Raw genomic sequence first — 72,089 nt, forward strand, 5'->3', positions numbered from 1 at the left:
TTAGTAGCCTAATAGCCTGTGGGAAGAAACGCTTCATTAACCTGTTTGTTCTAGACGGGATTCTGCTGTACCACCTGCCAGATGGTGGACGGTAAACAGGCCATGTTCTGGGTGACTACTCTCCGACCTGCTTCTGCTAGTTTTCCTCAGGCTTTAGAGCTGACAGATGTCCTGTACTGAGCTAATATTAACTGTAAATATCTGAGATCCTGCACTGGTGTGGTTTGGTGGCACCAGTTTTTTTTTATTATAGACAAAAACATTTTGTCTACAAAACAGTGTCTTTAAACACTACCTGATGCAAGCCTGATTAAATTCTGAACCTGGAACAAAGCCTAAAAGATAAAGATAAGGCTGTAAGAGAAAGCAGTAAAGGTATAATTTAGTGTGGAAAATACATATATTACCCTACTGAAATGTATACGTAATTGACATCAACCTGGTCTCCTGGCACAATCCTCTCCAGCTCATAATCATCCTCCTGTTTAAATGTTAGCTCAGCTTTGCAGTCCTGATCCTGGCGATGAGTTGTGACTTTGAGACATTCATTTTCTACCTTAAAGTGTTGAAGGGAGTGAAATGTGTGCTGACAGCTTTGTGACAGAGAAATGAGGTAGGGTGCGCTCGCAGTTTAAAACCCTTTTTTTACATGCTAAATGTCAAATATTTCCTTTTGAGCTAGCAATGAAATGGTTGCCATTAGCAAGTCACTGGGTATTAGAATGGCATTTGTGCACAACTTTCATCATAACTATTGATTACAGGATTAAAGTGCAGATAAATAAGTCAGTAAACAGTCAAAAAAAGAGGAAAGGTCATAAAAAGTCAGGGACTAAAGATGAACTGTTTAGGATTTTGGAGGCTGTTACTGATCACTGATAATCTTACAACTTAATGGGTTGATCGCAGATACGAATCAATGGCAGGGCTGTTTTTCTGTTTGTGCTGGTTTGTGTGGATAATCATGTTTTTGCTACCTCTGCTGTAATCTGATACTTACTGAATTGGGCTGATTGATTCACTCTCAAGAGGGGTAGCCAGTTAACAGTGTTAAAATACTTTACTCTGTCTCCTCCATAAGACATGTTAGTTTCCCACATTCTACAGGTATGTTAGTTTAAAAGTCAAACTTACAGGGCAGAGCTTACTTACTACTATTGCTGTAGTTTTGGATGTGGTTAAATGTGGTCTGCACTGTTTGCTGGTTTGTGTGGATAGTGGTGTTTAGTGGTGCCTCTGCTGTCACTGTACAAGGCTGATTGATGCACTCTTGAGAGGGGTGTCCAGTTATAGTGTTAAAATTCTACACTTTGTCTCCTCCACAAGACATGTTAGTTTTCCACATTCTACAGGTATGTTAGTTTAAAAGTCTAACTGACAGGGCAGAGGTTTCTGTCTGTTATTGCTGTAGTTTTGGATGTGGTTAAATGTGGTCTGCATTTTTTGCTGGTTTGTGTGGATGCACTCTCGAGAGGGGAGTCCAGTTTATAATGTTAAAATTCTTGTTTTTTCCCTCCACAAGACATGTTAGTTTTTTGCATTCTACTGGTACAGTACCTTTCTTTACTTCATCCCAACCAACTCCCTCTTCATCTTATCCTGAACTATTACTTCTCCATCACTTACTGCTCTATGCATTTACTCTGCATCACTACTCACACTTTTGCCCTTAGCAGATTAGCTTTTTTTTATCCTGTACTACCCCTATACTGGGGTAAAACTGCTGCATTCATTTTGTTCACTCCAGTAATGTAATTGCTGTGCACATCAATGTTTTGGACACAAATTAGGATTGATGCAGCTCTCCTAACTCCTGGACAGCACATTGTCAAGTTTCAGCTGGCATACCACAGTAATATGCATTTGCAGTAGGGACTGGTGCCATGAGGGGGCATAAGGGGACAACATTGCTCTCAGGAGAGTATTGTGGGCACTAACCTTTCCTATTTCATCCTGTAACAGCATGTCCTGACAGTAAATGATGTGAGCAAGCATCCATACCAGCTACAGACAGTTAATTTAGCTGAACAAATTCCCAGTAACTCTTAATTTTTTTAAGATAACCCTTAACCAGGTAGAACAAGCAACATTGCAAATAATTAGAAAGTGTTTTAAGGTGATATTTGAGTTTAAATGTTGTTAAAAAACCTTCGTTTAATGTTTCTTTACCAGGTTAGTTTATTTACCAAGTTTAAAGCCCTTCACACTAACACATCTCTTTTAAAATTTTCACTCTTGCCTAAAGAACCCTTTGTCGACCTATATTAGCAAGTGTATACAGAGTTAGAATTACTGCTGTGATGAGAAATAATGCTTCTAATAGGCAATCCTATGGCCTTTTGTTCAGTGGTGTATTGGACAGCTAGGTAGGTGTACCTAATAGAAGTTAAAGGTCATGGTCATGGACATATACATACAGTATATGGACATCATTGCCTGTGTCTAGCTAGAATTCACTGGATGGTAGCAAACCATGTCCATTGTGTGCATGTTTAGTGAGATTTTAAATACATAACTGAAGCTTGTCCCCTCCAAAAGCTAAAATTCACCATCTATACCATATACAAAGATACCCTTGCTTGGGTTCATTTGTTTGATCTACACCTGAATTTCATTAATTGCTGATTTATTTCATTTTTAATGTTATATTTAAGTTTTAGCCATGCGTGTGTAAACTTTCTTTATCTACCGATATTTTGCAATAATTACTATCTGTGTTTTTAACCTTATTGGTGTTAACCAGTAAATGAGAATTTCTTAATACTATAAATATATATATATATATATATATATATAATATTTAAAAAACTCACTGATGAGTGACGCAGTCAATCATGTGGTAGCATTGCAAGGGCCAGTAGCTTTAAGTAATGATAACATCAGAGATTCTACAGTCAGTTTGTCATCACAGATGAGTTTACTGTAGATTTACAGAGCAGGTTTAACTTCAATTTTGGTGAACCTCAAAATATTGCAAAGTATTTGGTAACTGTTGATCCGTCCTGCACACCGGCTTGGAGACATTTTAGCCCATTAAAATGATTCATTTATTCATTCGTTCATCCATACAGAACCGCTTAATTTCTGGGATGCTCGCTTCAGGTCCTTCCACAAACTTGAACCAATCTTTGGTAGAATAATTTTTGTGCTTGGGGTCATTGTCTTGTTGCATGACCCACATTCTCTTGAGATACACTTGATGAACAGATGTCCTGACATTTTTTCCTTTAGAATTCTCTGATATAATTTAGAATTCATTGTTCCATTAGCAAGCCATCCTGACCCAGATGCTGCAAAACAGGTGCAAATTATGATACTTCCACCACCATGTTTCACAGATGGTATAAGGTTTTTTATGCTGGAGTGCAGTGTTTTTCTTTCTCCAAACTTATAATGCTTTTGATTTGAACCCAAAAAGTTCTACTAAAACATTCTTCTAATAGCCTTCTGGCTTGTCCACATGATCATTTTTAAGAGCAGTGTTCACCTGATGGTGGACTGATGTACATCCACATTAGCCAATATAAGAGAGGCCTTCAGTTGCTTAGAAGTTACCCTGTGACATCCTTTGTGGCCTCACTGACTATTATATGTCTGGAGAGATCTTTGTTGGTTGATCACTCCTGGGGAGGGTAACAGTGGTCTTGAATTTCCACCATTTGTACACAATCGGTCTCTCTCTGTGGATTGGTGGACGCCACAGAGATGGTGTTGTAACCTTTTCCAGCCTATTTAGCATCAACAAACTTTTATTCTCAGGTCCTTAGAATTTGTGTTTGTTTGTACCATGATACACACTCAAATAAAAAATGTTGTGAAGAACAGATTTTGATAGATCCTCGTTTTTTAACACCTGACTCTAATTAAACATTCAAACTAACTTCTAATCACATACTAGAAGTTCACATACATACACATGCTCACACATTATTATAGAAAGTATATTTTAGTCTAATTTGTTTAACTGGCTTCTCTCTATCTACTTTCAGGACTTGTGTGAAAATCTGATGATGTTTAAGGTCATATTTATGCAGAAATATAGAATATTCTAAAGGGTACACAAAATTTTGAGCACCACTAATAAATTACACTGGCAAGTACAGCTGTTCAACAAAGATCACTCATTTGTATGCCTACAGTACACCACTGCAGCCAAAACATTAAGCACACACAAAAACTCACCAGTCAGGCGGGTTTTTATTGTGAATTAGTTTTATATTGAAGGACCGCCTTTAAAAAGGCTTTTTAATATGATGTGACACAATACCTGTCGCATTTGCAAATGCAATTCCATGATAGTTTGCATGCTATTGAACTAATCCAGCATAAGCTCTGTTTTATGACTAATCAACACGTAGCCCCTTCAGCACAGTGCCAAGAAGGGGTTACACAGCCATGGCCCCGCCCCTGTAGTGAAAATCATGTATCTGATTAGTTAGATTGTCCTATAACTTTGCTAATGGACTTTTTATTACACCCTGCTCAAAATCAGGAGAAGGGTCACACAGACACGTGGAGGCAGAAGCCATTTTAAAATGCTTTGATTGGTTAAAACTGCTGTCAGTCAGATAAGAGTCCTGTAGCGACTGAAAAACCCAGACAAATGCTTTGAATTAGTTGCTGTTTTTTATTTTAGTAAATTTATCAAATTAAAAAAGGGCCTCACTGCACACCATTGGTAAATTAACACAAAAATACAAAAAAAGCATAGTACACATATATACATAAAAAGTTTTGTTTTTGTGCTTCTTGCTATGGTTTGTTTATTTACTCTGATGTTGCCCTGTTGGCTGAAAGTGGTGTTGTTCTGCATGACTCCAAATTCACCGCCTGTGTGTTTAAACATTGCAGCTGTGAGGCTTTCCAGGCTATCTGCCGAGTGACTCTACAGCACAGCTTGGATATTTTCCGAGGCTCGCCACTGGAGTGAGTGAGTCTAAATCAGGGCTAGAACATTTCACAGGCCCTCCGTCGGAGTTAGTCCACATTGCAGCAGAGACATTTCTGTTGGCAATGTCTCTATATGAAGACTGGGGTTCTATTTTATACCCTGTGTAAGGCATGTCGCAATGCTTATTGCTATCTGACACCCTGTCAACAGTCTATGTTCACGCCTTGCACCCTCACCGATTAAAATAACATCAGTGCTTGTGAATATACAGTTGCAAGAAAAAGTGTGCATGTGAACTACTTGGATTACTTGGATTTCTGCATAAATTGGTCATTAAATGTGTTCTGATCTTCATCTACGTCACAACAATAGACAAACACAGTCACACAACAATGATATGTTTGCATGGTTTTATTGAACACAACATTCTCAGTGTTCAATAAACATTCACAGTGCAGGGTAGAAAACGTATGTGAACCCCTAGGGTAATGACTTTTCTAAGGGCTAATTGGAGCCTGGAGTCCAATCAATGTGATGCGATTGGATGTGTTGGTTAAAGCTTCCATGTCCTATAAAAACACACACACAACAGTTTTGAATTTGCTGTTCTTAAGAAGCATTGCTTGATTAGAATTATGCCTTGCACAAAAGAGCTCTCAGAAGACGTACATTCAATTACAAAAGTGTCTCTAAAAGCCTTGATGTTCATGTGTCCACGGTAAGACAGTTGGTCGACAAATAAAGAAAGTTCAGCACTGTTGCTATTCTCCCTAGGCGTGGTCATCCTGTAAAGATGACTGTTAGAGCACAGCGCAGAATGATCAATGAGGTGAGGAGGAATCCTAGAGTGTCGGCTAAAGACTTACAGAAATCTCTGGCACATGCTAAAATCTTTGTTGACAAATCTACAATAAGAAAAACATTAAACAAGAATGGAGCTCATGAGAAAGAAACCAAAGAGGAAGCCACTGTTGTCCAAAAAAACTGGATGTTCGACATTAGTACTGGCTAAATATAGTGTGGACAAATTAAACCAAAATTGAGTTGTTTGAAAGAAACACACAACGCTATCTGTGGAGAAAAAGGCACAACACACCATCATCAAAACCTCATCACACCTGTGAAACATGGTGGAGGGAGCATCATGGTTTGGGGCTGCTTTGCTGCATCAGGGCCTGGACGGATTGCCGTCATCAACAGACAAATGAATTCCCAGCTTAACCAAGACATTTTTTGCAGGAAAACTGAAAACCGTCTGTGCGCCAATTGAAGCTTAACCAAGGATGGATGATGCAACAGGACAACGACCCAAAACAGAAGTAAATGGCTTCAACAGAAGAAAATACGCCTACTGGAAAAGGAGTCCTGACTACAACCCAATTGAGATGCTGTGACATGACCTCAAGAGAGCGATTCACACCAGATATCCCAAGAATATTGCTGAACTGAAACAAAACTGAAGTTTTGTAAAGAGAGTTACTCCAGAATTCCTCCTGACTGTTGTGCAGGTCTGATCTGCAACTACAGGACACGTTTGTTTGAGGTTTTTGCTGCCAAAGGAGAGTCAACCAGTTATTAAATCCAAAGGTTTACATACTTTGGTCACCCAGCACTGTGAATCTTAACATGTTGTGTTCAATAAAACCATGCAAACATATATATTTTTTGTGGGATTAGTTTAAGCAGATTGTGTTTATCTATTGTTGTGACTTAGATGAAGATCAGAACACATTTAATGACCAGTTTATGCAGGAATCCAAGTAATCCCAATGGGTTCACATTCTTTTTCTTGCAACTGTATCTATGAGATGGGCATGGAAGTGAGATGCATTGCTATCTTGACAGCGGAAAACACGGGTGCGCCACTGACTGATTTGAACCCTGACAACAGCCAACAGACAGACGTCCATACCTATCTTTGCTACACAGGTGCTCTGTTTCCTCTACTGAAATGTGCAGAAGCACTGCACCGTTAAAGAGAATGGCAAGTGACATGCTGGTTTATTTCACATTACACAAAACACACCCATGATGAATTAAAAGAAATAGCACATGCCTTTTGCTTGTTTCGAGCTGTGCAAGGCATACTTTTTGTACCCTCATATACATACTGACACCCCCTAAATCAAGCTGTGCTGTGCGCTGTTGACGGCTCGCCTATAGATTGCTAAATTAGACCCCATAATGTTTTCCATGCTGGTCTCCAGAGTGACTTTACTTCACGGCTCTGAGGCCTCCTGGGCTGAGATGGACTAAATCTGTGCCAGCTTATACACTACGGGCCCTAGTTTAGTGATTATATGCGAGCTGAGTGCAGCTTGATTTAGGGCACGTCATTGTCTCTTTGGTTTCGTGAGGATGCAAAAAAGTAAACACCTTGCACAGCTTGAAAACATGCAAAAGGCATGCACTTATTCTCTAATTGTTCTCTATTTCTCTATTCATTGCTGTGTTTTGGGTCTAATTTGCTTCAGCTTTTCACTTCAGCGGATTGTTATTTTAATGGCACAATGCTTCTGCACTTCTTTGCAGAGAAAAACTTACTGTTCTCATTTAGTTTTCTGTTTATTATTGATGTAATAGTCGGGTTTGTGCACTGCAGGGCATCTGTGTGTGTGTGTGTGTGTGTGTGTGTGTGTGTGTGTGAGCATGCGCAAAGCACACAGTGCACCTGTGTAGCCAAGATAGCCTGTTGACTTTTGTCAAGGTTTAAATTAGTCAGTGGTGCACCTGTGTTTTACACTACCACCTGTGTTTTACACAGACCCCTCATTTCCAGACCACCACACCCATCAGCAAAGATATCTTCACAAGCTCAGATGCTATGCTAACGTTGCGGGTGCATGAGGCACCTTGTGCAGGGTGTAAAATAAGGCCCTATATGTCTTATTCTATTGAGATTGTGTGTGTTTTCTTGTGTTATGGCTGTTTTTGCGGTTCTTTTGTGTTTATTTTATTACTAAAACATTAAATCATTTTAGTCACAAAGTTCAATAACAAAATTCAGTTCTAGACATTAAACTGACCCCTGTGTTCCAGTGTTGTCTGCTTCTGATTACAAATTAAGGGCTGAAATATGTGAAATGAATGATAAAAAAAAACAAAAACAAACTTATGATCAGGAAACAATAGTTAGTACAAAAGCGTACACAATAGATTTCATCAATTCTATTTCTGCTTATTGCATAAACTGGTTTAAGGGTATTAGTTTTACTGATTGAGACTTTTGCAGTAGAATATTTTGATATGTTTTAAAAAAATATTCTTATAGGTTATCAAAATTGTTTTTAAAACTTTTCCCAAAATTGATTTTAAAAGATTTATTTTTTATTCTACCTCAGATTTATTTATTTATTCTATTTTCCTTTCACTCGTGTTACATCTCAACAAATACTGCGGTTACATCAGTCCCCCTTTATCAAAAAACAATTAAACTCAACAAACATGGAATGGATGAGGAGTCTAAGAGTTGGAGAAAAGAAAGATCTATATGAAAACTCTTTTTAATAAAGATGTTATCAGAAAAAAAACTAACAAAACTACTGGAGTGTTTGAGAGTTTTAGGTTTCTGTTGTTTTCAGTTTTAAGACTTTAACATGACTCCCATCAGAAATCACGAATGTACTTCTAATTTGGAGTGGGAACAGCTCTCAGAACTCCATTTCCCAGAAGCCCCAGCGCTGATTACTGCCAATCACTGCTGATCAGACACACCTGCTGGACTCTGCATAAAAGCCTCAGACAAACAGCAGCTCAGTGCTGCACCTTTGTAGAGGGGCAGATGGTATGATGGTGAAAATAAAATAGAAAAAAAAAAGAAAAATAGAATAAAATAGAAAAGAAGAGACCAGAAAAGAAGGATAAAGCAAATAAATAAAAAAGAGAGAAAAGAAAAATAATCAAAAAGGTTTAATACCCCAGCAAACAAGTCAGCTGAGCTCTAAACTCAGAAAGAAACTCTGAGTGAAAAGTGCAAACTGAACCTGAAAAGGCTCAGCTCACCGTTTAGTTTATCTCCCTTTGTTTGAGCATGCTCTGTTTGGTGTCTCCTTTGTTTGCAATTCCCGCCTTTATCCCACCACTTCTTTAAGTGTCTCTGATTTATTAGGTTGCAAGTTAAAATCTGGTTTTAAGCTCTTATAAAGTAAATAATATATAAATAATATATTTTTTTCACCTACTCACCCTCCATATACCAATTTCTTCTTTTGGTGCAGTTATTTCTTATTAAACTAAAATAAATAAAGCAGGGGCTCTACTTTGCTCTTGGGTCTACCACCTCACCCCCTTAACAATTTTATCATGTCATACATATCATTTCTTTAAATAACATGATCTAATGTTTGTTTGTTTTTTTCTTTCCCATCACCCACCCCTTGTGTGCAGTATAGGGAACATCCTTCTCTTTTCTTTTTTTTCTTCTGTGCATATATATTTTGCCCTCTAGGATTTTTTTTTTTTATTTGATTTGAGGGTTTGGGATTAGCTTAACAGGGTTGAAACGTTTTGGAGATTGGAGAGTGTTTCGTTGTCTTGGTTTTTATTTCATTTGTTTTAAATAATTGGTTATTTTCCTCATTATTTGGACAGATTATCATGTTGAGGTGTTTACCCAGAAATTCTAGAACCAAAATATTTTTTTTGTTTGTTTGTTTTTAACGTTTAACGTTATGAGAACATTTTAAATTAACTTTCCAGCTAGACGAATACTAACATTATGGAAACATTTAAAAGTAACTGAACGAATATGGAGCTTTGCCTTATGTATTGGTGTATGTTTGATTAAATGGTTAATCTGTATGTTATTTAATCAATGTTATTTAGTATTAATATGATTTCTAGTTATTCACATGTAAGCCACTGTAGACTCCTTAGGCGTGTGAAAACTTTGAACTTGATTTTTTTTTTTTTCTGCAAAATCAAGGTGTTTTTCAGAATGAATGAACATATAATCAGAGTTTTGTTAACAGTTTAAGATAATTACGTGTGATCGGGTTCTGGGTGATGCATTTTGAATGGCTTTTGCATATAGTTCCTATCTTAAGACAGAAGTGGAGTAGGTCTAATTTCTGGCCCTATGCCAGCAAAGGTTAGATTAGAAGGGGGAGTCAGAAGTCGTCTGGCAACCCTGGAGGGGAGACGGTCTCATAGTTTGGCTCAGAGGGTCGGAGCCTGTGCTATGCACAGCCAGAACTCTGAAAGCCTCACTTCTGTCACTCTTTTGACACTATTTGAATAAATCTGGCAAAGCTTTTTCACACCAGATACTCAAAATCGATCCCAACGGACCAATAATCTTTCAGTAACATTCCCAAAACTACAAATAAAAACATTTGACAAATGCTTTAACGGTGACGTTACCAGAATCTTTTAATAAACATTAAATAAAAACATCCAGATAACTTATCAGATTGTAATGTTCAGAAAATGCTCTACATACCAAAAATTGTTAGCTGAATATTTTTATTTGTTGACAGCTGTAGATGGTCCAGCAATTTTTTTTTTTTTTAAATAGCATTTTGAAGCTCCAGTTTTATGAAGACCAGCCAGAAACCAGCCAGAACTCCGACCCAACAGACGATGTGTTTTACACTACTGAGGCTGGAGAGGACGACCATGCCTCACAGCCTCATCCTCATTTGAATTCTTTCCAATTCTTCAGTTTCACTTACACTCCTCAAAAGACAAATCCATTGCTTTTAAAGGCACAGTCTGCACTGGGATAAATTTATAATAAATATCAAGCCAACACCAAATGTTTCCACTGCTTACTGCCAATACCAGCTTAACTTTCCTGCTTATTTCAGACTATTTCAGCTAATAGACAGTTTTAGAGGGGAAAAATACTAAAGTTTTCTTTTTTGGGGCGCTATCATTAAACACTACATATGTAGCTGACATCGTTTGAGTTCTGCAAACCTCAGGTTCATCTCCCCGTTAAAGTAAATGGAGCCATTACTGTGTTCGTTTAGACTTTCTGATAGCACCTCAAGCAAGGCTGAATAGACTGCCTTTGTCTTTCGGCTTAATGTTGTTTCCTCTTCTTTTGTAATTTCCATGCTTCATTAACATAATGTGTAAAAAGAAGTTTGATGACTCACTAATGACAGGAAGACACCCTTATAGCCGACATTTACATATTAATGAGGGATCGGAGAGGGGCTTTTACCTCGCCTGGCAACCGCAGCGGCGGTGCCCTATGCTTACAAAGTCTCTGCACCTTGAGCTATGTTTGCACAGACCACATTAAATGCAGTTGGTGGATAGTTAATCAGTGCAGAGTATCATGATTGCTATCACTGGAGCAATGATTGAAATTGAGGTCCTCAATAAGAACCTGCTCCGGAATTATTGAGTGATTGGGCAGGAAGGAATAATGATGAAAATTACCTCGGGATGCCGGGGAGCAAAAACTGCCCCTAAAACTTAACAGCAGAGCTTACAATTTATCTCCTGTTTCCTCTTTCTGTCCTATAAAAGTTTCGCAAAGCCTGATATTAATGTTTTAAGGATATAATTTACTGACCAGCTGAAACTTTTGTCCAAATTGATAAAATATATAAAACATTCTTGACTATAGAGTAATATAGAGTTAAATACTGTAACTTTTTTTTCCTCACACATGATTTTATATTATTTCTAATAATTTTCTTTGTTTTTTTTTTTTGTTGTTAATTTTAGATTAAATTCAGTGCATCAGTAGAATTGATGGAGAAGAGTACTTTTAGAACGTGCATTGTGGTGTGATATACTTTTAGAGAGGAAAGCTTGGTGATTTTGGCAAGGGCTCTGTCTCTTTTTAGCTTGCCAGATCTTTTTAGGTCTAACAGTACATCACACTGCAGCAATGCAGAACATTTTTGGTGAAGCAAAAAGTTAAGATATTTCTAAAATCATAAAAAATAAGAAGTGAAATTCGCTGGGTGGTAGCAGCTTCGTCACCACGCAAAACACAGTTTGAACTCAATGAGAATATAGAGACAATGCTGAAGCTAAGCAAGCTCATGCTTTACTAAAATATGTATGTCTAAAATATGTGTCTGTCTAGAATTATACCAGGTGGTTTTATTCCTGTCTAGGTTTTTACTGTGTAATTTAACGACATGTGCAAAGAGTTATCTAGAATTAAACGTGAATATCGGCACAATTTTTTTTTTCCTAGAGATGTGAAGAGAGTGCTTTAGAACACTGTGCTCTACTTAATCATCAACATATAATTCAGTCATGAGTTATTTTTAATAATTCTTGGAACTGCTGAGCTTTTAAAAAAGTACATTTTTAAAAAAAAGTACAACTCTGTGAGAGTTGTCAATGCTAAATCAACATCTTGCAGAGTTAATTTCAGTCCTGTTCTAACTGTTAGTTCAACACTAAGAATTTAGTTGCTTAGGGATGTTGGCTGTAATTTTCGGAGAAATGATATGAAGTGCATTGTCGGCAGTTAATAGCATACTGTCACAGTGCATCAGCGCTATTACACAGTCTGGCTTGTTTCCATGACAAATATGTCATACCAGCTACACCTATTATCTAAAGGGCACCTCCACATGGTGGATGTGTACATGGCAAGGCTGTTGATTAGAAACTCTCACATCTGCTCCGGCTTTTACCGCCGATCACGTGACAGACAAATGACGACAACACAACAGTCTGCGGAAAGAAACACATTAATTCATCAAGCTTTTGACACGGGCATATTTTCTCCCATATTGCAGTTCTCTGTTAATGTGGCAAATCTGTCTTAATGCTCATGGAGTTAAATCATGTTCAGCAGGAAAACAGCACTGCTATCCTGTCATACTGTATCACACATACTCCGGTTTGTAGTCACACAGAGACAAGCAGAGTGTGACACTGTAGATCTCAATGTAAACGGTTTTAAGCATTTTTTCTGTCTTTTTTTCTCTCTCATTTTCTGTGAGAGCAAACTGGCGAAGTCTGTAAATGGCTGTACCATCAAATAAACATCAATGTTAAAGAAGGGAACACTTATGTTCAAAAATACTTACTCACATTTAAGTTTTAGGCCTGATAAATGCAGAAATTTTAAGTTCACGCCCTGTTTACTAAAAAAAAATATATAACATGTTTACGGCTTATTTAAAGAACCATTTAAGGAATTCATATTTGTATTCTGTAGTAATTCAGAACATGATCTGAAGCCTCCAAAGGCTCCAAATCTGCCCACTGCTTTCCCCCTAAGCTAGAACCTCCATAGCTCCAATAAATGTCATTCTTTCTGTTTTTCTCTCTGAGGGAAGCTGTAGCTGGTGGACAAACTTTAAACACAGCTCCATAAAGTGGCTGCAGAGTACGTCATTCAATGGCCTCTTAGCTTCTTGAAGTGCTGTATATGTATTTTGGTGTGTTGCTGACTGGTGAGCCTGGATTTTATGCGTCTTACAGTGCAGAAAATTGAACAGGTTCTGATAACTGAGTAAATTCAGTAAAATCATCGATCACAATTGTGACCAAAATTTTTTATTAATTATAAGCCTCTAAAAATGTTACTGGTTAATTTCCCAATACTCTATAAGGAAATATTGAATTATTACAATATTTCAATTAAATGTGGGCAGTATAATTTTTTTTGAGTAAATTGTCACATGACCAGAGCTGTTTACTTCCTGGTTGCACCTTGAGAAGAGGATGGCTGCCTCAAAGCTCCCAAATAAAAGGTTGGTAAAGTATGTTAAAATAAACATAGAAACAAATATTTTTGTACACATGCTCTCTAAGTTGTTTAGTTATGACATATGCATTTGTAATTAGTCAAATGTCTTTGGTGTGTTTGCAGAATGAGTAAACATGTAAACAGTCACAATTGTGACCGGTGGGATAGAATGTTGTATCTAGATGCACACATACTTAATATACAAATTTCTTGTTGCATCTTACCTATATATTTTTTTATTTTAGGATGACTAATTTTAGGCATGCAACATTGCTATCATACCTCAAAATGAGATGCTTTTATAATTGATTTTGATAGTGATGGGTCAGATATGGACTACCATATCTGGTAACTTTATTTTCTAAGTTATTGTAATACAATGTCTGACTGATTGTTGATCAACAGAATCAAGCACTTCTCTCAGGTGCCTACCTCGTTACTGTATACCTGCCCATAATCAAATTTTTGTTAAATTAGGTCTGTTCCTAACAGTGCTGGGAATAACGGCGTTCAGTAAGGAGTAATCGGTAACTAATTACCGTTATTGTTTTTGACACCCCGTTACTGCGCGTTACTTTAGACGCTCAATTAACTTTTTTTTTTGTTAACTTTGCGCATACAGACAAAGGTGCAAGTGTGTGTGTGTGTGTGTACGTTGTGAGTGTGAGTCACAAGGGAGGGGAGAATGAGATAACCGCCTAAGCAACGATTGTTGTCTTTGCTGTCGTGCACTCTATTCATCTGGGCTTATGAAACACTCTCTGAGAAGGTGGGGGCTGGGAGGTGGGGGGTGAGGGTTAGGGAGGCGAGTAACAAACGTAACCCAGTAGTTACTTTTACTGGTAACTAGTTACTTTTATAGTGGAGTAACTCAGTTAGTAACACAGTTTCCTTTTCGGAGAAGTAACTACTAACTATAACTAATTACTTTTTCAAAGTAATGTGCCCAACACTGGTTACTAATAGTATACACAACAGTTTACATCGTTCCTGAAGTTTTGAATTAAGTATTTGACTGTAATTTACATTTAGTTGCAAATGTTGTACTAAAATATTATACCAACATTAAAATATTTGCACTAAAGTACAATTTAAAATGTTTACAAATAAATGTTTCAATACATGTTACACTAAAGTGATGCTGTTGCAATTTGTATTTGAAATAAACAAACAAGGTTAACATATTTTTAACATATTTTGCCATGGGTCTTAGTGTTCCTATGGTGTGGAAAGTCCCAAGTTCCTGATCAAGTATTATGTTTCAGTGATTGCTGTCAGAAGGCCCTTATTTCAACAAAAAAAACAATTTGAGCAACCTTTCAACGAGAATACGCATATCATCCCACCGGTCACAATTGTGACCAGTAATCAAACACACTTTTTCATATACTTTTCTCATTTTTTTTGAGGAAATAATTCTTTCAAAGGGTTACTAATAACACATGATTTGCATATTTGCATGTCTGGGGAAAATTTGGGCATAAATGGGTTAATATACGTGCATTCAGTTTAACTTTGCTTGTGTTTTTTTTTTTTTGTCTGAAAAATAGGGCTTACTCTAAAAGGGCCTTTACATACTGTACTTCATTAAAAAAATATTTAAATTTTTTTGATCACTTTAAATATTTTTAAAGTGAATCTCCACTAGTATGTCAGTGTACACACGATCACAATGGAATGTTTGGATCCAAATAGGTCAACACAGGAGGTGATTGCTCTAAGACTGCAAGGGGAGCTCAGCTTCCGCTAAAATGTCAAAAAACCAGTGATCAAATACCAAAACCAAATATATACTGTTGTGTGTACATGTCATTGACTGACTAAATATGCGCTACCACTCACTCAACTTTTGTTCAGAATCAGCTTCTTATCACTGATAACGACGCAACTTTTCCTCTCACTCATTCTCGCAGCTTCACAGTGCTTTAAACAGTGCGGACGCTGAGCGTACAGAGTTCAATAGCGAAGCAAAGCGCGCGGCGAAACGAGACGAGTCATTGGATAAATGCTGGGCTTTGTCCCTCCCATCGGACGCTCAGCGTCTCTGGGCGTCTATGGGGCAGTGGGCTGGCCTCGGCTGGCCTCAGCTTCTGCATGATGATTGGATGATCTGTCTGAGGCTGAATCCCATTTTGATTGACAGCGAAATAAGCGAATCAGCGATCTTTTGGTGTAAACATCCGTGCTGGGAGCATTTAATTTTGATTCTCTTCTGAGTTGAACCGGAGACTTTCCTAATCCTTTTAGCGGCATTTTCTTTGTTAAAAACGACTGGCGACAAATTGAGCTTCAATTTCTGGTGTTTTTTTGTAGCTGCCTGTGTTTGGAGACTGACTTTTATCACTCTTTCTTACTTCTATCGCAGTTTCTGTCCAGCAGGTGCTGCTAAGCGTCAGTCGCGCCAGACAGTTTTAATATTGTGGACCGGATTTTGTGGAAGCCACAACGAAGAACAACTTAAACAGCAGGGCAGATCAACTCCTCAGATTACTTTGGTGTGAAAGGTGGGGGAAAAGTAACAGGTCTATTCAGCTGTCCTGGTATGAGAAAGTGAGCTGGTTGAGTGAAAGTGCTGTAACAAATAAAATGTACTTTTGGTCATGCCTCTTGATGAAACCATGTCAGAGAGGGTAAAATCTACGTATAAATAAACAGACAGATTTTAAGATTAAGGCTGAAATTGAGCTTCCCCTCCTTGAAAGACCAGCATCTGCCACTGGTCAACACCTAATATTAGTGTTTAAAGGCAGAAGAACAGCCCAGGTAACTGTGGCAATGCAATCTTTTTTTTTTTTTTTTAACTTCCATAATACAAAAAATCAAGGTTAAATAGCTTTAAAATTGCTTTAAACTAATTTTTTTTCTTTTACTAAAGATTTAAGCACAAGTTTCTCTTCACTTTCTTTCTTCACACACTTTTTTTTGTTTTGAATATGTGCTGCGAAGCAAAGTGGGCTAATGTGTTTTAGTGAACATGTTTCTTATAAATAAAAGAGTATATTTTGCTTGGCAACCGAACTTGTGATGTCATGTTGGGCTGTGTAATCGTGGCGGTAGTTAGTTATCACGCGTGTCCCTTAGCACGCTGCATAAAAGAGAAGCTCATTTTCGCGCGGGCGTCCCTGTTGATCTCTGCGATTAAGGACTGAGAGACCGGCTTGCGCTTAACTGAACAGAGCACAAAAAAAAAAAAAAAACGAGTTTAGCTTCTGACTGGCTCCTGCACCGGCACCATTACAAGAAAAGCAGGGTGTAAAGAGGAGAGGAACACCAGGGGAGAGTGGAGAGACTTGGCAAGAGAGCACAGAACGGAGAGGCTGGCTGCGTGTGAACTGTGAAGGATCCGTGTAGGCAGATGAGAGCTGACGCTGGCAGTGGAGGCTCATCCTCTGTGTCTGTGTGCATCACTCCAGGCCCGCAGGGGGAGTGATGTCTGTGAAGTCAGCCTCATCAAAATACTCCACCATATGAGCTAAAGAGCTAAAGAACGCTCTGTGACTTTCCACTCAGACTCATTTGCTTACAATTCACAACGCACTGCACAATCAGATTTTATAGCTTCTGTACGTATACTGTCTAACTTTTTTTTTTTTTTTTTTTTTTTTTTCTAAACCGGCGGTGTGTCACTGAGTGTTTTGCAGTGTAAGACTAAATGGAGATACTCTGTTGCACGGCTAGCTCTGAGGTCCCTGCTCTTTCCTTCTCTCAATAATTCAGCACTGTGTTAATATTTAAAGCAGATATGCAGTACAAGTGAATTTGTCAGCAAGCTCCAAAAGATCATGACATCTTCCCTTTAATCAAGTTTACGCGAAATCCCTTTCAAGGGAACAGATTTAAACGTGCTTCCAAAGAGACATGGCCATATTTAACATACATTAAATGGTAAATGTTTAAAACGTACAGTGCCTGCAACTAGTGCTCAAAGTGGGCCTGTACTCGCTACAGTACTACTACACTAAAGGCACTTCCCAACCAACCGAGAACGTTATTAGAAAGTTTAACAACATTTTTTAAAAAGGTTCCTGGAAGGTTAGCCTGTAACATAATGGAAATATTGTTCCAGGAACTAAAAAAAAAATACTTGGCATAATAGTACTATGCATCACAATGCTATTAGGGTGTTTTGTGAGGAAAATTCTAAGCTACAGGGGTTGGACAATGAAACTGAAACACCTGTTTTTTTTTTTTTTTTTTTTAGACCACAATATTTATTGTCTCGACGGACAGTTCTGGTGGGAACAGGAGAGTTGAGGTGCACATTAAATTCTGCCGTGATTTGGGCAGCCGTGTTTTTTTTTTTATGTTTTTTGGATACAAAAACTTCTCTGCTATAAGGTCTATGAAGGCAGTCTGAGTAAATCTTTGTTTAGGAGAAGTAGGTGCGTCTGCAAAATGAATAGGCAAGTCAACTAGTTTTGCAAAGCATTTACCCTTTCAGTAAATAATTGCTAAACGTTTTAAGGTTAACATCAACAATACTGCTTAGAATGCTTTTATTAGCTATAGAAATTCAAAATTCAAAACCTACAGGTTTACTGATACACATTCTATGTAAAATAAGGGGAGTACAGTCAGCAATCAATACTCACTTAATGGCTGCAACTGATTTTCAAGCAGAAAAGCATGTTTTATTATGGAAACAAAAGTGGTTCTTCTATGGAGTTGCTCAAAGAACCATTTAAAGCACTTCTGTGTTCTGACTGCTGAAGCCAAATAAAAATGTGTTTGTCTATCATGGACAATCTTTCTTTCATCAAGGTTTCTGGGAGCGTTTAATATCCTCTGCACATAAAATATATGCAAGCAGTTTTCAAAATGAAGAATAAATGCAGTTTACTATGACACATGACAGACACGATGGCCACCTGAAGTCTCAGATTATGGGTGCTGTGGCTTCAGAATCACTTTGCTTCAGAAAGGATTTCTTATTTTAGAAACTCAGTTTGAACTGCCTCCGGAAATAAATGAAAAGACTTGCGTAATGGGTAAATTAAGTAAGACGACCCAGTTTCGCCTAAGACAACATTCAGCAGTAAAGATGATTTTGGGTTTTTCGCTCTTTAAAGAAATTGAATTGAAAGCATTCCAACATGTTTACAGATTAGTGGGATCATTTTCAATATGCATCTCCCTGCTTAGATGGTAATAATCCAAGATGTTCTTTTGACGCCTTTTAGTGAAATGATGAGCGAGATTGTTCTGGATTTAGTGTTTTGTGTGAAACAAGATGGTACTTTTTTTTTTCTGTTTCTGGGCTTCCTGCCCAACTGCTGTAAAATCTACATAGAAGACAAACCTCAAAGTCTCCTATGTACACAAATAGAACATTGTCTGTGCATGTTAAATATGTGAATGTGCTTTTAATGTTTCAGACAGAATGCAATAAGATGAAAGAATGGATTGGTTTGGCACCGTAGTATTGCTGTCTAAGTCATCATTGAAGTGCTTCTTTTGATGTAAGGCATTCTATATGTGTTCCTATATCCTTTAGCCTGTTTTGTGTGTGGCTGCAATGCATGAATGCTTTTTAATGCATCTTTAGTGCATCATAGTAAAAGCGATTTAAAGACGAGTGTAGATAAAACTAATATTAATGGAAGAAACTTTGGAGGAAACTGATTAGACTGATTTAATTTTTGATTTTGCCATTACTGTATATTGTCACAATTCTGGGTTTCCTTTACCTCTGCTAAATCAACTCACTGTAACTCTCAGAATCCTTCATAGCATGATGTCGTCGTCGTCGTCGTCATCATCATGTCAGCAACCATCCAATCACGAACTGTTATTGATCTGCATTGCCACGTCATCTTTTTGGAAATATAGAACATTTTATTTTAAACTTTCATTCATATAGACCTTGCTGTTCCATGCTTGCTTTGCAAAGTATTGCCAACATATTATTCTGTGTTTTTCTCTGATGATACTGTGATGATTATCTCGGTTGTATTGTAATGTTTACTCCCTTGGTTATCCCCTTTGTTTTAGTAGCTTGATTTATGCACTGATCTTTTTTGTTCCCAGTTCATATATTGGTTTAGGTTTGTTTGGTAAATGATTTACTGCATGTGCTCTTGTTTACACCCCTGCACTCCCTTACATTTCGTTCACTTAAGAAAAGTTATATACATACTTCTGTGTTGCTATAGATTGTAAGATGGTAAAAAATCATATACAAATGCAACACCAATGTTGTCCCTTTCCATTAGCAGAAATATTGAATTTTGGATTTCACCCATTCTTAACTTGTACTTTTTATTGATGAATTACATTACATTATATTACATTACATTTGGCAGACGCTTTTGTCTAAAGCGACTTACAATAATGAAGTAAAAAAAAATAATAGAAGTTAAAGGTAAAAGCATCTTTAGACAGGGCCTAAAGGAGGTCAAAGGGAAATAATGGGATAGAGGAGTCGAGAAGGGGAAGAAGCAAATGAGGTTAGAAGAAATTAGTTTGTTGGAGGTGTTAGGAGAGTAAGTGCTCTTTGAAGAGCTCTGTCTTCAGGAGTTTATTAAAGATAGCGAGAGATTCTCCTGATCTGTTCTAGCGAAGTTGTGTTGAAAAGATGGTTTCTCTGGTATAATTTTTCATTCATGAGGAGTTCTAGGGAAATAATGTTAATTCTTGCCGATAATGATTTATAGACAGAGGATGTCAGTACTTTATGTAGACAGATTACAAAGCAGTAACCAACATCGGAACAATACATTAGTAGAATGTTTTTGGGAGTTGGTAGAGTAGCAGAGTCACAGCACGGAAGCGCCCCTGAAAAATCCACAGGAACTGCATGATGCAATCATGGGAACATGACTTAGAATATTAAAGAAATGATAATATGGCTCGTTTTAATAATGTTTGGTGAATAATTTTAGATTTGATCATATATAACATCTCCAGCTGATTATATTGTATCTGTGGACTATAAAATTTAGTTCAGGTCAAGGATGATGTTACCTCTTCTATTCTCAGTCCAGCTTTGACACTAAGGTGTTTAAAAACTCCAGCAGCACTGCTTGTACCAGTACAACACGCACTAACACGCCACCACCATTTTTTATTATTGCAAACGAGACTTAAATACACACAATGCACATTCAGATTTACTTGTAAATATAATGAGCACCAATTCTCACCAATCCTGCTTCCCTACTAAATCTTTCCAGTAGTTAATTTGTTAGAGGAATAGAATAACTGCAGTTGAGATTGCAACTCCTATGTTTGCGACAAACTTGAGGAACTAATTCCACAATCAGCCCCCGCCTGTGGCCTAATCTCCTTATTGACCGATTCCAGTGCATGTGTGGTACGTGTGCTTAACAGCGACTCTGCGATTGATTGGTCAATCTGTGCGTTATCTGCTCGGCCCAGCCGCGAGTAGAAACATCTCTCTTTCTGCAGCTCGTCTCTCTGTTCCTGCTGGCCTGGTGAGCAGGAACGTTTCTCAGCTAACTACGGGTTTGATGATGTAGTTGAGTGGAGCTGTTTTGAGGGCCGCGTGGCAGCCGGTGGTGGATTTGGCAGTAGACGAGTTTGTTTTAGAGGCTCTGGGAAGATTCAGCTGAGAGACAGACTGCTGGTTATGCCGTGTGCTGTACCCGCGGGAGACTCTTGGCATAGTTAGACACCATAGACTGTGCACAAAGAACGAGTAGCTGCTCAAGGAAGCCCTGATCCACCAACTCTGTGGGAAGAGCTGAAGTCTTTTTAAAAGGTTGATTTGTCAATTATCAGCTTCACACATAATTCTTGGGTTTTGAAGTAACTGAAAGAGAAGAGATAAAAACAGTTTAAAGCTCATTTTAAATCCTAGGCTCGTTCAATACGACCCATGAAGAATTTTATATATATATATATATATATATATATATATATATATATATATATATATATATATATATATATATTATATATTAAAGACTTTCAAAGTTTTTTACTAAAATGTAAACTTTTTTTTATTAAATTTTATTTCATTTGTTATTGTATTTCATTCAGTTGTAACTTATATGCATTGTTCTGGGTGGAAAATCTATTTAAAGTAAAAGGTTCTCATTCAACTAGATTTTACTTGACCTGTTCTTGACTCCTGTAACATAATAGAGCAGAAATTTTATAAGAGACATTTCAAAGCCATTAAGTTTTATATAAGCCTATATTACTCACATTTTTGCTGTTTTTCTTGATTCTGTTTGTGCTAAATTTGTAACTGTCATAAATATGCATGTTCAGTTATTTTCACTAACACATAACATATATAAATTTTTCCCTGATTTCACCTGATCTGTGCTTAAACTCTGTAAAAATCAGTGTCATTTAGTAGTGTAGTAAAGTGATTGGACTGATTTTGTTTCTATATCAGTACCAGGTCTGAAATTGACGTGATTGCTTGATTGAGTCACATGATTAATTTCCTAATCCAGATCCAAAGCTCCACTGTTCATGAATTGCATTTAAAGAAGCAAACATTAGCTTGTTTAGGCTAACGCTACAGCTAACGGTGCATTGGTCTGACCTACTTATACTTAAATACTGAGCTCTGTTATCTCATCGCTATGACTACCTACTTATTTAATAATACATGTTAGTTGGAATACAAGGAGCATACTTGGGAGAAATTTTGCCTGTAAGTGAACCTTAACACATTCAATAATGCTGAGGAGTGGACTCTGGGTTAGTCAGTCTGTTTTTTAACGTCAGCAGCTTCTATGGTTTGCTTTTGATTTGCCAATCTTCTACAAGGGTACTAAAAGGGTTTCTTCCTCTATTTTAAAAGTCTTTAAAACTAAAAGGGTTGCGCATTTGTTTCACTGTGACAGAATGTTCAAATCTGAAGCGAGAGTATTTTTCTCCGTCCGTCCGTCCGTCCGTCCGTCTGTCCATCCATCCATCCATCCATCTCTCATAAATGCCCACCTATTTTATATAGAACCTAAACCTAACCTCAACCCAAACTTCAACCATAAATAAAACCTAACCTGAACCTTAAACCTAACATCAATCACGAATCAACCCTTTTACCAAACCCAAACCTTAATCTGTAAGACAATCACTTACTTTCAGTTGCATATAAAAATGCATACAGATATAAATATTATTTGAGCATCTTTGAGACATCTAAACTTAAGTAATATTTTGTTATGCAGTGCTGTGTTGATTTTCAAACACAGTAATGATTTTTTTTTGTTTATTATTAGTTCACATGTAAATATTGCATACAATGGTTCATTTAGTGTTGTGTTTAATCCCCTTCCACTAGAGAGCAGTATTTTCATCTATTGTTAGATCCCACTTACATTGATTGTATAAAAAGTTAATCCATTTTATTCTGATTTATGTTTTAATGTTAGTGGTTTTTTTTGTTTGGTTTTTTTCAGTAATATGGCAGTTTTTTATTTTTATTTGGTTTAAACATTGGTATGTAATAAATTGGCATGTTTTGTCAGTACATAGCTAATTTCTAAGGGATGTAAATGTCACAGTGTATGTGATAAATAAGTGAAGGTGCCTGAGGTGTTCTGGAATCTCTGAGGAAAAAGAGCACACATCTCCAGCAGCCCGTTACTGTCATGTCTGGTAGATCAGAGCAGATTGACTTCCATCAGAGACACTCTGAACCAGGCTGAAGTATAACTGTGTGCGCTAGAGCTTCACATGCTTCTTCACTCCCATGATCCTCTTCCTCGAGTCATGAAAACTGCAAGTTGTGTGTGTGTGGAGTTGGCACTGTTTGTTCTTCCACTGCTAATGTAGCTGTCGTGTTAAGACAAGATGCCATCACTAAACTTATTTCACGCTTTTCGCATGGCGGACATGTTTGGCAGCTTGTTCCTGTTATAAATAAATGCTAAACTCTGGAAGCATTTGGGCGTCCATCTGGGAGAAATTTAAACGTAGTGTGTCAAGGTTTGTCATTCTATTAAAAACAAGTCACAAATGACACGGTAAGATGCTTTGTTATGAAGGCGGTGACTAATGAATGCCTGAAACAGATGCATTACTAACATTTTATTTCCGTAATGTAATGAGATGCTTCAGTGATGTCTCGTCTGTTTTTTTTTTTTTTGTTTTTTTTTTTTTAAACATCAGTTTAGCTAGATGATAAAGAATGAGGGACTAGATCCCATCTGTCAACTCAAGCAAATTATATTGAACATTTCAAAGTGATATACTTTCCTGACCTTAACGGGTTTAGGCAGAAATGGGGCCTGTGTAGAATACATGTAGTAGGGATGTAACTCAATGTGAATGCATTACTGAAGGATAGATGGCAAATGCAGATTCCAATAGAAAGTTTCATAAATTATTTCTTATGCGCTTCTGTGTCTATAATTGTGTCTATATCAGAACTTCCATTCCAGTGCAAAAGTTTGAAAACAAGGAGTAGATTTGTATTATTTTTATTTTTTCTGGAACGGTTTGCTTGTGGTGAGAATGTGATCTGGTCTCGATCCGAACTAGCTATCTTTTTTTTTTTTATTGAGCTAAACTGCTGATCAGTGCTTGCATAGTTTATTGGTGTGCGTTTTGGTGCGTTTAGGTTTGTGCCTGTGTGAAACCAAACCAAACCAAACAGAAGGAGAAAGAGGGAGAAAGTAACCAACTGATCCAGACCAGAGAAATGAATTACTGGTGTGAAAACAACCTTTAATATTCAGCAAACTAATTTCTAATTCAGAAATCATTACAACAAAGCTGAGATGTTTAAAAAAAAAAAATCTCTATCCAGTTTTTCATGCTTTATCTCTCTTAAACACACAAGTACATACTAGTAGTTTAATTGACACCATTAATAATTAATTTAAATATAACAGCATTTTACATTTCTTACATTTGTTGTTTTACTGTGTGTTAAGAATATGTAAAATATCATAGACCCAAAAGGGTACCAACATGAATTAATATCATCATGAGATCCTTTTGATATTCATATTTTAGTGAATTTGAGGATCACATGTCCCTTGTAGTGGAGATCATGTATTGCTTCGTCTCAGAAAGGTAAGGTTTGTATAATTTAATTTCTGTTTTATGTCATGGACATTAAAAAATACAATATAAAAAAACACAAACAAACACTAAAAGCTTTCGTCCAGATGTGAGCACCTCCAGCTGGTTTGTGGGCTCTAACGTTTTTCCAAAAACCTAAGCTGAGCTTCCCAAAAGCATATTTAGTGCAGGGATGACTCTTAAATGGTCAAGCAAGCAAGAAGTTTATTCTGAGGCTTCTAGACAGCTGATGTCCTCAGTCCTCAAATTTTTTGGAAGTATTGAAATTGGATAAAATTGGGGGTAATGCATTTGTGTTCCACTATTTACCCCAATTTGAAAAGCAAAATACCCAATGCTTGATCACAAGAGAACTTCCTCTATCACTAGTAATGCCCCCCAACACTAGGAAACTGGGAACTAGCACATTCTGCTTCCGAAACATGAATATGTAGTCAGAGATCGCCTTTCTTCTAACTGCCACTAATGCAGGGATCAGGAAAGCGCAGTGATACAGCTCTGATGCATCAGCTTACAGAAGCCTGTGCTGACCAACATCACATTGAGGGTGATTTGGGGAACGAGCACTATCTTCTATCTACCTACCCAGATAGAGCAAGGCCAGTTGGGCTCTCTCTCTCAGACTCCGGCTGCTGATGGCAAGCTGCGTTCACTGATCATAGTGGCAGTGCCTTAGTCTATAATTAGAAAGAAACTATTTGAAAACCGATAGATTGTTAGCAACAGAAACATAGTTTCTGCAAAAGATTGCTCACTTTCTGAAATTAAATGCAGAAGGTGTGATATCTGTCATTTTTCTTGAGAAATTTACTGTGCATTATTGGCAACACCCCCACAGCTGTGGGATTGATGTCATTAGAAAGTCAAAGAAATTCCCTTGACAGTACAGTTGGATTTGAACAGATTGCTTAAACATCAGATTGGCTTATACTGTATGTCTCGGATTTATGTCCACTGCAGTGGGCAGAAATGAATTGCAGTACAGGATGTACTTTATAGTATTCCAACCTCACAGTTCCTCACGATCGGAAAATAAAAGGTTAGCCAGTGTTCTAGGTGGCTCGTTCACACTGCTGCTCCTTCTATTTTTAGATTCCAGCATTTCTACAAATCATGGGTGACCTTAATGTGTGATCTTAAAGAAAGTAAAATATGTGTTTTAATATTTGTCATTTTTCAACCTAAGTCTCGAAGCATTTGACAGCATCACTTTTACACTCGCACTAGTTAAAATAGAATGCAGTTAGTCTGCCGGGTAAAACGCGAGGAGAGAAGGTGCACAATGCAGCAATTTTCATGCCGCATACTTCATAAACTACTTTGAAAACACATTCAGCCCACAAAGTGTCCTCGCCAGCACTGAAAGTTATCATCCGCAGTTGATGCAATTCCCTACAGTTTACCTCGGCTTCAAATGCAGAGAAACAGAATCAATTTCAGACTATATTCTCCCGCAAAAAAGGTCGCAGAAAGCAGGTTACGCTGATCTAAAATAATATTGCAGATGTCAGAAGGCAGTTTCAGGGGAATTTTAATTAGCTCCAAGTCCTGAAACGCTTGGGAGCCTCGGCGAGGAAGTATCGATCTCTGTCTAGACAATCTATGGCAAACGTGGCATATAGGAAACAAAGTTTTGAATGTATAGCGTTTCCTACACTTCTATAAAAAGAACAGGATGTGGAGGGGAAAGGGGAAAAACACAGGTTTATGTATGAACTCTACGCTCATCAATACAGCCGTGTACCGAATGATGGACAATCAGCGATGCCAGGCAGACAGACAGCTTTGTTCCTCTTTTAGTCAAAGGAGCGTACGTCCGCTGTGGGGAAGGTTTCATGGTTGGCAGCCCAGACACTGTGAAGAGAACAAAGGCAGAATACATCACACGCTTTTCTAAAAATATAATAAAAAAGTGAATGGCGGAGAGAAATGTGCATGAGTGAAATATTGACACTATGGGACTATAGTACAAGACGGCACAATACAACAACAATTAGCATCACAAAACATAAGCTAGTCATGTCTGTTTGTCAGATAAATATTACACGCAGGAGGGAAATGCAGTACGTTGTTTAGGAAGTGATGGGAATGCGGGTGTGCTGCTGTATAGCTTTAACTGATTTTGAATGCTGTCAAAAACACGGATGATTAACCAAACCAACAAACTAACATCTTTGCATACATGTTCTGTATGGGTGGGCGATATGAACCTAAAATGATATGATACCACAAACAATATTTTACGGTATTTCTGTGTTTTTATAATATTCTTAGCGATATGAAAAAAAAAAAAACATTGAAAAATATACTGTATGCTAAAAATATGCTACTGCAACAAAATTTAAACGTTTCAATGTTTAGAAGAAATAAACATCTGAACTATTTTGTCTGAAGTTCTTGAACAGTCTCTTGTCTTTTTAGGACTTGACTACTGCAAATCCTTCTGTCTGTTCTTCCGTTGAGAGCCATTCAGAACGCTCTGCAGCATGACTCGTCTTCAATTTTCTTGAGTCTTCAGTCATCTCGACTCTTCTCTTCTCTGTCCTGCACTGAGGTGTAGGAATGAACCTGGCAGTCATTTGCAGACTGAAGACCCATCATTTAGAAGATTTCCAAAAAAGAATGTTTCTTCTAGGTGTCTAAACCTTTTTAAAGCTTGATGTAGCTCTTGATTTCTAGTCTCTACAAACAAGCGATGAAGCAACAAATGAAGCACTTTTGGAAGTGGGAGTGTTTGCTAAATACCCTAGATGTAAAAAAAAAAATATATATATATATATATATTTAAAAAAAAACTGATTTTGTGTAAAATTATAACAATGAAACAAAAATAATGGATTGTAATTAGGATGTCCATAATTCAATCACATCATTTTCAAAGGATCAGAATCGGGCAGAAAAGATCCTGGACCACTCGGCGCCCCCTTTTTTAAATTTATTAATTAAAGGAATCAAAATGCAAAAGGGTAGTCAAAATGAGCAGGGTCAGTAAGAGTAAACAGCAGCTATATAGAAAACACATACCATAAACGGTAAGTAGTCCATAGATCATACACAGCAGGGCAGTATCAGAGAAAAGGCAAAAATCAGAGTCGCAGCTAAACAGTCCAGGTAATACCCAGAGTTCAGTAGTAGAGGGTAGACAAAATTCGAAGTCGATGGGGGGAAAAAAACAATCCAAGGTCATACATGAGAGAAAAATGCTTTGTTATGCAGGTAAACCAAACAATTACTAGGCAACGAGTGTATGTGCTAAAACTGTATTTATACAGAGTTCACAGGTGTTGAGAATTACATTGATTAGCTTAATGGAAGTACTGGGTGCAGAGTCATGTGATCGTTTGATGTCATGGTAAGGTACATTCTGGGTATTGTACTCCTTAGACTGGAGATTGCAGGCAGAGCTGAGTATGGGAGATTTTAGGTACCTTATGGCGCAAGGCGTCTAGTGTAAATCTAGTCTGCCAGGCCTAAACTACAGTTCACTGTTATTTCTGTTTTCCTCCTAAATAAATGTGTAAAAACCAGCATAAAAATATTACCATTATCTTAATTGTGATATTAATTACGTAATTATGCAATTTATGTATTTATTTATTTTTGTTTGGTTTGTTTTTCATAAGATTTGCACATTTATGTGAAAAATTATTTATATGGTCATGGATGCTGTTGTTTCAATAATATCGATATAAAAAAATAATTTAAAAACCTTAACATATAACTTGCATTTGGTGTTCCTTTTTTATTTACTCATTAGCCAAAGTATTGCATCGGTACTTGTTATCGGCAGATACGCAAAATCAAATGCATTCCTAGAATGTAACAAAATCTACCACAATACTTCAGTGCAGAATAATTAGTGCATGCATATAAATTGCAATCAATCAGTTTTAAATAGAAAAATAAATACAAACCAGACTGAATTGAACAAATACACTGCCATTATCACAATATAGATATTTTATGCAATATGCTTCATTAGGTATTATAACATTATTATGTATTATACAATTTGACACATCTGCATCATTCTGTATTTTTTCTACAGAGTTCTTAATCAATTCTGCTTTAATACAACTCTCACTCTGTTAAAGTCTAATCCAGAATAAACAGACTTTGAGTTAGTGTTTAAAAAAGCTCAGAAGGGGACGGAGGTCCAAGGTCAGTTGGGACACACTTCCCTGTCCTCTCTTCTTAATCTCATCAGCCTTTAAGGAATATTCAATGATCTCAGCAAATACACATTCTTTAAACTCCGCAGCATCTCGGCCTACTGTCATAATTGATATGGTAATGAGAGGAGGAATTAGTCGCCGTCTGTCCTTGCTCTCACACACAAACACTGTTTGAAGCTTTTTTTTTTTTTTTTTCTCCATGAACTGCACTAGAGGAAAAAAAGGTGTCTGATTCTGAAGGGTGGAAGTGTCTGTACTGATGTGCTGAGATGCTTTGGAGACACCATGTCAATTTGCAATTCACTGATGTTTGGAGGGGAATAGAAATGCCTTTTATAAAGTCAAAAACATTTTTGAAATGGGTAGAGCAAAACGATGTTTCGGATATTAAGACTAGAAACTGCAGAAGATAAAATGAGAAAAAAAATGTCTTTCAATAAAAAAAAAAAAAAAAAATCCTAGGCAAGCAACCCAGTCCTGCTCAGCACTGTGGATTTTGATTACTTTTCTCAGATTTGCATATGAGAGATAAACAAAACCAAGCACTGTTCAAGATATTCTACATACAGTCAACATTTTGGGCCAGTTTCCCAAAAAGAGATTAAGCCTAGTCTTAAGTACACAGCATTTGGAATGGAGATTTTCCATTGTTTTCTTGTCCAGGAAACAGACCCTTTAAGTGTTTGAAAAGTAACATTAATACACTACCTGGGTAGAAAAATAGCTTTGTCACAAGATTTATTTCAATCCAGTGTGGCATTAATTTTTCACCAAGATCTAGCAGCATTGATGATGGTAGAGTCTGACCACTGCACAAAGCCTCCTTCAGCACATCCCAAAGATTCTCAATGAGGTTAAGGTCTGGACTCTGTGGTGAACTCTCAATCCATGTGTGAAAATGATGATCTCATGCTCCCTGAACTCTTTCACAATTCCAGCTCCATGAATCCTGGCACTGTCGTCTTGGAATATGCCTGTCTCATCAGGGAAGAAAAAATCAATTGATGGAATAACCTGGTCTATATTCAGTATATTCAGGTAGTCAGCTGACCTCATTTATTCAGCATATACCTTTGCTGAACCTAGACCTGCAGACCAACTGCAGCATCAACACCACATCATTTATTCAGTTAATCGCTGCCATTACATTTTTTCAATTGACTTTCAATAGCAGCTACATGGTGAATACGTTTTTTTATAAATCTATTCCTTCAATGTAGATTTTTTTTGTGAAATTGTTGTATATGGCTTAAGCAGTGACTGTGCATCATGATTGTAGACATTTCTCTTAAAAAAAAAATCCAACATAAGAAAAATTTAAGGCGTTTTGCTAAATCTAATAAATAAAAAAAAAGCATTCTAAGAGAGTCTAAAATCATGATATGTTTACTTTAATATGTAAACTATTAACAAGACAGGTCAGCCTATAAAAAGCCTGTCCAGCAGAATTATAATCTGTCAAACATGGTGGAGGCACTGTTATGGCATGAGCGCATATGGCATTAATTTCTATTATGTTATTTTGTTCAATGTAGTTTGAGTCTGTGGAAATAAAGTGTCTGTGTAAAAAACAAAATACTGTCATTCTAAAACTATTAAAGAAATACAAATGTATTTTCATATGAATGTGATAAGTTGGTGTAAAAAGACACAATTACACAACAGCCACTGTCCAAATGTTCATAAACCTGACCATATAAAACAACAAAAGATCATAAAAATGGATAAAAAAAAAACCCTGGAATCAAAGCTATTTATTTTACTGTGATCCTGTAAATGTGATGCACACTTGCTCTTCACGCTGACCTTCCAGGATCTCAGTGAAAGGAAGGAGAAATGGAATAGATGTCTGAATTCATTCATCTTAGTTCTTCTATACCTAAGAAGACGTTGGCTTTTATGTAATATATAAACATACTGGCTTGGGGGAATTATATGGCTATTCCCCGGAGCACAGTCTATTACCACGGATATGATATGAGCAGCCTGGGCCACAGAAAGTGCTCGAATTTTAAACTAGTGCAAAAAAGTAGGTCACGAATTTCAAAAGTGCAGATTACCATTTCCACACTCAGTCCCATTAATCAAGGCTTCCCTGTTGAGTCCCACCAGAGAAAACAATGAATAAGAACATGTTACTTTGAAATTAATCTATTAATCAAATGACGCTTGAAGAAGTACCTGCACAGTGCGTCTCTAATGGTTAACTTCATCTTACTGGGAGGGTGCTAGAGGGTGCTGGAAGATTAGCGAGGAAGAGAAGGTGTTTGAATATGGGTTAAGTGTGTGTGTGTGTGTATGCATGCATATTTACCTGTTCTACTTTAAATATTTATAACTGGAAAAAAATTCCCCAAATGATTTATGCATCTATTGAAACCTTGTGTCTCTGTCACTGTCAGAAACCATCTAATTTTCTAATTTCTCACTTTGAAATTGTCTTTTAATAGAAAATCTCTACTTTTTATGAAAATTGGAATGTTTTCTGGTGAAAGTTTTTTTTTTTTTTAGCACATAATCCAACATTTATGGCACCAAAGCTTTAAATGCATTTCCCTTTAATCGCCTCCAATTAATGCTGAAGGTCAAATAAAAAACATTGCTATTGTAAATACACAAAAAATCATTAAATCTTAAAATGACTCATTCAATTTCAATAAATTCACATTTAAGCTCATCCAGTATATTTTTAATGAACCATCAGAAAATGTTGAAATACTTGTTGACTTTTGTGTTGTCTCATGGCAGCTTGTGCCTGGTTTACACTATACCGCTTTTTCGAGTTGTCATGTCATTGTGCTGTTCACACTACACATCTGTTTGTGCTGTAATCGTGAGTCCTTCAGTTGTTGTGGCTTTCACATGACATGACTGATTGTTGACATAGGATGGTAAAATTACATGTTTTTTTTCTCTGTGGAAAATCACACACTCACCTGGCTGCTCTCCAAAAACACGTTTTGCCACGAGAACACACCAGAACTGAATGCTGAAGTGAGAACTAGTGACACCATCCCAGAGAAGATCTAGGGAGGAGAATACCCACTTGAAGTAAGTACAAAATATATAAAAACACGTGGAGCAATTGGAGAAAATCATGTTTATACTTAATGTATACTTATGTCATTAACACAGAACAATATCATATCAAATATCATATTAAACCTGTGATTCCAGAATCTGCTCACCAACAAATCAGCTTAGAGTCACAGAAATGCTGTTGTCTTTAAAGTGTAAAACTTTTTTGCTTTAGAAAAATGGACATTTACAGGTATGCTTTTGTTTCTTTTTATTGTACATTAAAAATACATTATTTTACTCTTTTTAAATTATATAAATACTTATACTTTTTTTTTTTTTTAGAACTTTTAGCTTTTAACTTTATTCACCTCCATTCATAGAGGACACACTCCCAAGCTCCCATCAGCTCCCACTAAATATTTTTTCTGATATAACGGGAATTTATGAATCTTCATAAATGGCCCTAGTTATGCATAAGATTAGTTTTTTTTTTGATCCTCCTTCTACAAGATCCCATTGGATCCCGTTATAGCTGGTTGCAATGACTGTGACTAATCATGATCATTTCCATCCACTACACTGTCCACTGTGGATGGTAATATCTTCTTCTATGACTTATTTGATGGACACACTGGACAGTGTATCAAGGGATCAATAAAAGTTTCAACCTACCTACCTACCTCCCTGAATGGAATGTCCCTTCCATCTGACATCCACTATAAAGCCTCAGTCAAACTTTTAAATGATGATGATAATTCACATTGCCTTGCCATGAGCATGCTGGCCAGAGTTCAACCCCACTGACAAGATAACACCACACAATGCATACAGGTGGGAACATTCCCAAGCTGTCCGTGCCCTGAACTAAAAGCCTGAGGCTGGATGGAGATGTCAGAAGAAGGGTTAATGACAGACAGGCTAAATGACGGCCGTGTTTAAAGTTTTAATGATGGACTATTGTCTCCTAAAAGCTGCCCACTGCAGCCTTTCGCAGGGAGTGAATAGCTCGTACAAGCTGCTCATTAAACGCTCAGTACAGGCAGGCAGAGCCAGAAACCTAAGATCACACACACACATAAAATCCAGCCATGCAGACCAGCCGTGCTGGCTGATCTGTGATGCATCCTGCCAAAATGATAGTGGTTCAGTGGCAGGTTGTGTAAAGAGTGTAAACGCTGCATGTGCGGTGGCGGCGGCGAGTCAGGCCATTTCATACCTCCTGTTGTCAAAGCTGCCAGCGTTACAGTAAAGTCATGAGCGGCTCTCTCCGCAGAGCCTCATCCTGCTCTATAATTGATGACAGGTGTTGGTGTGTAAGGACCCGTTCCTATTAGGAGGATGAAGACACTCCCTGTGCTGCTACAGCTGTAGGAACATTCCCTTTGACACCCAGGAAATGGCCTTGTCCATATAGCTGTGATCTATACATATGGCTGCTAAACTGTAGATTCCCCCTCCGGAAGATGTGCTGGAGATCAGGATCCACAAGGTCTTTTGAAAGGCCACAGCTATAGGTGAACAGATGGCCCCAGAACCCTTTTCAAACAAAGTTGTAAATGCAGCATATGTATAAATCTGGAATCCGCTTCATGCTGTTGCTAACTTGGTGTGGAAAAGGTTTCCAGGTGTTAAAAATGGGTAACATTTCAAAGGCATATCATTATAGACAGATAGTCTCTTGCTATGGCTTATCTGTGGAGGTGGGCTACATGCTGCTGACAAGGCTAGAATCCAGCACCCACATGGTCCTGGAGAACTGGGTATACAGTACTTAAGTGTGTTAGTGCGCTTTGCTCAATTGAAAGATAACAGTGGTTGTTGTGTGAGTAGAACAGCACATTAGGTAACAGTAGAAAGAAGTTTATGAAGTTTATGTAAGTGATGTATGAATTAACACTGATTAACCACATATGTTGGAAAGCTAATGTTAATTTCACTATCTACAATCAGGCCTGATTAATCCCAGACCTGTAAAATAAATAAATCACTTGAATAATAGAACCTGTCAGACAACATGAAGCAGGGTAAATATTCTGTGGACTAACAAGACAAAAGTAGAATTTTTTGGAAGGTGTGCGTTTAAGAAAAAGAACATCATACTGAAAGTCAAACATGGTGGTGGTAGTATAATGATCTGGGTTCTGCTTTAGGACCTGAACAACTCTTGGTAATTGATGGAACCATGAATTCTGCTCTCAACCAGAAAATACAGAAGAAAAAAATCCATCATTCAGGTTATGACCTTAAGCTCAAGCATACTTGGGTTCTGCAGCAGGAAAATGATCCAATACAAATCAGACAGACCATCACTAAATGGCTCAAAAAACAAAAACTAAAAATAAAGGTTTTGGGGGACATGATCTTTAACTGGTCATGTTCAAAAGCCTTCAAATGTGTCCGAATCAAAACAATTCTGCAAAGAAAATTCCTCCACAAATATATGAAAGACTCATTATGTAAAAAAAAATGCTAAAAAATATGATTTAAAAAAAAAGCAAAAACAAAATGAATTTGTAGTGGGGGGGAAATACCTTTTCACAGCACTGTAGCAGTAATCAACATTCACTCTTTGAATCCAAATTACAAAATAAGTTGGTCTTTTCTCATAATGCTACTTGATTTATAAGTTAGTTATATAAATATTTATGAATAAGCAGATTACAGAAAAATGTACACATTATTTACTGAATCAAAATTCACTGATTCAGGCAGACACCACACTGAATGGCCAAGAGAGAATTAGCAGTATTTAAATCGATCATAAAGTGATACCTCAGAGGCCACACCTGTATAAGTTGTGAGGTGTTATCTTGTAACCAAGGCTGAACACTGGCCAATGCATTGATAGAAAGGCGATGTGAATTATTGGACATGGAGTGAGGTTAGATATTGGATGCCAGATGTATGGGATATTCTATTTTATATATATATTTTTTTGTTGTGCTAGCATTTAACATTCCTTGTTCTACAGTGTCAGGTACTGTATGTACTGGGAATACATCATAGGAGGCATTACCACCCACAGTGGACAGTGCAGTGTGTGTGATAATGATTTCTTAATTTCTGTGTGAACAGTGAAGTGAGACTGGCAGAAATTTTATACCCACATTCAATCCAATTTTATGGGCAGCAAGATTTGTGGTTTGGTGGTTAGCATGTTCCCCACTTTGGACGGCGGTTTTGGGAACAGTGCAATGTCCTGTGATATTTGCCATGTTTGTGTCCATTAAAAAAAAAAAAAAAATGCGTTAATTTTATTTATTTCTTTTTGATTCACTATTTATAAGACTTGAAGCCCTGCAGACTGTTTGACACCAAGACTGATTTGTTCCTGGCAAAGGACGACGTAACATGAGATAAGAACTTGTTGTGCTTATCTTTAGGCTGTAAAAGCTACCAGAGAGGAGCTTTTCACGGTCATCTGAGCTGAACAACAAGATGCTAATTAGACACTGCTGATGTAGCCGTACTGATTGATACTGTCAAATTTATGTATATATATATTTTTTATTAATATTTAGGCTTGATATGTTTTAACCCTTGGATGCATGGATGACCAATACCTACACTCTTCCATGAGTGGAGTCAAAAATTACCCCAATTAGAATCAAAGTGTTTTTGCAATGAATACAAAAAATGCCCTTAATTTTGGTTAAAGGTGATTATATTTATTATATTTGGGTCAACAAAAGACAGATTTTACATTTAACATATTGCATATTTACAACTTTTGTAACATTTTTCCACAAGAAATAACATCAAACTCTTTAAAAATTATTGTTAGTATGTCCATGTGTCTGCAGGACAAAAAAGAAAATGAACATACATAATATCAGAACACTGTCCACTCACATTTGCCCGCACAAAATTATTTTCTCTATTAACTGTGTGCAATTTTCACAAACTATTGGCTTTTGGTTGTGATCATTGCACACCGGGGTACTGCATTTCCAACAGCAATTGGTGGCTTTGTGATCTTTGTTTCTTGGACACATCTGGCACCTCTTTCTCTTGTGTCTGCCCTCTTTGCCTCTCTCCCTGTTGCTGGTTTGCAGTTTTTTTCACTCCATACCTTTCCATTGCTTCAGTGATGTAGGTTGGTAGGTTTGGGGTACCTTCCAGTCGACTTTTATGTGAGGAGTTACAAGCTCCTTTGATCTGTGATGTCAGATCCCGAGTCAATCCCACCGATGGGCTCTTCATCGATCATTCGATGGGTTCAGGATCATATCTCGAGCAAGGTCTTCGGGTCTCCTAGCTGGCCTCTGTGTAGCCATGATAGTTTGGATGAGAAAACATAAAACAGACAATGTTTGAATGACACACAAAACAATAAATCAATATGTAGCTATCTAAGTAAATGTCTGTGCATTTATATCAGACAAACCAAGTCTCCCTGAAGCTGCGGGAGTCTCCCGCATTTCGGCAGTGGCTCCCGGATGCCCGCGAGTCACATATAATCTCCCGGAATTCAGAACGAGTGCCCCAAACGCACACACAGGCAACAGACTTTCTTCTCTAGTCGCGTGTGGGAAGGAGAGAGACAAAACAGAGAGGGCTCTGATTGGCCTGTTCTCTGCAAAGAGTCTGCGAGACAGCCAAGTCAGTTTTTAGTGTGGGCGGGCAGTGTTTTTCCCCCCTCCCGGATGGGATTTGTTCAGAGAGTGAGAGAAAGCAGATCATGGCAGAGGCAATATTAATAATTATTGTAATATGATATGAAATGTTTTTGATTTTGTGCAATTTCTTGTGATATTGTTACTGTCAATTTTTGTCAAATAAAAAAAAAGCATAGGCAGGAAAGCAGAGGCAGGGCATTCCAAAAAAGAAAAAAAGATAAAACTCATTTTATTTCAACTCTGAATACTCTAAATTTGATTAAAACAAACAAACAAACAAAAAAAACGTAAAATTAATTAATATAAAATTAAAGTTTCGTTATCATTTGGTGAGTTGGGGGGGATGGGCTCCCTGAAATCAACTTTTGCAACTTGGGATGTCTGTTATATGTAAGTAAAAGCACAGACATACATGTGCGCCCACACACACACACAATCAATAATGATATAATAGGTTACCTAACAGGTTAGCTTTTATTATACGGAATCATGAATACAGTGAGTCTCTACATAACAAATGCAGTAATATCAGCTAGCTTACTAAGCTAGTGTAATGTTAGCTAGCTAAGTAAGCCAGCAAACATAGAACTAACATTACTACTAAGATTATTTTGTAGTTAGCTAACTATTGTCTACTTTGTTGACCAACATGATACTCTATGAGAGAAAAGGCATGGAGTTGATAAATAAAGATAATCCTTACATGTATGCTGCTGACCTCCTGGTGGTGAGAATGCAGGTATCAGATGTGTAAGTGGGACAGAACATGTATCCTGACACTCACATTTGGCAAGAATCAAAGATTCCCAAAGAAAACCCTTGAGAATCTGTAGGAAATGCTTGGGGTCATTTTTGACCCCACATATGGAAAACTGGGGTAGTGACACAAAAACTGCAATTTCTTAAAATGTATAAAAACATTTTTAAAAATTCAAATGGCCTCAAGTCACAAACATGTTTTATGAGGAATACCTGGAATATGGAAGTGTAAAAACGTTTAATTTCAGAGATTTTGAAGAATAACAACCCTCGGGGTCATTTTTGACCCCACTTATGCATCTAAGGGTTAAAGACCAATCATGGGGGTCTTGATACATGTTCTCTAGTGAAAAAAGTAGATTAAAGTATATTAAGCATTATTGTACTTGTAGCCATATTATTAATCAGTATATAGAAAGAGTGCTAAAACTTTAATTGTATAAAAGTTGTACGAAAGTCTTACTTAAATTGTGCTTAGTGTACTTAACTGTACTAAAATTAAACTTGAATTTTATATATAGTTAAGTAGCATTTAAGCATACTAATTCATGTATGTAACCACATATTTAAAATATGCTTACAGTAAAACTATAATACATTTTAATGAGTTTTACAAATGTATCACTATTATACACCAATGTACTAAGATTTTAATGTTCAATTTGTTTACATTAGAGTACAAATATGCTTCTTGTTCCTGTCTTTTGCAAGTAGCACATTTCTAGTATACTTCGTTGAGTATAAAAATATATTTTAATATACTGTACTACAAGTTTTAGAATGTTACAAATACAATTTATTTTAATTAGTAGGAGTCATTTAATTTACTTTCTAAAAAGTTATATGATACATTGTGCTTTAAGTGAGCTACTGTAACAGTTGTTTTTAACACAGTTTGCTAAAAACGTACAAAAGTGTCTTTGGCAATAAGTATTTTAAAAGTATATTGAATTACATTAAAGTAGTCTATTTTATTTTTAAATACACTATATTGTACTTTTTAAAAAGGATGATCAAAGTTTACTTTCAAAAAAGAATAATATTAATGCACTTTTAATATATTTCAAATAAGTACATAAATCTGCACTGCAAAAAATCCATGGGCAAAAACTAGACCAAAAAAAAAAAAAAAAAAAAGGCAAAAAAATCTGCCACTGGGGTAAGCAAAATTTTCTTAGTAAGATTTCTTACAAAAAGCTATGGCAAAGTCTCACCTAAATCAAGCAAAAAAAGTCACTGTTTTTGGACTCAGAATATCAGAATGACTTGATTGCTGCTTAATTGTGGTTATTTTGAGTTCAAATTACTTAACATAAGGTACAAATTCTAAGTAAGAATTATTAAGATAATTATCCCTAAAATAATCAGAGAAGAAAATAAGATTTATTGCCTTAAATTTAGAAAATTTCACTTGCTAAGATATAGGTTTTTGCAGTGTGTTACATAGTTAGACATTTCTGAATATATTTTAAGTACAATTAAGTATATATATATTTTTTTTCACCAGGGTTTTAATGCAGAAAATAAGAAATTCTGTTTAGGAATCTGTTGATGTAAATACAGCCCTAAAAACTCACATGTTCTGCAGTTTTTGTTACCATTAGCATTAGTTTTCAGATATGGGTGGAGGATTTAAACACAACAAACTGTTGCCCCACTACTATGTTCTTTACACCAATCTTATCTTATGCCTCTATTTCTTTCTCACCTGTGGTTTTGTTCAGTTTAGCACTTTTGACTGTGTTCTGTTACAACACCCCACTAGATCCTATAGTCTTAGCCAAGATTCACATGCTGTGCCAGCGTTAGCTCCAGCTGACTTAACGTCAGGTTCCAGAGGGAGAGTGCAGCTGTCATTCACCATCAGATTTCCATTCTCGATCTGGAATTACGGAGGGTATTCGTGTTTCTCGTGTGGTGATTTTCTGGAGGAGTCTGTGGCAGTTTGAGCAGTGCAGAAAATCTAATGTACCCTGAGGAGCCACAACTTGTTGGCAGCAGTCCTGGATTCTGTCACTCCGACGGCTGATATTTGCAAACAAGTGTCTAATTTTGAATCCCAGCTTCACCAGAAGATTAGAAAGTTAATCATGTTTTTCTAACTTTGCCTAAGTTTGTTGCTGACTTGTAAATCTCTGGGTCATGGTTATGGATAAATATACACTCCGTCTGATTTGTACTAAAAGAAAACATTAAATAGAGTGAAACAAGCAAATAAAGCTCACATTCACCCAATGTATCAAAACTATGAAAACAGACAAAATAAAAGAAAATGCTTATGATACATTAATTTGCATTTAATCAATGTTCCTTTAACATATTTTAAGCAAATGCTGTTATTATATACAATGCCTGGCCAAAAAAAAGTATTTACCTGGATTTAAGTAAGTAAATGATGTGGGGTTGCTGCTGCAGTTGGTCAGGTCTAGGTTCAGCAACAGTATGTGCTAAAAGAATGAGGTCAGCTGACTACCTGAATATACTGAATATAGACCAGCTTATTCCATCAATGGATTTTTTTCCAAGATGACAATGTCAGGATTCATGAGGCTGGAATTGTGAAAGAGTGATTCAGGGAGCATGAGATCATCATTTTTACACATGGATTGTTCACCACAGAGTCCAGACCTTAACCTCATTGAGAATCTTTGGGATGTGCTGGAGAAGACTTTGTGCAGCGGTCAGACTCTACCATCATCAATGCTGCTGCAAGATCTTGGTGAAAAATTAATGCAACACTGGATTGAAATAAATCTGACACTGCAGAAGCTTATCGAAACAATGCCACAGTGAATGCATGTTGCAATCAAAGCCAAAGGTGGTCCAATGAAATATTAGAGTTTTAAATGTTTTGGCCAGGCAGTCTACTTAAAAAATAAAAAACTATGCCATAAAATAATCATTTGTTTACTGATTTTTCTCTTTCTTTTTGCAACAGGCCCAACAAATCAGCCAAATGACCCTTAGCTAAGCCCTAATCAAAAAACTGTTGATTACTGTTTTTAGGACTAACTAAATACAGTGGGCACCATGTAAACTGTGGCAATTTCAGTGGAAAGGGTACATCACTTCAGACTACACAGAACTCATTTAATGCTATATATAATTTAAATTAATGCTATACAGGATCACATGCTGAATTATTCTGCATAAATAAAACATGATAAACATACCAGAATGTTATTATATTTTAGATTCTTCTAAGTCACCATATTAAACTTTGAGGACAGATCTGCACACTCTTGGTATTTTAACCTCAGTGTCTTCATGAGGCAGTGTCACGGCCTCGCTCTGTTCCCCTGTGTTTCTGCTGTAATTTTCCGTCATGTGAGTCTAATTTGTAGCGCCGCCCCTTCCCCAGGTGTTCAGTGTTTCATGTTGCTATATATAGTACACTTTAGTCTATGTTTATCCGTCGGTCTTTGCACCTTCTCACGTTTTTATATCTCTTGTTTGTTACTATTCCTTGTTTTGTATATTATTTACGTATTTATCCCTGTATATATCCCTAGCTCTGTTTTGTTACTATCTGTTTTACGTTACTCCCTGTTTGTTTGTTTATGTACATATTTATATTCGTTATTGCCTTATTTGTTTTTCTGTTACATATTAAAGTCTGTCTTACCCGCGTATAAATCTGCCTCCCGTCTGCTCCTGCGTTACAGGCAGAGTCACCTGGAATAGTCTTCTCAGTGGCTTGAATGAGTTCCTGGAGGTGCTGAACAATAGTTTCTGCTTTTCCTTCACGCCGTGAAGCTCCAGCTCATTCCAAATCACCTCAAATCACCATCTCAGTTGGGATTTTGGATGTCAAACACTTCTTTTATTGTTTACTAAAATTTCATGTAGGTCCCTAAATTGTTTTGATATCTTTAACATTAATCTACAATGCGGAGAATAAACTAAATAAAGAAAATAACATTGGATGAGTAGGTGTGTCCTTCTCATCTTTATACTAGTCCTGTATATATTTTTAAATAGTATTGGCATTTGACTTTAATTTAATTGGCAACTCTGTTTTAAAGATATATTGTGATTTTATGAAATGATTTGAATTAACTTAATATTGTATTTTTTTTACTTTTTTTTTTTTTTTGGTAATGTCACAGATATTAACTTTTAACAAGGTAGTAACTTTCTTAACTGTTTAGTTATCCTGAAATGGATGGACAGGACATTTTTGGACACATTTTAATAGATTGATATTTTAATGACAATATCTGAATGAATAAATAAAATGTCTAAATTCTTGAACTTATAAAGCAAAAATATAAAAAAGGAACTTAACCACTTAAAACAATCATTTAACTTTACCCCCCATCCACACACATATTAAATAAAACTATATGAAATGTACACAAAAAGTACTTTAAAGAAAAGTATATAAAATGTATATTTGTAACACTGTGTTCACTCTGAGTAATTTTAATAAATGTATCGATTCACAGTGTTTGTATGAAAATTTTACAATTATGCTGCAACACAAAAGTCAGGTTATTTTGATATTGACCCAGATACTACAGACTATTACAGTGAAAGTGTAGAGATATTTAAAAAGTGCTGAAGTAGAGTTTTGCACTACATGCACTGCGTTACTGTCCATCATTAGCAACAGCAGTGGAAGTGATGCAGCACCAGCAATAATAACACCACTGCACTCAGCAAGGGTGAAATCACACCACATCATGCTGGGAGTTCTGCATGGCCATCACATGGCTGAGCTGTGGTCTGAGCATGATCTCCCCGAGGGAAGCAGTTCTAGTCTCTGACAGGCTCCACTCTCCCTTTGGGGAAGGGGTGAATTATGCAGGAATATAAATAGATCCCTCTTCAGGGATTAAAACTCATTTGACTTATTTTTAGGCAGGAAACAGCATGCACTCTCTCTTCAGGCATGTAACTGGAACATGCATCTCCAGATTAAAGAACCTGTACTATCACTGTAAAGATGAGTTTCTGACAACATACGATGTTACTGAAACTTTGATTAATTATGAGATTATTCTTTTTGTGTCTCAGTATTCAAACCAGATTAGTTTTTACTGTGTTTATTCCTTTGATATTCTTTTCACACAGCACACATCTGTGACCAATACTTGTTTAGAAAATCTAAAAGACAGGAATTTGTGGTGTGTAAGTTGATCACAAATAATAGAAATTTTAATATTTTGTCATATCACTGCAAAAAATCAATTGGCAAAAACTAGAAAAAATATATGTAAATTGAGATGTTTATTTTTATGTCAAGCAAAAAAAAACTGCCAATGGTGTAAGCTAATTTTTCTTGGTAAGATTTATTATAACAAGATATCGCAAAGTTTCAAAATAAATAAAGTAACGCCTAAAGCAAGCAAATATCACTGTTTTTTGACTGGTGATTTTTTGTGCTTATTTTGAGTTTAAACTACTTAAAATAAGGTGAAAATTCAAAGTGAGTCTGATTAAGATCATTATTTCAAAATTAAGCAAAATTATCTTACACTTACACAATGCTTAGTAAGACAAAAACTCTTATCAGAGAAAAAAACTAAGATTTATTGCCTTGAAATTGAATCATTTTACATCCTAAGATTCCGTTTTTTGCAGTTTAAGCTTAAAAAAATCACAAAGATAAAACACATTTATGAACTTTACTGAAAACATTTAATGCGTCAAAAAAATACATGTATTACTATTTTAGGTTGTTCTTTAATGTATAGATATTAATAGCATAGATATTTTGCAAGCCAGGTTACAACCCTGAATGACCTCAAACACACTGGTTTATGTTTACTGATGGCTTCTGGGGGAAATAAAATAAACTCTGCTTTTTATTATACTGTGCAAGGTTTACACTTAGGTGTAAAACAATGACATGAGCTATATCAGTTAACAGCTGAAAATAGCATGATCTGCATTTTCATTTGAACTGAAAGTAGATGAAGGTACTAAATTTGACTATTTTTTTATTTTGTATTCTTTGTTTGTTTGGAGCCCTGATAAAATGATCTCTTTTTTTTAGAGAACAGTGTGCAGAGAGCTTCATAAAATGGGTTTCCATGGCTGAGAAACTGAATCTGAAACTTTACATTACCAAGCACAATGTAAGGCGTGAGATGAAGTGGTGAAAAAGCATGCTGCCACTGAAATATAAAACAGTGGAATGTGTATTCTGTAGTGGTTGATTTGTGCATCTCCGTCTGGCAATTCAATGGTATAGTGTATAGTTTGGTGGAGGTGGGATAAGGGTGGTGTTGTCTTTAGGAATTGGACTTGACCTCTCAGTTTCAGTGAAAGGAATTCTTAATGCTTCAGAAAGCCAAGAGATTTTAGACAGTTTAATGCTCCCAACTTTGCTGGGAACATTTTGGGGAGGGTCCCTTCCTGTTCCAACATGATTAAGATAAGGACAGGGCTGTTTTAAGGTATTTGGGGGCCCCAAGCAAAATGGACCCCACCACATATCATTCACAGATATGTACATACACAAATTTATAAAGATTTATGTCAGCATATGTTCGTTTCTCATCACCAGGTTACATTTTGTGAAAGTAAAATGTATTAATTGGTAACACTTAACATGGATGGTCCATTTTATGGCCTTGTTGATGCTCAACTGACATTCAACTAACACTTAATTGAATGTCCATTAAATTTAACTTAAACCTATGTTAAATGTAAATGATTTAAAATAGAACCTAACCCTACACCTAACCCTAACCTTAACCCTTAATCAAGCATAAAATAAAACCCTACACCTAACCCTAACCCTAACCTTAACCTAAGCTTAAAATCTAACCCTAAACCCAATCCTAAAATATTAAGATTAGAGTTTGGATTGAGTTGAAGAGTTGAATGTAGGGTTATATTCAATAGAGAATCATTTACTTTCACCTTTTCATTTGCATTTAATAGACATGTAGCTGAATGTTAATTGAATGTCAGTTGAGCATCAAAGAGGCCATCAAATGGACCATCCAAGTAAAGTGTTACCTATTAATTTATTACTAGTTTTGTCCAGTGCTCTAAAAAATGGCAGGGAGCAGCTACAAATATGAATTCAATTCATAACCAGTCATTCTGTGTGGCCCCCAGTAGAGCTTAGATTATCTGCCCCGAACCCGACCTGACCAGAGGCTCGGCTCCAGAAAATAGTCTGAGATGTAGGCATCTGTTTTTTTTTATTATATTTTTATTTTATATAAAGCTCTGGTGTGATAATCACAATGTTGCTAAGTAACTAATTATTATTGTTAACGAAAACGAACGAAATAACGAAAACTTAGTCAAAAAACATTTGTGTTAACTGAATCTAATAAAAACGATGATTAAAAGAAAAAACGTAACTAACTGGAACTGTATTTTGTGTTTATAAAACTAACTAAAACGAACTGAAATTACTGATAGAACACCCTCATTTTCGTGTTTAATTTATTTATAAATTAATAAAAGTTTTCACTCCTGGAGTTGTACAGCGGGTGGTGTTGCGCCGATTCTGTTCGTGAAGCAGAGTTGGATTCAGCAGGGAGTCGGATTTGGCACAACAGCGGCAGCACGCGGCACCTCGTGGTCCGTGGCATTAGTTCTTGGTTAAGCGCTCGCGCTAGCTGCAAAATACGACAGAAAACACTGAGAAACTGCAGAATTATGTATGGGATTACAATATGAGTGCGAGGGAGATGAAAGAGAAACCGGAGATACAGTGTGTGAGAACATTTACCTGTGAGTAGCTCATACCAGAACACGCAAATCTCTCTCTCTCTCTCATTTGTTTCTTAGATTCATCTCTCTGATAAGATGTGTGAAAACTTTAAAAGCGAATTAAAACTTAAGGAACTGTTGGAGAAATTAGAAAAACTATAATGAAAAATCTTTTAATCATTTTAATTAAATAAAAGTTCTATGCTTCCATGTTACAGTGTTAATAAAAATATTTCTGAAACAACTAGTTTTTGGGGCGGATCGGGTCGGGTCGGGCTCATAATGACAGTTCATGGTTCGGGTTGGGTCGGGCTCGGGCAGAACGTGCACGGGCTCGAGCTGGGTCGGGTCGGAAATTTTGGGCCCGATCTAAACTCTAGCCCCCAGGCAATTGCTTGGTTTGCCTGTCCAAAGTTGAGTTTGGTGTTGAAGAACCTGACTGGCCTGCACAGAGTCTTGTCCTCAACCTGATTGAACACCATTGGGATGAATTATAGCTTAGACTGTGCGCCAGACCTTCTTTTGCAACTTCAATATCTGATCTAATAATTGCACTTTTGAAAGCATGGTCAAATAATCCCATACACACACTCCTAAACCTTGTGGAAAGCCTTCATAGAAGAGTTGAAGCTGCTATCGCTGTTATAGTTGCGAAGGGTGGGATAATATCAGATTAAACCCTATAGATTAAAAATGGGATGTCGCTCATTCTAGTTATCAAATCTCAGAAAATATTATGTTAAAATTGATATGCTTACCTTTTGACAATTCAATTAAAAAAACATTCCTTAGTCTTTTTTTTTTTTTGAGCTCTACCGATTGGCAGAGATGGCACACTCAGGTCGATTTGAATTTAACACCTTCTTTAATAGCATATGGTGATAAGCCAAAGCATGAAATAAGGCATTTCATCAAGCCCATATGGTGCAGCATGATTAAAAGTAGCAGAAATGTAAATAAAGAACATTTTAAAGTTGGTGTGTATATGAAATGTGTGTTTATTCTGTATGTATTTATTTGCTGTAACTCCAGCCGAGCTCTGTTGCCCTGTGCACAGTGCCTGGTCTGCGTGGGAGCTGAATGCGTATGAATCTGCATCTCTGCTTGAAAGTGACAGAGGGACTTTTTTAAAAAAGACACGCAAAGAAACGCTGAACTGAACCTGAATTTCTGTCAGTAAATAAAGTTTTTTTTTTTTGTGAATTCTTTGGTCTATTGAGGTCAGTTTGTGGAGAAATAAGGTCTTGTTTTGAAGCTCAGTAATGCAGTGTTAAGGTCAGAATGCTGGTCTAAACCATAATGACCGTATGGGTCTGAATACTTTCATGAAACAACCTTTCCTATGTTCTGCCCGATCGGGTTGCCATGTGAATCTATATGCTATTCAGCCCTGCTGGTGTATTTTGAGGGGGTCATCATCTACAGATCAGGCAGAATCAGGGGAAACAGACAGGGAAGGATATTTCAGATATTCCAACTATTAGAATGTAGCAACAGATGCAGACAAGTGAGCAGAGTGAGGAGGAGTGAATCTGAAGGTCATGTCTGGTGTGGGCTTATATAAAATAAATAGGAAGTTTTTTATACAGATCAAAAAAACTGGAGTTTTTTTTTTATTAATATGTACATTTATATCAACACTGCTTGTTGTAGTTGTATAATCGGCAGACTGTAGCCCTGTATCTGTTTCTTTGTATACTTTTATAATTCTTCTTCACCCTGTTCTTTAAATGGTCAGAATCCTATAGGTGGTGTGTTAGTGTGTGTTTCTGGTACGAGTGGATCATTGTACTACATTACATTCATTACATTTGGCCGATGCTTTTTTCCAAAATGACTTACAATAGTGAAGTACATAAAGTAATAGAAGTTAAAGGTAAATAAAAAAGATTTTTAGATAGGGCCTAAAGGTGGTCAAAGGAAAATAATGGGATAGAGAGGAGTATAGAAGGGGAAGAAGGAAATGAGGTTAGAAGTATTTAGTTTGTTATTAGAGGTGTTAGGAGAGTACGTGCTCTTTGAAGAGCTCTGAATTCAGGAGTTTTTTTTTTTTTAAAGATAGTGAGGGATGATCCTGATCTGGCAGTAGAAGGTAGTTTGTTCCACCATTGGGAAATTCTGTATGAGAACAGTCTGGATTGCTTTGGCTGGGTCAGCAACATCAGTGTTGTTACCTCAATTTTAGTAACAAACAATGGTTTTCTTTGTCTTTCTTCCCTTCTTTCTCTCTCTCTTTCTCTCTTTCTGTTACCTAGCTGTCGAAAGAAATGATATTCCATCAATTCAATACTTGTGCCATGCAGATAATTGGTAAATAGTGCCAGATCATTTGGGCAATGGTCTGTGGATGGAACAGTTGCTGTAACAGGCCATTTGAATTTTAAACACATTGGCTGCTGACAATAAACCGTCTGTCTCCTCCCTCTAAAAGCCTTTATGCATAAGGCTCTACCATGACAGGAGGGAAAGAGAACTTAAGATTGGATGCCAGAGAAAGTAAAAATCTCCCAGTGTCTTTTCAATCAAAGACTCTGCTGGACAAATCTGCCAAAAAAACTCATTTCAGCTGTTCCCTGATAACATTTTGAGTGCAAACCTAAAGGCCCTGAACAATGGATGAATGAATGAATTAATAAATGAATCTATAAATAAATGCATTAAAAATACTCAGCTTTGTTAATAAAAGCTGCCAGTTTTTATTAATTTTACTTCAAATTGTCCCCATTTTTCTCAGCCAATTACCCAACCCACTCATTAGGACTCCCCCTATCACTAGTAATGCCCCAACACCAGGAGGGTGAAGACTAACACATGCCTCCTCCGATATATGAAGTCAGCCACCGCTTCTTTTTAAACTGCTGCTGATGCAGTATTGCTAAGTAGCATCACAGAGCTGCTTGTTTTTAACATTAATTGTTTTTCCCCCCAAAAATGATTACCTGAATTTGATACAGCCTGAAACTGTGGAAGATTCATGATATTTTATTACCTAGACACAAAATGTATGAATTGAAACATTAGAAAAAAGATTACAAAATGATTTTAAATGTTGCCTTAACTTGCCAGCACATTTTTTTGTGCTATTTACTGTACATTTGTTACAATAAATGAATGAAAGGTCTTTGTGGAATATGAAGCCATATATATGATCTGTGATCTGTACCACACTTTAGTCCTGTGTCTTGTCCTTTCTGGTCTGTCTGGGTTTTTCTGGTCTGCTTTTTTCCATCTTGTCTCAGCCCAAGTCATTAGTGTTTCCACCTGTCTTATTTGTAACTCCGCCCCCTCATTACAGATCCCAGGTGTTTCTCAGCGCTCATTGTGTATGTATATAGCCCCCTTGTTTTAGTGTCCCCTTGTCTGGTCTTGTACGTATTTCACATCAGTATGGTTTCTCTTTCTTTCTTGTTTTTTTCTAGTTGTTTTTTTTTCTTCTGGTTTACTCAAGTCCTCTCAGGTTGTTTTTTCTTGTTTTTTTTTTTTGTTTTTTTAAATACCTTGCATTTACGCCCACCTCCTCTTCCTTGCTGCAACCGTGACATTTTACCTTGTTTACACTTCATTGACAAGTCTTACCAATCCTCCACTACTATACTTTGCAGATAAAATTTTAGTCGACTCCCTTAGTGCCCCTGTGGCTGACAAAGTGTTGCTAAAGTGCCCCTCACACACAATCTCCTCAATGACTGCACTTGTTGTAGGGGGGAAAAAGGACCAAGTGCCCACTAGTGTACTGCTTCTTGCAATCAATTGTGATGTGCCATCTAGATCAAGGAGTTTTGGTATTGTGTCTCATTGGGTGCTTATCTATGGGCATCCTCCTGCTCTTCCAGTAGAAAATTGTGCTGGTATAAAGTGCTTTCTATGACACCCCTACTGGACAGTGTCCCAAAGGGTGCTGCACAAAGTCCATTGGAGATAAGTGTGGGAGGTTTCATGGTTTCATGGCTAAGTTGGAGCAGCCTGGTGGGCAATCTTCATTAATTGCACATTGCACTAGTAAGAGTAGCGTGTGAAGGTTCAATTAGCAGGGTAAGAGCACTGTTTTGCTCAAAATATTGCAATGCAAACAACATTATGGGTGACATACCAGAGTTCAAAAGAGGACATTGTTGGTGCACGTCTTGCTGGCGCATCTGTGACCAAGACAGCAAGTCTTTATGATGCATCAAGAGCCACAGTATCCAGGGTAATGTCAGCATACCACCAAAAAGGACCAACCACATCCAACAGGATTAACTGTGGACGCAAGAGGAAGCTGTCTGAAAGGGATGTTTGGGTGCTAACCCGGATTGTATCCAATAAACATAAAACCACGGCTGCCCAAATCACGGAAGAATTCAATGTGCACCTCAACTCTCCTGTTTCCACCAGAACTGTCTGTCACCACAATAAATTATTGTGGTCTAAAACCAGGTATTTCAGTTTTATTAACCAACCCCTGTATAGTTTTGCCCCTGATATTCAAACAGTCAGAGTCTGTCACTTCTTAATTAACATCAGAAGGAAGAATATAGAGGCTAGCATTTGTAATGCCAGTCCCAAACTGACTTCATATCGTGTGGTGCACTAAAAACGAGCCTCTGCAGCGACGTAGAATCGAGTCTCAGTGCAGTTCCATTGCCATCTGGGTTCATCTGGCTGGCGGAGAGTGAGAGCAGACATCAAAAGACTCCTTTAAACCTCCACTGTTCATGCTCCGCCATCTTAAGCCTTGCTATTGAACTATATCTAATGGAGAGAATGCGAAGGACATCAGGAACTCAGGATCCTGAAGTTCTCGCAGTAGGGGGGGATTCATGAAAGAAGTGTCTACTCTCAGAGTGTAGAGAAGCTCAGGTGAATCTGTTTGGTTTGAATCTAGAACAGGATCACACTGAACCAAACTGGTCAATTCAAATTTCACACTGGAGGCAGGTCTGAAGTCTAAAAGTACATTTTTCTTGTGGACCGGTGCACTTTTGTCCAAGTCATTTCAAAGAGAGAAGCACAGTTTGCAGACAGGGAGACAGGGTGTCTCATTTTGTGCAGAAAACTCTCTGTTGAAAAAGTTTTAAGGTGAGATAAGGTAATCATTCAGTGATATTTGGAATGGTGAAGGGGATTTTGGGATTCGTGAATACATTAACCCATGGACCAACACTGTGACCAGCTTCAGCATATTTACGTATTTGCCAGTAAATGAGTGTAGTTCCTCAGCTAACACAGAACATAACATTCTGATTTAGGATCCCCTATGGGTCCAATCAGAGTAGACTTAACCAGAGTAAAAGTATCAAATTCAGTCAACAAAATGTGTATCATTTGATACAGATTTTAAAAATTAATGTTTTTAAACTTTAACCTCCTAAGACCCGAACTCTTGCATGGCATGCATTTTTTATTTGTATTTCTCTTTACTATTTGGGCTAATTGACACCTGATTAATGTAAAAACAAAGAATTATCTTTTTACATGATGTAGTTTCTGAGAAAAATTATGTCCACATACGAGGACTTTAGTTTTATATTTCAATAGAACACAATGAAGTGACAAATACTAATGATGTGCAAAACATTAACATTTTGTACCTGAACACAGCAGCATTTTTTGACTAAGTGGCAACAAAAAGTAGAAACAACAGTTGTGAAGTGCTGCATCAACACAAAGACATGACAAGTAAAAAAAAAACATTTACTGTAATTTCTGAACAAAATTGAAACTGTAACATTAAAACATGTTGAACTCTTCGGCCCCCACTAGGTGACAGTATAATGGCCTCATAAGAGGACACCGTGCCCTTGTAAAGCACAATTGTGTGTTGTAGTCTAGACAACCCCAAATGTGATGTCCACAGATGTGGACACCAAGTTCTTGGAGGCTAACTATACTGGGTGCTTTCTGGTCTTTGTGAAAACTAACTTAAAATGTTAGCTAAAGGCTTCATTAAGGTTTTTGATTTTTTTACGCGTATCATTTAACATTCCAGTAGCATTCTTGATAGGTTTTCTTATAATCCATTCAAATGAAGAAAAGGATAAAACAAACAGCTGATCTGTTTTCATCATGTTTTACATCATGGTGACAGAATATTCATGGGGTGCTTAAATCACCCTAACTAAAACACTTACTAGATAACATTCTCAGATTATTACTTCAAGGTTTCCTAAAGTTAATGCAAAAAAAAAAAAAAAATCAAATATAATGGTAACAAAGTGAAAAAGAGACTTTCCACATTAAACATGAAGTTGTGCTGCTTGCTTTACATTCCCAAAGAGCATCTGGTGATCTGAAGTCAGCGAATCTGATTAGAGCTGTTGGATTCTACCTCTTCCCTTCAGATTCCTGTGTGAAGAAATAACTCCTATCAAACTGTCCAGAGCCTCCAAGCAACCCCCATAGCAAGTGACAATACATCTTTATCTAAACAGGATAAAGAAAATAATAGACTATAACTGGAAGTAACTAGTACAGAAATATGTTTTAATATGTATTGATTCAATTATATTTTGCTAATTACTAAACAGCATCTACTTTAGTTTGAATTCTCATAGTTTTTGAGTGACAAATGACAGACATCCCTCAAGAAGGAGAAGTGATTGGACAGCAGTTGCTGAATCCTGGCGACATAATGTGAACATAAGAGCAGCTCCAGCCTTAACATGACCATTAGTCCTGACATTTTACATAGACTCAGAGTAATGCATCAGCCCCCTGCCCCAGCCTCCGCCGCACACCAGTAACAAGACACTCAGGCCATCTTTCATCTTTATTGGCTGAAGTGATGAATAGGCAATGTGTAGAGAGCTTTTGGAAAGGCAAGGAAAGGCATTCGTTTATCATAATCTCTCAGAAGATGGAGGACATTTCCGTGAATTTGGTGGCATCTGCCGAGTGGAGAAAACAAATAAAAGCGCCGCCTCGCAGCTGAGACTAGGCTTGCTTTGTTTTGTGGTGTCTGCCGTGTTAGCATTAAAAATCACAAAGCAAACAGGCATTCATCAAGGAATTGCAATATCTTCGGCGTTAACGCGCTGCACTTCAGTTCTTCAGCTGAACCAGTGAATCTTGGCACTGTCTCAGTGCCGGATGGTGAAGTAACAAGTATTTTAATGTCCTCGCCAAGGAATAAAGCAATGGAATATTTTCATTCTTTCGATTTTTTTGTATAGTGTCCTGGAAAATACATTGGTTTATGTTTTTTTTTTTTGTTTTTTTTTTTGGTAAAAGTTCTTAAAGAAAACTAGGGAAATTGAACTCTAAACTGAAGTGCTAAACTAAGATACTATGTAGTTAGCACCAGATAGTACATGGCGAGCACCAGATACTGTGTTGTAAGGTGGTAAGCACCAGATACTATGTAGTTAGCACCAGATACTAAGTAGCGAGCACCAGACACTGTGTGGTGAGGTAGTAAGCACCAAAACCGGTATATTTAGCACCAGAAACTAAGTGACAAGCACCAGATACTGAGTGGAGAGCACCAGATACTGTGTAGAGAGGTAGTAAGAACCAGATACTATGCAGTTAGCATCAGATACTAAGCGGGTACACCAGATACTGTGTGGTGAGGTAGTTAGCACTAGATACTGTGAGGTGAGCACCAGATACTATGTAGTTAGCAACAGATACTGTGTGGTGAGGTTGTAAGCACTAGATACTTTGTGGTGAGCACCACATACTAAGTGGAGAGCACCTGATACTGTGTGCTGAGGTGGTAAGCACCAGATGCTATGTACAGTATTTAGCCCCAGATACTTAGTGACAAGCACCAGATACTGTGTAGTTAACACCAGATACTATGTGATTAGCAACAGATACTGTATGGTGAGGTGGTAAGCATCAGGCACTATCTAGTTAAATAAGTAAATTACAAGAAGAGATTGCGGCCAAAGTTGGTGCGTCGCATTAGTTTTGACAGCACTAGCAGGAAAAACTGCAAATTAAATTTAAGGTAAGCCTTCAGTGATATTAGAAATTGTAAAGGAATTTTTGATTATATTTATCCGTGGGCCAAAATAGTGACACACATACAAAACAATTTTAAAGTACTTTGTTTGCCAGTGGCAGAATATGTATATGTTTGCTATTGAATAGCATTAGTTCAATTTGTCTGCTTTTTTTTATATTTAAATAAAATCTTGATAGCACATTCTGCTGAAAAACAAACAAACAAACAAACAACCAGATTGACCATCCTCAGCTGGCCAGGCTGTTTTTAAGACCTTGTCCAGCATAGTGTATGATTTTGTTCAACTTTTTTTTTTTATTAATAAGATATAGAGGCTAAAGTGGCTTAAAGTAAAGAACACTGAAGTAGTAAAGTAAAATACAGCACGGAGCGGAAGCTGATTAAACTGGAGTGCGTATCAGAGCGGACTTAAGCAGAGTTAAAACGTCATATTCAGTCAACAATACGGGCTGTGCATCATCTTGATGAATGTCTCTCTTTCTGCGCTCTGCTTTTCTATGCGTATTCCACACACTGTGCATTCTCAGACATGTTTATTTGCTTCTGAAACCTTAACATATGACAAAGTGCTCTCCCGTTTCCCCGGCTCTGATAAGCTTCTGCATCCAAATCACTCAGCCTTTTATTTTTCATATTGCCGCTGTGTCTCGAGCGCAAAATAAACAGCCGAAGTCTCGGGGGAGGAAGAGCAAACTATGTATTGGCTCTGCAGAAGGAGTGCACTAACAAGGTGGTTTCAGCAGGAGTGGTGGGGGAAGAAACACTTGACTCCGGCTCTCTCTCTCTCTCTCTCTCTCTCTAATATTTATGAATCATACTTTTTGTTGTCATGGAGCTGATAGACAGGCCACATCCATCCCTGGAGCTTGAAGGTATTTGAATGCTGAAAAATGCATGAGCCTCTTTACTGATAGAAACACAGATCTGCCTTTTGATGGATTGTCTCTGATACCCAACACAGATGGGGAAAGGGTTATTTGAAGCAAATGTAAGCTGCTGGGAGGGTGTTTGGTGTCGTATGGCTTTATTTCTAATGCTCTGTGACTGTGTGTTTGAATTGCCGGATCCATAGGGACTCTGCGACTGTGTTTGAAATGGCTCCTCCATAGCTGCTTCTGCCTCTTCTGCCGGAGATGCTCTAAAGTGTACCCACTGAGAACTTTCAGCGAACACATTCAGGGGAATCGCTGTAATAGTTACAAATATCTCTGCATGTAATGTTCTTATGGCCCATTGTAGTTTAAAAACCGCATTTCAGAATAGTATCTACTGACATCTTCATATCCTACTGCACAAATCACCTCCATGTACTGCTGGTAACCATTCAGCTGCAGCTGACACACTGTATTTAACCCTTTGAACCCTAGACTGTTTTGGTGTGTGTTTTTCTTTTTTTTTGTCATTTCCTCTTTTAGATCTTATAACACAGTAATGATATCATGAGCTCTTTTACTCCAGAAGTCACACGGCTGCTCAAAAGAAAATTTTAATCATTTAAAATGTAAAAGGAAGCAGAATTGTTATATTTTCCTGGAACTGGCCATGTTTTCAAGCGCCAGTTTTTTTTTAAACTTATTTTTAAAATGTATAGACTTTAAATATATATACACACCTAAGATATCTTTTCAAAGATGGTTAGACTAGAGTATGTATGAGTTGAAAGCATAAGAATATTGATAATAGTTCATTGCATGGCTTATTAATTATTACTTTGACAAAATACATGGAAAGCATCATCAGGTGGAGTTATTTTTCTTGATAATCACACCTCTAGGATACATGTAGATTATTAAAACCCTGACACTATGCCTATGCCTTTTAGTATTCTGATCAGGAAACACAAAGAAAACTACAGAATATACAAAAAATGTAAAATTTTTAGTCTAAATAAATACAAATGTTTAGTGCGAAATAACTACTTAGTAAAAAATGTGCAAGTAAAATAAAAATTATATAAAGTAGTGCGCACACCATACCTAGCTTTAGTTTGAGTAAAGCAGGTAGTTTCACACTTTTTCTGTGGACAGTATTTTGAGTCATTTACTGATATTATTTGGTTTGAAACATCATATAAATATGTTTGAAGCACTAAAGGTAAATAATATTGGTTGGGGAAGGAGATTTTCTCACTTTTTTAGGTGTTTTTCTCAGTGAGTTTCTTGTAGATGCTTTACCGCACTAGGATGTCTTCACTATTTTTAGAAAGAGTAAGTTCCGCCCTTTCTAACCATATATGGATTATGTTGATGTGTGAAGGAATTCCTGAGTAATTAAGCTGAGAACACAAGGTGCGATTTTGGACAGAAAATCTGTCCGTACGGTTCTAAGGGTTAAACTGAATAATTAATAACAGCATACAGTAGATCACCTTCAAATTTCACCTGATTTTCCCCAAATTTTGTCAATTTTAACCACAAGATACTGTTTATTTGGGATTACCAGCTTTGCGCAGATGAAGACTTCCATTTGCTTCCTCCAAGAAAGCCAGCCAATCCTGAGAAATACAAATAAATAAATGAAATAAAAAAAAACACCTTGCTGCTAACTGCCAATTATGTCACATCAGCTTATAGACACCCACTAGAATCACACTGAGACTATCCTACACACTAAAGCAAGGGCTGCTGTGCTCTCTTGACGAATGTCTAGCCATAGGATCTCTGTCCCATTTTACAAATATTTATAGCAATGACTTTTGTTGATAACATTTTGAAAAATACAAATTTGTTCAGGTATACACTATAAAATTTAGACTAGAGCAAATGACGCTGCAGTTTTTCGAGGCTAAGCACTTCATAAACCTTGTGAAACACACAGGGCCCTATCTTACACCCCTACCATGCACAAGGCATGTCGTGTTGCTCATTGCTATCTTAAACCTGTCTATTTTCACATCTTGCACCTGCGTTGTTTAAAAAGCAACGAAGCTTATAAATACATCTGGATATGAGGTGTGTTAAGGTGTTCCTATGATTGCCAATAGAAAACAGGTGCGCCACTGACTGTTTAAAACCCTGACAACAGTCGACAGTCAGATGTTCATTGCTTTCTTGGCAACACCCCCTGCTTCCTAAACACACACACAGACATACAGCATACAAGGATATACAAACTCTATATTTACATCAACAATAAACAGAATACAACAGAAAATTGCATTGCTGTTCCCGAAAATTATCTGCTCGTGCACCTTCACGGCATGAGTGCGCGGGTCAGTTTCTTCTGCTGAGAAGCGCAGAACCACTGCGCCATAAAAATACCAATCCACCAGATTGGTCAGAGCATACCTGGCTCTTAATAGGAATGGCAAATGACACATTGATTTATTTTATTTCATGTTACGCCCAAAACACTGCCATGATTATTACTTAAGAGAATTAGCACGTCTTTTGCCTCAAGCATTTTGAGCCGAGCATGGTGTACTTTTGTGTACCGTTTTTATGATGGCAAAGACACACCAACACATCCTAAATCAAGCTGCACGGTGCACAGTTGGCTGTTTGCCTAGTGTTCACTAAAATAGGGCCCATTTACTCACTCACTCACTCACTTACTCACTCACTCACTCATGTTTAGCAGGCTAACATTTCTCCACTGTCATTGTCATTGTTGTGATGCATGTTTACAATCCACTTTACAAACACATTTTTTGAGCCAAAACGTCATGTATTCTCTTTAATGCCATGGGTTCCCCCCACACCCTCTTCATTTTATCCCCATGATAATATTCAGGAAGTGTTGGGCCTGTCAGCTCAGCTATGGTCGGTTGACTGCTGCTTAGCAACGGAGGGGAAGGGCATGATGTTCTCAGTGTGTCTTTTCCTCTTACTTTCCTCTGTCTCACCTTATCTCACAGGGTAATGACTTTGACAGTTGTGAAAGAGGGATTCAAATCCCCGCCTTGAATTTGGGTTTACAGACGTGTTTCTGTCCTGTGAATGTTATTTATTTATTTTTTGTATGTACTGATGGTCTTTTGTTATCTCTGCTGGACATCTACATGTTTACAACAGTACAGATGCGTCCATCTGTTTTTTTTTTTGTTTTTTTTCTACGTCTTTGTAAGTGCATCGTTATTATCTTATGGAATAGCAGACATGTGCCAGATGTGCAGGTTGTTGGATATGCAATCAGTGCTGTTTAATAAGGAGGAAACTGAAACTTGCTTGAAGCCTAGGAAGCTGTTCAGACAACTGCATCATCCAGCAGCTTTAATTAATCATAAGGGTAATCAAAATGGATTTAATATTCGATACCCAGAACTTTAGTTGAGGTGTTAATTTTATGGAGTGTCAATAAATGGCCTTAGGCTGACTCCTCAGACCTTGACAGACACTTCAGAGATGTTATTTGCTGTTAAGGGCTGACATCAGCATTTTATCACCTCAAGAACATAAATAAGATCAGAGATTTTCTGTCTAAATCAGACCTGGAGAAACTCATCCACGCCTTTATTTCTAGTAGGATTGATTACTGTAATGGACTCCTAACTGGACTCCCAAAAAAGACCATCAAACAGCTTCAGCTGATTCAGAATTCAGCAGCCAGAGTTTTGACTAGAAGTAAAAGAAGGGAGCACATCACCCCCATCCTTAAATCCCTGCACTGGATACCAGTATGTTACAGAATAGACTTTAAGGTACTGTTACTGGTCTATAAATGTGTTAATGGTGCAGGACCAGCATATTTAACTGATGTGCTCCAGCAGTATGAGCCGAGCAGAACTCTCAGATCATCAGGAACTGCTCAGTTAGAGCCGCCTAAAGTAAAAACTAAACACGGAGAGGCAGCGTTTAGCTACTACGCTGCTCTTAAATGGAAAGAGTTAACAGAGAGCATTAGAAGAGCTCCAACACTAAACATGTTTAAATCCAGACTGAAAACCTACATGTTTGATCAGGCTTTCAGCTCAGCTTAAAACACTGCAGCTCCACACACTTTTATTCTGTAACGGCACTTTTATATTATGTTTTATTCATGCTTTATTCTTATTAATTCCTTGTTGTTCTTTTACATGTTTTTAATTTAATTCTCTTTGTTTTAATCATGTATTAATCAATCATGCTTTATTCTTATTTTAGTTTTTATTTCCATTTTTACTGTTAATCTTTTACATGTTTTTTTTATTATTTGATTTCTCTGTGTATTTTCTAATTTGTAAAGCACTTTGAATGACTGTTGTGTATGAAAGGTGCTATATAAATAAACTTGCCTTGCCTTGCCTTCACCTGGAATATGACAATGACTGAAATGACAGAAAAGGATCCCTACTCCCTTATTAGTATTGTGATATATAAGAATTTGGGATTTGCACTATATATTTTTTGGTTTACTAAGCGGTAGCAGTAGAAATACAAATAGATTTGCACATTTTTTCATCATTAACAAAAACACATGAATGTCTGAGAGGTGTGTTGAAGACATTTTCACGCTTTATTCTGCTCCTTGGATTGGTTCCAGTTTCTCTTTTTTTAAAGTAGCTCATTATTGCTGGTTTGTTTTCACACACAAGAACTCCATCCAAACTGTGGATCGATTGCGCAATTCCATGCATCACTTTTCGGCATGTAGCTTGCCATTTTTCTTCTTGCTGCTTTTTATTATTTTGCTAGATTGCAAAAACTCAGACTGGAGAAGCAGCACTTTTGGAGGGCAAGGAAATTCACCATGCAGGAGCTCCTCCAAACAAGCAGCCGTTCTCGTAAAATAAGCTGAGCTTATTGCAGTATCCTCGCTCCAGTCCTAAGAAATTTACTTTTTAGGCATATACTGATATACTAACAGAAAGGTTCCTGAGAAGTTGAAGCAGTAACAAAATGAACCAATCATACAACTCCACACACATCATCAAGAGCAGATAGCTTTTTAAACCTGCAGGAACCAACCACACCAGAGTCTGCTTAAAATAAACCCTAGACCCCTGATTTTAAGAGGACCCTAAATTGGAACTCTGCACCTTTCCTAGGCCAGAAAACAGATTTAACCCTTGACCAAATGTTCCAATCATACATAAAATAAAGCTGGTGTGAAAACATCTAACTAAAAGTTAACCCCTTAAAAGGCCAGGATTTTTGTCAATTGTCTGCCTGACATTTACACCACTAAATCTTGAGGATTTCTATTTAAACATTACATAAAAAGCTTTCATGTTTGATAAGGAACATTACTGAAAATCATAACTGTAATTGTAACATAAAATAAAATCAAAAAAGTAAATCTGCCAATGGCAAAATATTATGAATAAAATCATGAAATTGGCTCTTTCTTGAACTTCATTTTAAAATCAATATTTTCCTGAATACAAATCAAACAGGTCATGTCCTCCAAATCCTTTAGTTTTGTTATGTTTGTCTAGTTTTTATGTCTGTTTTTAAACATGCAGAATTTGGGTTGATTCCTGTTACTGATCTGGAATTAATAAGTGAAGTATAGAGTGAACAGGCCGATTCTCCAAAGATATTTCAAAGCCCTCATATTTTCAGAATGTAAATAAGTTATTTTTACTGCAGAAAAAAAGGGTTTTGTATCACCTACACCTGTAGCCTGTATACGGGTTATATATATATATATATATATATATATATATATATATATATATATATATATATATATATATATATATATATATATATATATATATATATATATATATGTTTAGTGTCTAATTAGTGATAAACAGAACCTCACTTTACAATATGGTACACATGTTGGTCTATTAGTGATGTATTAACCCCTTATTAACTCAATAAAATCCAGCCCAGCCATAACCTTGCCAAACTCACATAGATCAAACTTCTGCCAATTATACACTAATAACATAACATGTAGAATTAGCTAATAGTTAATGCTTAATAATCTGCCTAACAGGGTGCTAACATAACTGTTGTGCGTTAGAAAAACTAATACAGCTATTATTAATCATTTCCACATAATAGACCCCTAATTAAGGGGTATAATACATAAATAAAAAAAAGTTGCTGATGGAATAATCTTAGAGCACTGTGTTCCTTAGAAGCATACGCCAATCATTCATAAACTACAAGAGAAATTATGCGAAATTAACTGCATACAGTTGCTCACAACTATCACTGGTTCAGCTACATGACCAAATGCCATTACCTCAACAGACTTGTAGTTTACTATAAATGATGAGTACATTGTGAGAATTTAAAATGCCCTGAAAATCATGTTTTACTATTCAGAAACACTGAGAAAATGGACAACACTCATTAGTCCCAGAAAATGTACAGCAAATGTGTGAAAAAAGACACAGCCCATGCTGTATACATTAAAAAAGGGTTTCCATACTGTCTGTGTATGACCCGTCCTCTGTTTGGTAAAAAGCAGGCAGAGGGTTTTGTGTGTGTGTGTGTGTGTATGTATATATATATATATATATATATATATATATATATATATATATATATATATATATATATATATATATATATATATATATATATATAATATATCTGTGTATTTTTTCATTAGCTCAGTTTGTTCATCAAAGGCCGTGGTTGATTGAGTAGTTATCTCTGCATTCAGAGTGTATCTCTCTCCCCCACTCCTCTCAGGCTCTGGTCATTAAGGAAGAATAAAGAGCATTTAGTCTGCTTTACTAAATGAATTGTGTTTTTCTCTTGAATAAATCCCTGGTTTCTGACGAAGGTTACATAAAGCTCCATTATTTTTCCCAGTGGTTGTTATCTGTTGGCTCGGCTTGCTCTCCCCCCACCATCTCCACAATGGCTCATTCTGCTTTTATCTAACACTTTTTCTGGCTGTGGGTTTCAGCGCAGGCCCTTTTCTCTTTCATACCCAATATTTTCCCTCCAACTTCCTGGAGAGCTCTTTTTAGGTGGCAGGGGAAGCTGTCAGCTTCAAAAAGCTCAGTCCAACCTGCGAACTCCAAAGCAGCACTTTCCTTCCTCCTCAGCCTGTCAGGGAAAAGGCTTCACTCTCCCATTCCCTTTGTACCTGATTAGTTTCCTGTGAAGTTGGCAGTGTGACCAGCAAAGTGTTTGTTAATGGCTTTTCTGTTTTTTAAACATCCATCAAGTATGACAAAAAAACGCAGGAATTGTCATAACTCTATAACACTCTCATTACTCTCTGCTAGATACAGTACTGTGCAAATTTTTAGGCACCTGTGAAAATTAAATAGCATTTTGGGGTATGTAAAACAATAGTATTGGAAAAAAAACAACAAATACATTCAATACATTCAATAACCTTCACACACATTATTTTCCAATGACAGACAAATATATGACCAAAAAAAGATGATTTAATATTCTAATATACAGTAAAATTTATATAAAAATTAAATTCAATGAGCTTAAATAGCTTTGTCCATTCCACTGGAAGCCTGCATTTATTTTTTTTATATTTGATATTGATCTTTATTTCACAAACCACCCATAAACAGTATAAAAAACATAAAAGAAATGTGTTCTAAATCACGTACAATTAGTAAAAATTAGCATTTAGCTTATAACATTAGCTGATTTTGTTTTCTAGTGCAGGGGGCAGAGCTAAGCTACTGTTTCACAGACTTATACATTTCTTCATTGGTTCATGGTTTGTTCTGATGGACAACAGGTCTCAATTAGTGTTATGTGGGATGAAACATACAAAAAAAGAAAATACATGATATTCATTGTAATGGATTGCATGAAAAGGTTAAATCTCCTCATATATCCAAAGTGGGAGTTTAGTATTAGTTATAGTTCTTATTATATCAATACCTGGTTTGGTAAATCAGCGCTCAATAATGACAAATCAATAAATCAGGTGATCTACTGATGGAAATGAACACATGCACTGTGTGCTAGCTGGAAGCATCCTGTAAAAATCTGAAACTTAACTTTCTTAAAAATGAGAAAATATTGTAACTGTTTACTGTATTTATGTGTACCTGTATCTGTCCAAATAATATGTGGTGTTATTTTTGGCCAAAACATTCTTACTAATGAGCTAAATGATTTTGAGTACCGTATTTTACTCGGATTACACATTATTATTATTATTATTATTATTATTATTATTATTATTATTATTATTATTATTATTATTATTATTATTATACGTTATAAGGCAATAAACATATCAATAAACGTCTATTTTCTGGTCTAGCGCTAGCAGTTAGCAGCTAATGCCACCTGACAGAGCTACACTAAGGAACTCTGAGTGTCCCTGTAAACCAGTGTGATATTAGCGTAGTGTGATCAGTTAATCGGTTAATAACGTTAGATTGTTTGAGCACAGTAAATAAGCAGACTATGGTATGATATATTTGCCTATGTAGCGCTAGTGCTAATGCAGCTCCAGCAGTGCTAGCCGGGGTTAGCAGCAGACTACAGGCCGATAACACTCACCTCTCGAGGGCTAAAGAACTAGAACTTTGCGCAGTTAGCGGGTAATGCTAATACTGCTGGAGAACCCTCACTGAAACTCCTGTATAATGCTGTATTTCAGTGTAGTGGCCTTACTTCTCCTTACAACCTCACTGGCAAAATTTCATACATAAGGCGCACTGGATTAAAAAGTGCACTGGCAATTTTTAGGAAAATTAAAGGATTTTAAGTGTGTGTTTCAGTGCAACAAATACAGTCATATGTTTAGAATGCCTAAAACCTTTGCACAGTTCTGAATATACACCGGATCAGGTACACAGTAAAACAAATAAAATGACCAAAAGGCCAATAATGAGGGCACAGTGTTACAAGTCCTGCGTTAGATCTTAAAGCAAGTGACTTTTTTCATTTATGGAACAATATGTCTACTGATGGTTTCCTCTCTTCCTTTCCCTACCCCCCATTTCCCCACGGAGCTGTCAGATTTACTTCCAATTAATGTGTTTCTGTTACAGTCCAGTAGCTCAGGAGTGGAGCTGCCTCTACTCTTGTCTCCCAACTTTTCTAACTATCCACTGTTGCCATGGCATTTTTATTCTCCCTCTCTTTTTTTCAGCTTGTAGCAGATTAGCTCAATTTACAATGAATTTAAAAGAAATATTTGTACAAATCAATTGCATGCATTCAACTGAATAAAACTGTGTGGTGATCATAATAGAAAATGACTAGACATGGTTCTTACGTGGTACATTTTGGTTCTGTTTTTTATTTAGTAGTTTAATCTGTTAAGTAGTAAACGTCTCCAGCACTTTACTTTTACATTGAAACTAGACCTTGTCCACTTACATTTTTAAAAATACTTTTGATTATAGAAAAAGAATAACCACTGAATCCAGCCCTCTTTATTGTATTTCTTAAATGATTTTAAACATTGCTGTAGAGTATGGTGTTTACATGACTACATAATCAGATAACTGCAGCTATCTCATTAATAATGTGCATAAAAGTGCACTTTTTGGCCAAATACACTTCTTTTTGGCCAAATGACCTCAAATACACTTCTTGGCCAAAAAAAAAAAAGGTCACACGCTCTAATATTTTGTTTGACCACCTTTAACTTTGATTGCAATTGAATCCAGTGTTTCATTAATTTTTCATTGATGATGGTAGAGTCTGACAGCTGCACAAAGCCTTCTCCAGCACAAAGATTCTTAATGAGGTTAAGGTCTGGACTCTGTGGTGAACAATCCATGTGTAAAAAAGATGATCTCATGCTCCCTGAATCACTCTTTCACAATTCCAGCCCCATGAATCCTGGTATTGTCATCTTGGAATATGCCCGTTCCATCAGGGAAGAAAAAATCCATTGATGGATATATTCAGTATATTCAGGTAGTCAGCTGACCTCATTTTTTTCAGCACATACTGTTGCTGAACCTAGACCTGACCAACTGCAGCATCAACCCCACATCATTTGTTTAGTTACATCCAGACTTCTTTTTAGGCCAGGCAGTGTATTTACAGCAGCAAACCAAAATGATATATTACTGAACCAAGGACTAGTTGTTAAACTGAATCCTGTTCTTAGTCCTAGGCCTAAAATCACATGGATTTTAAGATTAAATGTGTAGACAGTGTACAGATAGATGCACATTTTAAAGTATTTTTCTTCTCACCAAGAAGATTAACTACCAAACCTACTGTTTTAATGAGTATAGTCTGTTTTCCAGAATTTTACCAGAATTTCAATTGGAGGTAGGTATGTAGGTCACGAAAAAAAATAAGTTTTGTATGGTGCTGAGGTGCTTAGCAATAAAAATTTAAGTTTTCTGCATAAAAGTTGGATTATACCACAATTAGTTACCACACTACAATGTGATTGGCTGAGAGGCATTTTATGAGTGACATTAACAGCTGGTAATGCTCTGTAACTAAAGCTCTCAATGTATTATTCCGAAACATACAGATAACCTAGCAACGATGCAGCGCTTACAAGCCAAACAGCGCAGCTACAAACAGAGCAGCAATGGAACTATTTTAACTCAGAGTGTTTATAACCAAACAGATCGTATTTTTTTCGTTCACTTTAACTCAAAATCTTTCAATAAAAAGTGAAAATGGAACTGTGGTATAATCGCAATTATACACTTTCGTGGTTCGTGCTATATAATGTGTAATATTGGCACTGCTGTGTTGATCTACAGTACTCGGCCTGCAGCCTCGTGCCTACAACCGCAGCACAGCAGTGCCAATATTACACGTTGTAGCACTCCCTCTTTTGTGTATTATTGCTTAAAAAAGGCCATATTCCGCATGTTTAAATGCAGCTCTGAAGCATACAGTGTGTTTTTTTTGTAGGGGAAAAAAGGGGGTGGGGAGTTGTGCTTTGCAGAAAAGGAGAGGGTCAGTATAAGGTCTGTGTAATGAAGCAACGTTACTGCTTGATTCACTCCTCAACACTGAAACAGCAGCACTATATTGCAGGGCCTTGGCGACACCCAGGGCCTTTAGGTTACTTTGAGGAGGAACTTTTGCATATATAGTTTTTTTTTTCCTGGTACAGGAAAAATATTAATTGTGTGATATATGTAAAAGTGCTCTGCTGATGGAGGATAAAGTGTGTTGGAGCAGCCCCAGTGAAAACGGGAGTAAGGAGTAAATCCAGTTTAAAAGCAGCAGGCATTACTGCTGACAGAACCCTCACTCCATAAAATCTGTTCAAATCAGACACTTAAAACCACAGAGCAGCACTATATCTTCAACAAACTGAGCCGTGTGCCAAGGTCTTAATAGCAAGATGCTGCAAGAACATGCAGGGCCAATTCTGACAGATGGCATACCCCAGTCATAGTGGGTGAGAGAAAGAGAGAGAACGAGAGATAGAAAGAAAAAGAAAGAGGGAAAAGAGAGGGAGAGAGAATTTGGGCACTCGAAGAAGTGTTTGAAATTATGCAATTGGAAACTGGCAGACCGCCTGGTTAGTACAAATGAGAATAAAAAAAATTCTGAAAGACCTTTGAATTTGCAGTCTTTAAAATACTTCTTTTTCTTTCCACACCAGAGGACAAGTGTGACTGGGTGGTTCAGTTTGAATATTTAATATGTGAGGTCACGGTGGTGACGGAAAATAAGTGTCGGTGGAATTGTGGCGACAGAGAGAGAGAGAAAGAGAGAGAGAGTAATTTAATTTGTCTGATCAAGTCTGGAGAGAAAGCTCTGGGGTTTTAGACAAGGTCCCCCTGCTTTTAAAAACACTGTTTTTTACTTTTTACCTCATGTTCTGTTTGTCAAATAAATAATAATGCCGTGAATAAATGTCCTGTAATGAGGCCGAGTTCTGGTCACATGCTTCCGGGCTGGCTGCATGCAGTATCACCAACACTGTGCTGCTCAGATTGACAAACACTGCTTGATTAATAGCAAAAGATACCAAAAGATACATCAGTATGCAAATAATGAATAATAATTTCTTTGGCAGATCATGTAGGGAAAAAAAAGCACCATTAATCTCACATGTAGCTCCTTTTAAATGGTCTTATTTAAAATGCAAAGGATTCCCCGCTCTCTTGGCATTCTCGTCGCCTTTTGATTCAGTTGAGATGGAAAAAAGATTTAACTTAATCAATTAAAATTTCTGAATGACAAATTTGATTTTACTTGCTTATCATAATTAAATATCCCCTTGTCAATAAAGGTCCCGACTCATATTGAGAGCCTCCTCCGCAGCGGTCTGAAATGATTATTGAACCTAAATGAATCTGCTGAGACTCGAGGGAATGGGCTTTGTGCTGTATAATGCACCAGATAGCTCCAATGACATTCAATTCAGTTTAATATATCCCACTCCAATCTGGAGGAAGAGTTCGTTCAGAAGCCACTGGACTCCAGTGCTCTTACAGTGCTCATCAAAGCGTCATCAAACCTACGATCAAGTTATGCAGTTTTTAATTACGCGTGTGCATGATGCTACAGATCTTGATTTTGATGGTGCTTTTATTTTATTGGATTGTTCTTTTTATTTTAGATAAAACATTATAATTATAATTATAATTATACGCTGTGAAAAAAAAAAAGATTGACTAGTTTCTCAATAAACTTTTGGTGGTTACTTAATTTGAAGTTTAATGTGCTTAATGTGTTTTAACCTTCTCAGACCATGTGTTTATTAAATTAGATTTAAATTGGACATGTATTTTCCTTTTATATGTTTTTTTTTTTTTTGCTCATAACACAAATTGAGACCTTTTTCCTTCAGAACAGACTATAAACCAGCCAGTAGACAAGTTTACAAGCCAATGAAACAAGAGCCAACAAGACAAAGTAAGATCTAATTTTCACTAATCAAAAGTGATTTAAAACACTTTATTCATGTTTATTTTACTGTTGTGGATGATTCATTTAATATGAATTTTATATTAAAAGAGAGATTTTTTTTGTGTGCATTAAAGACAGATTCAAATTCATAACCCCCTAAAATATGCTACAGTGTAGCATCAAAACAGTAAACAGAAAAGGGCACATATTTGGAAGTCTATTTTAAAAAGTTTACTTAACATAGAGAAGTAAATACATTTTAGCCTTTAAAGGAATACATCCTTAAATACATATTAAATTAACAATTTAAGTATATTTCAATTGTAATTAAACTATATTTAAATCAGGTTGTGCTTTTGAATGCTGTTTTCGTATATCTTTCGTAATTCTGTGAACATAAGTAGATTTGTATGTGTTTTTTTAAACATCATTTTTTAAATACAAGTATATTGTAAATTTACTAGTTTGCGTATTGATGCACATATTGTGTACACCTTAATGCTACTGGGGAAAAAAAATCACGAAAGAGTACTTTAAGCAGTATTTAATACAACTACATATATGTTCTATCATTTAAAACATATGGCTTAAAAATACATTTTATGGAAATACAGAAAAAGTATACTTAATGTGTATACTAATTTCGATGAGTATATTAAATAGAAAATGCACTTTTACTATTCTTTACCTAATTTGAACATACATTTAATGATCTTAAGTACACTTCCTTTTCACAAGGGAGATCAAATCAAGTATGAAAAGATTAAATAAAAATATATATATAATTTCATTATTGTAATGTGGTGGAGGATCCTCCAAACATCTACATCATACAGTTCATTCTGACCTTTTTAAAACATTTTCCAAAATTTGATGGCACCATGTTTGAGGTAACGAAGGTTTTGACTGTGTACACACTGTGCATTACAATCACTTGATGATGATCAGGCCGATGATGAAAGAGAAACCTTGGGTTTGAGTTTGGTACAGTTATGATGAGGCAAAAAAGGTCCGTTAAGAAGGGCATGCACAAGACATCTGTTGCTATAGTTACACGTCTGACAATATGGAGGAGGCTGGAAGCAAACAGAAAGTTGTGAGAGCAAATGCATCCTGAGTTACATGCTTGAGGCCAGGGCTTGGCATTTGTAGGTAATAATTCAAGCACTCCTGAAACCAGGCGGCCATCTCTCAGCTCTCATTGTTTCCTGTGGAAAAACCTGAACAGATGAACATTTTCATGTATTACACACTCTACTGAACGCTGGTTCATAATTCTCATACCTTTAAAGCATTTTTATGGCTTTACATGTGTTTCTACGCTCTTAGGGGGCTTTTACATCTTGTTTGGTACAAATGTAGGGACTTTTGGGCTTTTCGGTTTATGTCGGCCATAAATCTAACGATTTTCAAGCGATTTCACAGTCGCAGACAAATTTCCACGAGATTCTGGCTTGAGTCGAGCTGCAGTCGATTCATCTGGATCGTTTAGTGTAAGGTGATTTAGGACTAAAAGTTTTAGTCAGTCAGGTTCGCGTCCTCACGCTCCAATAAAATCAACAGTGTTTAATATTATCACAAGTCTTGCGCAAATAGTGATGTGAACAATGTCAGCAACCAATAGGAGAAGAGCTACAAGAAGCTACAAGATGATATTTCCTGTGACTGTTCACGTACAGTACAAACAATTTAAAAAAGAACACATTTTGCAGTTAATAGGTCTTATATGGTTCTTACTTCATTATGTACAGTATTTTAAACATAGCTAACACTTTAAAGTCATTATATTTATAGTTATTTTAATATGCACTACTTTTTTCTTATTGAGCAGTGTTATTTTTATTTTTTTAATAAACAATTTAATAAAATACACATTTTGTATGAATTTACTGCATTAATTTGATCTAAAACAAAGGCAAATGTACAGCAGTGAAACTGTGATTCTTTGCTATACAAGAGTGTAAAAAAGGGGGGGAGGAAGAAGCTTATAATCAGAGCTGAGCACCCCAAAAAATGTATTCTATTAAAAAATATCTAGAACAAACAGTGTGGCAGAAAAAAAAACTGTTGATGATGAGGACAAAAGTTGTGAGTCTCTGATAAATAAATTACATTTATTTGTAATTTAATATGCAATATATATTGTATGTAATCTCCACCAGAAGCATGATGGGAAATAATCTCAGACAGAATTTTGTTGCACATTTGCAACAGTTAGTGATCCCCAGTCTTTGTAAAATCTTAGCCTGTGATTATTCTGTGTGTAAAAAGTCTGTGACTGGTCTTTAGCTGTGAGAGGGTGTCAGACTTCAGTCTGTTAAAAGTCTTTTCAGAGTCTTATTAAAGTCGTGTATTGTATGGACACCTTTAGTCTGAACAAACAGGTGTGAAACCAAACTCCAGACCAAAGAACCAAAAGAAGTGGTCTCAGACCACCAAGATCAACTGAACCATGGTTCTACTCATCTGCAGGATCATCAGTTTCATAGGGCTGATGTTCGGTACCTTCGCCAAAGACTTTAACTTATTAATATGTTTTGCTTTAACTGTTCCATTCTTCTAAATCATTCTTATTCTCTTTTTTTTTTCATATATTTGTATAATTGTTTGTAGCTCCTGTCTTTCACACTTTCACACATCTCAATGATTAAAAAACACAGCTCTTCATGGAAGCATATTATTAAACGTGTCCATGGTCTCCTCAAAGTGTTCTCTCTCTTTCTCTCTCGTGAAGAAATGGCAAGAGTGAGGAAAGGAAATAAAAGCAGAGCAGTTTAGCGGGAGAGGCTGTTTGTGGGAGGTTCGTGTCATTCTCCATAGACTGGTAATTAGAATCAAGCTCACAGCATGACACGAAGATCAATGCACGTTGTAATTTGGCGTTGAGCTTCAATCTCATGATGACTGGGAAAAATAATTACATTGGAGTAAGACAATAACTGTAGAGGAGATGCACTGCTTTGAAAGGTATTTGAACAAGTCTGAGAGCCAGATCAAAGCTGCGGTGCATCTTATTGATATGTGCTCTGTGCAACATCAAAAAGCATGTAAATGTTGAGTCGGGTGATGTGGCACTACTGAAATATTTGTAATGGGCTTCTGTCTAGAAGATGCGTTTTATTATAAGATAGCTGAAAATAAGCTTATAATGATGTGGACTGTTGGAGGAAACATTACTCGTGTGCAACGGTCATGTCATTTCTTTGACGACTTCCGAAAAACTTTTTCATCTTGGGTTTAGAATTTGGCAAAATCTGAAATACTATGTTGCTCATTCTTTTAAAGAAATGTATGTTTGTTTGTTTTTCTGTCTTGTCTACTCCCTTATCTCTGTCCTAGCCCCGCCTTGTTAGTAGTGTTTCCACCAGTGTCTCATTTGTAGCCCAGCTCTCTCTTCACCTTCCCCAAGTGTTCCTTGTTTCTCAGTGTATATGTAGCCGCTTTGTTTCAGTGCTACTCGTCTGGTCTTGTGTGTCATGCCTTGTGTGTTTCGTGCCAGTTTACAGTGTATGTTAAACTTGGTTAGGTTGCATTCTGTCAGAATCTTTTGCTTTTAAGTTTATAGTTGTAGTATTGAATCAAATGAGCCAATTCATTGGGGGAAAAAAAGATTTTTATCTTGTGAAACTTTTGAATCATCATCCACCACAGTGATATCTGGTGGCAAACAGGCACTTTTTCCTGTTTTTCTGTTTTCAAGTTCAAAATGATCCCAAACAGCAGAGAACCTAGGTCTTTTTAGAGGTCCTTTCATTTTAAAGATGCAACAAATGAAAGCAATGTAATGTGTGTGAATTTTCTCCACCAAAAAAAAAAAAAAGTTTCAATGCCTATAATTGTAAAATGTGCCACTATTGTCATGTTTATCTCTTTTTTGACCTGAATTATCTCCAGTGATGGAAACCAATGTAAAAATGCTATTTTCTGTCTGTAATGCACAAAAAAGAAAACTTTAATATTCCACTATTAAATATATATACCAATTAAAACCAAATAACTAAAACATTTAATACATTTTTTTATTTACATTGCATTGGAAGCCTGTAATATTTTAGATTTAATATTGACCTTTTATTTAATAAACTATACCTAAACAGTAACAAAAAAAAACAACATGATTAAAAGTGTTCTAAATCACATTAAATTAGTAAATATTAGCTGTTACTTTGCCTCAATGGCTCTAGTACTACTGTTTTTCCAGTGCAGTGGGCGGGGCTAAGCTACTGTTTCATTGGTTTATGAGCTTGTTCATTGGCTGGTTCCTGGTCTATTCTGGTGGACAACAGCTCCCAAATAGTGTTAATAGTGTAATGTTCAACAAAACATTTAAAAATAAAAAAAAATACATAATGTTCATTGTAATGGATGCAGAGTCTGAAAGGGTTAATGTTGATGACAAGCACAGTTCTGAGATCAGAGATCAGATTTTTCAACTCTCATTTCGTGTTATTTTGAACAATTCCTGCGTTTTCACCAATAAAAGTAGGTTCTGGAACCTGAAATGTTCGTTCGCAGCAGCAACTAAACAATACAAGGTTCTTCAGGCGAACCGTGAACTCCCTCTGTTGATGACGTATGATGTGACCTTTTGACGGTTCCATTAAAACTGGTGGAAATGCAGGCTGGTTTGCTGAAAAGCACCACAGTTCTTATAAGTCTGAATGTAATTGGTTCAAGAATCAGAGTTCTTTTGGTGAAAAAGCCCTATTTATAAACGTTTGTGGACAAAACATTCTAATACGGACTTTGAAACAGTGGATTGAAACACTGTGATTCAAATGAATCGATTCAGTTTGAATCTGAGTTTTGAATTTGGCATCACTATTGTTTGGTTTCGTTTTCAATACCTATTACTTGCAAACATACCTGCCTTCATGAACAAGCTCTCGATGACCTGTATCCCTTGTTTGAATGTTTTTGGTCCATATCGTCGCTGTCCAATGAAAAACACTTATCTCCAAAACAGCAACTTTACAGGAGAGAGAAAAAAAAACTTTCAATGGAAGTCCATGTAAGAAGAGTTTATTTCAGGTCATTCTGGAGAGTTTCTATTGGTCCGTTCATCAAGAAATTTTGGCACAGTGTAAGGGACAGCTTGTCTGTTCAAATTATGTAGTAAACTAAAAATCAACAAAAATGGAAAGTGTTTTTCAAAGAACAGCGACGATATGCGGATATTTATATTAAGATAATCACAAAACATCCCCATCTCATCCCGTTCCATGGTATGTTGGTGAATTAAAGAGAAAAAGAATACACATATGTATATGTGGGTAAATAGGTAGATGTTTTTAATAAACAAGTAAAGAATAACAATGGCTAGTTTTCTACTGAGTACCATGAAGGATCCAATGGAATATCAAACTCTGTGTCACGTCTGGTGCTGTTAGCTCCTCTGTCCCTTCCACACTCAGCTCTAACGGAGGTTCTCAGGTCAACAACTACACTACCCAGAATGCACCACCCGCTGACATCACGCGCTCACCTGGTCACGTGACACCTCACCTGCTTCCTCCAGGAAGTCCCGAATACTGATTACTGGCACTATAAAAGAGCACTCCACACAAACACCCAGGCCGCGTATTGTAGGTTCTCCTCTTTACAAAGCGTTCTATATCTCTTGTCTCAGTTTATCTTGT

Source organism: Astyanax mexicanus, chromosome 6 (assembly GCF_023375975.1).
Source record: "Astyanax mexicanus isolate ESR-SI-001 chromosome 6, AstMex3_surface, whole genome shotgun sequence".
NCBI classification, from domain to species: Eukaryota; Metazoa; Chordata; class Actinopteri; order Characiformes; family Acestrorhamphidae; genus Astyanax; species Astyanax mexicanus.